The 60,948-nt window shown below is 44.9% G+C and overlaps 1 protein-coding gene, 2 non-coding genes and 1 pseudogene across 3 annotated transcripts; 3 read left to right on the top strand and 1 right to left on the bottom strand.

The window, feature by feature from the left end:
- Positions 1–9,079: 9,079 nt before the first annotated feature.
- On the top strand, positions 9,080–17,110 carry LOC136481169 (heat shock 70 kDa protein 1-like; annotated as a pseudogene).
- On the top strand, positions 14,150–14,236 carry LOC136484539 (small nucleolar RNA Z195/SNORD33/SNORD32 family). Its single transcript, XR_010766059.1, has one exon. It is a non-coding gene; the product is annotated as a small nucleolar RNA Z195/SNORD33/SNORD32 family (small nucleolar RNA).
- LOC136484554 (small nucleolar RNA Z196/R39/R59 family) lies at positions 14,338–14,421 on the top strand. The gene has a single exon (XR_010766069.1). It is a non-coding gene; the product is annotated as a small nucleolar RNA Z196/R39/R59 family (small nucleolar RNA).
- A 17,071-nt stretch (positions 17,111–34,181) lies between the features above and the next one.
- On the bottom strand, positions 34,182–47,819 carry LOC136481168 (putative disease resistance protein RGA3). Its single transcript, XM_066478523.1, has 3 exons — positions 46,926–47,819; positions 34,629–34,766; positions 34,182–34,328 (listed from the first exon to the last, which is right to left on the bottom strand). Exons 1-3 carry the CDS (start codon positions 47,817–47,819, stop codon positions 34,182–34,184), a joined length of 1,179 nt encoding a protein of 392 aa, XP_066334620.1.
- Between the last annotated feature and the right edge of the window lie 13,129 nt (positions 47,820–60,948).

Genomic DNA, 60,948 nt, shown 5'->3' with positions numbered 1-60,948 from the left:
AAAAATTAAAATATTAATGTTAAAATGATGTGAAAACAAATTTCCTGTCCAGAACCAATAGTTTTAATAATTTTAATTAAACACTACATTTTTGCATTAACAAAATAATAAATATTAGTTACATTATGTTTTATAATTATAACAAAAAATAAAAAAAGTTAGGTTATAGATTTTTCCTATGTGCAATAAAGAAAAAGAAAATCCATATTTTTAACAAAATAATTTTATGCCTTTTATTTAATTTACTATGTATTTAACAAGACTATTGCATTTCTATTAAAAAAATTTGCTCAAAACAGGCGGGTAACGAAACTGCAGCCCACCATTACTCCCGGGTGGGAAGCCCACCCGGGAGTAAAGGTGGGCTGTGGTTTCGTGGCCCGCCAAAAAAACCTTTACTCCCGGTGCGTATTACCAACCGGGAGTAAAGGTAAACCTTTGCTCCCGGTGCGTGTTACCAACCGGGAGAAAAGGTATACCTTTACTCCCGGTTGGTAACACGCACCCGGAGTAAAGGACCTTTACTCCCGGTGGGGGGCTGGCACCGGGAGTAAAGGGGTGTGGCATATATATGCCAGTGCCCAAACCCCTCGTCGCCCCATCTTCTTCCTTGCGTTGTCGATCTTCGCCACCGCGCGGGCCATCGCCGATTCCTCTCCCCCGCTGCGCCCACGCTACCCGGCCCGCCACACTGAGGACGCCACCGCCACCCTGCCCGACGCCGGTCGTCGCCACCACCTCACGCGCATCCGCGGTCCTCGCACGCGCGTTCGCCATGCCGCTGCCGCCGCGACCCCGTCGACCCGGCCCCAACATCACCGCCGACCACGGTCCCCACGACACCCTCCACCTCTACGCCGTCCGCACCGACCACCGCCCTCGTCGTCGGCCCTCCACCGCGCGCGCCCACGCGCCACCCACCACCACTCGCCGACGACCTCGCGGTGCCAGCTGCTGCCCGCCCTAGCCCAACGCGCGGGACACACCCTCCAGCGCGTTGACCGCAGCCCCGGCCCAGGCCGCTCCACGCCGACGATGAACTCCCCCGCACCGACACCGCCCCGGCCCGGCCCGCCTCACGTCGTCATCGTCAGCACGCCGGCCGCCTCCACCGTGTCGCCACCCCTAGTTCGCGCCGAGCACCGCCCCTGGCCTGGCCCGCCTCACGTCGTCGTCGTCAGTAGAGACCGTAGTGTGCGCACCCCCGACGCCGGTCGCCACCGCGCCGACACGGCCCGGCCCGCTCTGCTGCGCCGACCACCGCCCTGGCCCACTCTGCGCCGACGTCGAGACCACGCTGCTCGTCTTGCCATACATCCTTGTCCTCGACCGCGATCCATATGTCTTCGTCATTTGTATTGATATGCATGTATATATACGTCGCGGAGCACCGCCGCCCTTGTTCGCCCATGCGTTTCTATGTATACGGTGGAGCACCGCTGCCCTCGTTCGCCCTAGGGTTTAGGGTTTATACGGTGGAGCACCGCCGCCCTCGTTCGCCCTAGGGTTTAGGGTTTATACGGCGGAGCACCGCCGCCCTCGTTCGCCCTATGGTTTAGGGTTTATACTGTGGAGCACCGCCGCCCTCATTCACCCATGTGTACAAACATATATACGGTGGAGCGGAGCACTGCCACTCTCGTCACACCGCCCTCTCTCACGGCCTAGTCGATCAACATTCGTATTATCGTTATCATTAACGCTAAACAATCACACTAGGGTGAATTGCATCGGTGACTATGGCGAACCGCGTTGTTGATGTCACCGACGTGGTTAGCCCAAGTCACCGACGCAATTCGCCCTCAGCCATTTATGTATAGCCCTAATTTGCCCTAGTACCGACACAGTTCGCCCTAGTGTGGCGAATTGCGTCCGTGACCGAGGGGCAAGATTTAATAATGCATATTGTTCGTAGATTTTATGCATGTAAGCAAAGATTTGACGTACTATATATTGGTTTTGTTTTTTGAAACTAGATGGCCGACCCGAGAAACATGGATGAGGAGGAGTTGATGATGAATTTGATCAACACTGGCACTCAAGTTGCCGGCGATGATGGTGCTAAAAATAACGTGCAATAGGATGCAGATGACGGGAGTCAGTACTTAGCTCTTGAACAAAATGAGCAACAAGATATTGGCCAAGTATATATTTTTTATTATTAGCTATATATATTATCATATGTCTTATGTGTGCTCATGACATTAAAATAATGTTTATGTTTTGTAGCCCTCTGGATCGACATCAACAACTACAACGAAGAGTAAAAATGTTTGAGGTCCCAAAAAGCCATTGGAGGGCCGCTTCATCATCTTGGAGTTCAATGTGGATACAGGCGAACTGGGGGGGCCAAATAAAACAAAATTCGTGCACCACTGTGGTTACCTTGTAAGGGACTGGCTCCCGATCAGTACTCGCGAATGGAAGAAGAAGACCAATGCTCCTCATATCAGTTTTATCTCCGATCATGACAAGACGTTAATTTGGAATGATGTCTTGGAACATTTCATGCTCCAAACAGATGGTTATGATGATATAATAGATGGTGATGAATTGAAGGAGCGAGTTAGGGATTGGGCAATGAAGAAGATGGCCACCCAGTTTCAGACTTGGAAGAAACACCTATACACGACGTATGTCAAGAAGAACATAGCACCAGATTTCACTGTCCCAGACCCGATCTCAAAGCAGAGGCCCTATTAGGATGAGTTTGTACAATACAAGACGTCGGAAGAGGGTGTGAGTCGGGTGATAAAGAACCAACGTAATTTCCAACAGAAGACATACCACCATAACTTGGGATCAGGTGGCTACTCGACTGCCATTAAGAAGTGGAACAAAATGGAAGCAGACCTTCTTGCCAAGGGTATCAAACCAGAATCACTCGAGTGGGGAGAGCGTGCAAAGAATTGGTTTTTCGCTCATGGGGGAACACTGGACCAGGAGATAGGGAAGTGCATTTATGGCGCAAGATTGCAAGAAGCAGCAGAAAGATTGTTTTATGCTCAGAGAGCTACTGCTAGTGGTGCATTCAGGCCCAACAGAGAGAAGAATGAACTGACGTACGCCATCGGGACTATTGAACACGGTGGCCAAACTAGAGGCAAAGGAAGTGTCTCGTGGGAGCATGGATTCCCTCAGGACAGACCTTCCTATAGAAGCCGCCAGAGAAAGAAGGAAGAAGAGGCACAGCAGCTCCAGAGGTTGGAGGAAGCGGTGTGTGAAGCACAGGAGCAGGAAAAAAAACTTGAAGCGAGAATGCAGGAGGAAATCAGAAGGCAAGTGCAAATAGCAGTGAGTGCAAGCAAGCAGGCATCAGAGCCAGGAGTCAACATTAGCCCCCCCTGCTCAGTTGAAAAGCAGCTGTGCTTCCACGGAGATACCAAATCAAGGGGACACAGGACTGCGCTTCCCTGTGGATGACGTCACTGAACCTTGTACATCATGTGAGCTACACATTCCAAAGGGGAATTCCACAATCAAGGTGGCTATCGGTCTTGTTAATCCTATCGACCGAACCAAGACATAAATGATTCATGGGAATATAATCCAAGAAGGATATGCTACCATCTCGGTAGATAAAGCTGAAAAAGGTTTTAGTGATTTGCCTCTTGACATTCCTGGAGGTGATGGCGAGAAGACTCTAGGAGAAGCAGAGAAGACATTCATTCTATGGCACAAGCGCTACATCATCATTCACGTGATGTCGCCTCCACCTCCTCCTGAACTACCTCACCATAGGTGCGGATGAAAACACTACATCATTAATTTATATTGGCTTAAATAATTAACAATCTGCTCATAATAATATGTCATTCCTTTTTTTTGTAGCAGATCCTCCCCCAACCTAAGTCCAATTGTTCAATCGCCAGATCATCATAGTGCTCTGTACGATGACAATGTGTTGGAAGGCGAGGCTGCATCCACACCATCTCCAAGGAGGTCTCCAACACCGTAGCCGCCACCTCTAAGGAGGTCTCCAACGCTGCTGCCACCACCTCCAAGGAGGTCTCCAACGCCTCCCCCGCCCCCGCCTACCAAGAAGCCAAGTACTAGCAAGAGGCCAGCCCTGCAAACGAAGAACCAGCCCCCACCGGCAAAGAAAGCCACCGTGAAACCAAGGGCTATTCCCAAAATAATATCTGAAGAGAAGGAAGAAGTAACTGATGCATATAAAAAAGATATGTCCAGATTCTATGACAAACTTAAAAAGGATCAAGAAGTAAGGAGAAACCCAGAGAAACTGTACTTCTTCATAGCTCCAGATATTCTAAGAAAAAAGGTGGCTTCTTACCAGCAACAACAGCGGAATCTCATAAGCCGTCCAAAGCAATGTTAACGGACTATGACCGCACTCTCACCAAGTCAATTGAGGCGGCACAGAAAAAGAAGCGGGCAGGGAAAGGAGTTGCACAACTCGGACAACAATCGCACCAATCAGTCCCCCCGCTAGTTGTTGGTAATGAATATGGTTCGAATTTTGGATTAATGCATCAGGCAAACATACCTCTGGATGTCGATTTGGATCACCTTGGTGAATTTATTGAAGAGACTGGTCTCGACCTTTACCAGATGTTTGGTGATAGAAACATTGAGAGTGCGGCGGAGGTTGATATTTGGAAGAAAAAATTTGTACTAGGCCAGAGTCTATACAACCCTCAAGCCTTAGGTGATCTAGGGACGCAAATGTACCTGCTAAACAAGTGGTACATGCAGGCGTCTACCGGTGGATACTTCTGCGTTGGTGTCAGAATTAGAGACGAACATTGGTTCCGTGGCGATGATGTTATGTATGCTGACTTTGCAGAATTTCATCAACTATGCCACCTGACCTCTCTGGACAAAGTTATCATTAGCTGCTATTGCCTGTAAGTAATAATTCTTTAGATCTATTATTAAACTCATCATATGTGTGTATATGCATATAAATTATCCTAACAAGTACTATATATATGCAGATTTACAATGACAGAGCGTAGAAAGAAAGGCTGCAATGAAATTGATTTTGTTGATCCCCATATAGTATTCAAAGACCCAGTTACTCCAAAGCCTAATTGGAAGTCTGAGTCAGAGAGTAACCTCATGAACTTCTTAGTGAACCAACGCCACAAGAAGGATATACTCTTCCCCTACAACTTCAAGTGAGTGTTAATAATGTCGATCATCCTTAATGGCTCATATGTTGATTCTAGTTAATTAATGAGTGTTATGCGTTATATCCTATAAACACATGCAGCAATCACTCTATATTGATGGACATCGATCTGGTGAAAAGTCACTTGATAATCTATAACTCGATGAGAAAACCACAACAAGACTACCAAGATATGATAGATATTATCCAGAGGTAATTTCGGTATCTCTAGCAACTATATATACACACAAACATGATGATTAACTATATCTGATGACGTGGCAAATTTTTTATTGGACAGTGTTTGGAAAACCTTTATTGAGAAGCAACACATGGGAAAATGCAAAGCGCCACTGATTGTAATCCCTTTGAAAGTAAGTCCCCTAAATTGCATCATCTTTATTAATTAAACATATAGCTTTCACCGGATCACCAGATTGGATGACAAATCTTTTTCTCGTAAAGCGATGTCTGAGACAGGAACAGGGGAACAACTACTGTGGTTACTATGTTTGCGAGTTTATCAAGCAGGTCTCCCAAAGAACTCCTACAGAGAGACTCAAAGTACGTTAAAAATACACTATATATTCATTTAATTATTATTATTGATTGTGTTACTATGTCTTTATATATATATATATGTATGTACATATATTAATTTATTTTCCTTTAATTCAAACCTGTAGGCTCGATGGTTGGAGGAAAAGGTCATACGCCAAGACCAGTTCAAAGTAATTCAAGAGTCTATAGCCGGATTTTTTAATGACCAGGTCATCGATTCCAAGGACGAGTTCTACTTCGACCCAACACTGCCATGGAAGCCAAGCTAGAGGATGAGAGGAAACTTGTTATATCACAACAACTGTAATGCAATCTTTTGTAATATATGCACATGAAATAATATAATGTAAAATACACATATGCATGCATGCATGTAAATATATATATGATGCATGCATGCATATATATATATAGTCCTATGCTTGAATTGTGTCATTTAATACGTTCATTGTGCTTGAACCGAAACATACTATACGCGCATATAAATGTATTATTAGCTGTGTACAATACGACTTCAAAAACCTATTTTAAAAAGAAAACAAAAAAATGAAAAGAAAAAAATAACCTTTAGTCCCGGTTGGTATTACCAACCGGGACTAAAGGGTGCCGGCCCCGTGCCATGTCAGGAGGCACCTTTAGTCCCGGTTGGTGTTACCCACCGGGACTAAAGGTCCCCCTTTAGTCCCGGTTCCTGACCCGGGACTAAAGGACCACCCTTTAGTCCCGGATGCTTGCTCCCGGGTGGGGAACCGGGGCTAGAGGGGGTTCCCCACCGGGAGTAAAGCCCGTCTCTGTACTAGTGGATATTCTGGCTGGCCCGGGCGAATTGTGGGACATCGTTCCCTTCACTCACGATGTCGTGTTGAACCTGACGAGCGCAACCCCGGGTGCCACCCGCCAGGCCAGGCGCATGGGGCGCAACGTGCTGTACCGACGGTGCCGGTGCAGACGACGGCTGATTCTGCCGTTGTTGTCTTAATTCCTCAGTGTGTGCTTGCGCAGACGCGAGGGCTCCCACACGTGGGTCTGGAGGGTGTGAGTCCGCACAGACTCTGCAACCACGGGCGATTGTCGCGGAGCGTCCGCCATAGCGTACTCCCAGGACAGACAGTGGCGGGGTGCCACGTCACCGATGCTTGAACCGTCGCTCTCGCCATCATCATCCGGAAGTTTGTGAGGAATGGCAGGAACGAAGCCCACTACTCCCACGAACTCGGACGTGAGGGGGGACGGTGTCGGCATCCTTCGGAGTCCCCGAGCGTAGGCGTCCGCGGAGGACGCAAGGCCGCAGGGGAACCGATCGTATGGCGTTTGTGGCGTGGGTGATACATTTCCTCCGGGTGACTGGTGAGAGATAGTAAATAAAGAGTGAGTAGCACGCATATTACTCACAGTGGGGTTTGAGCAGAGAGTTTGCTCGGAATGAAGCGCAGATGTCGCGCTGACGAAGTCGCGCGTCCCGGAGTCGATGGAGGACGTTCCTTCGATGGGTGCCGGGTCGCGAGCCTCCTCGCGGAGGTGGAGTACGCCGAGCCGGTCGGCGACGAAGTCCAGGCTCTCAAAGCGGAAGGCCTGGAATGGCTCGAAGACGGGTGGAACCCGCATCCCGGCGGGCGAGACTGCGGGGAACTCCAGCGAGCCAAAACGAATCGTATCGTCGGAGCCCGCCACGGTGGGAGTGGCGGAAAGATGGGTCATCCGATGACCAAAAGGTGTTGAACGTACAGCGTCTTCCCCACGGACGGCGCCAACTGTCGGTGCAGAAAGTGACCAACTAGTAAATATTTATAGTTTTGCTGTACGTTATGATCGGAGGTTGCCTAGCACACAATGACACAGGATTTATACTGGTTCAGGCAACGTGCCCTACGTCCAATCGGGGTCGGTCGGCGACTTTATTCCTGAGCCCAGGTGCTTAAAGTCTATAGTGGGGGTACAAACGAGAAGGAGGAAGAAGGTGGGATACAAGAGGTTCGGTTGGCTCCGACCGGATGGGTCGCGGTCGGAACTGGGTGGTACTGCGGTTGTTGGTGTCGATCTAGTGAGTCTGGGCTTGAAGAAGTCGATCTCCCCTTCGGGGGAGGGAGCGCATCCCCTTTTATAGATGAAGGGGATGGCTCTTTACAGGTGAGAGGGAGAGAGCACATATATTTCTAAGTCTTGCTGCCTACGGTGATGAAAACTGGATAATGGTTGAAGCCTCCCAATACTGTCGATGTCGCTGTAGGATGTCGGATGTGCACGGGGGGTCGAGATATCTTATTCAGGAAGGATGGACGCGGATACCTGCAAATACTTCTAGATGCCTGGTGGCATGTGACGAGCCGCGCTATGTTCACCCGGTATGGCAAATCCTGGAGCCCATACCGCAATTGGTGTCCAGAGACACACGGAGGGGGCTTACCATATGGGAGTTTCTAGCGGCCCCTACAATACTTTATGTCAGGGTGGCTGCAGAGCACTGCTTCATGCAGGGTATGGTCCCTGGTACAGTGGTGTTGACTTGTGAGCCATGCCTTGCCTTTCTCCGCACGCCTTCTGGTTCTTTCCGAGCGGGCGTCCCCGGTCGGATGGTCCCCAGTCGGTTCTGGCGCGCCAGTCGGAGAAGAGCGGTGAGCAGGCTTTCCGCGAGCCCCGGTCGCGGGGTCGGAGTCGGAGGCGGTCCTCGGGTCAGGCTTTCCGGGTGGAGGCCGTGCGGAGGCAGCCAAGGCCTGACGCTAGCGCTCCGATCGGAGAGGCCGTTCGGAGCTGGCCTGAGCCTGAGCTAGTGCTCCGGTCTGAGAGATGGGCCGAAGGCGGCCTAGGCCTGAAGCGAGTGCTCCGGTCTGTTGGTTTTATACTTTCGGGCCGGTCCAGAAGAAAGAAATGCCGTTTTCCTGGGCCGAGCCCTGGCGTGGAAGCCGGTCCCCGAGGGACCCCGGGTATATGAACCCGACACCCGCGGTCGAGTTTTTTTTTGGTTTTGCAGATACACTACACGTCACATGTGGTGCGAAAAGTCAAATCTTTTATCTGATCTCCTGCCATGTGTGCAAGATGTAGGTGGTACTGATGCAGACATGCCTAGCTATGTACTAACTCAACTCACCAGTTATTAATAATATCTGAATTCACAATTCAGTAGTCCAGGACTCCGACAGCTCGCTCTTTGTTCTTCGCCAAGGCAATGAGTCCATCTACTTGCTCCTCTACGTTGACGACATCGTCCTCACGGGCTCCTCCACCGACATCCTCCGCCGAGTCATCCGCACCATCAACGCCGAGTTCAAACTCAAGGACATGGGGCCGGTGCACTTCTTCCTCGGCATTCAGGTGTAGCGGCGCCCAGACGGCTTCCTGCTTCAACAACAGCAGTACGCCATCGACCTGCTCGATCGCGCCAGGATGGCCGACTGCCGGCCCAGCGACACGCCGGTTGACACGTTCGGGAAGCTCTCCACCACCACCGGGACTCCCTTGTCCACCGCGGACGCTTCAGACTACCGGAGTCTCGTCGGCGCGCTCCAGTACTTGACCATGACGAGGCCGGACCTTCAATACGCCGTCCAGCAAGCGTGTCTACACATGCATGCTCCCACAACGGCGCATCAAGGTCTTGTCAAGCGGATTCTCTGATACATCCGCGGCACTACGGAGCTCGTACTTCATCTCCGACGATCTTCCCAGTCCGACTTCGTCGCATACTCGGACGCGGATTGGGCAGGGTGCCCCGACACATGGCGTTCCACCTCCGGCTACTGTGTGTTCATGGGGGACTCGTTAATTTCGTGGTCCTCTAAACGGCAAACAACAGTTTCCCGCTCAAGTGCCGAAGCCGAATACCGAGGGGTTGCCAATGCTGTGGCCGAATGCATCTGGATCAGACAACTGCTCAGCGAGCTCGACTGTCCCCTGAACAAGGCAACAGTCGTGTTCTGCGACAATGTCTCCGCTTGCTACATGAGCTCTAATCTAGTGCATCACAAACGAACGAAGCACATAGAGCTTGATGTCCACTTCGTGCGGGAGAAAGTCGTTGTTGGCCAATGCAAGGTTCTACATGTACCCACGACGCAACAGTTCGCCGATGTGATGACTAAGGGTCTACTGACGGCGAGCTTCAAGGAGTTCCGAAACAGTCTGTGCGTCGCCGGCAACGACGCTCACACTGAAGGGGGGTGTTAGCGACCATGATCACCACGTTCCATGGCTCTCCTTGATTGTAGCTAGCTAGGCAGTTACACTACCGTGATGTACATGTATATAGGCGTAAGCCTCTGAGCAATACAACTTGAGTTGTCCAATTTCTCTCTGCCTATCGCTTACCGTGTTCTTGCTCTGCATTGATTCCCAAGACAAAGGTCTAGTTAAATTTGCATACAACAGGGGTATATATGTTCTTGAGGGCAAATTTTCTGAATCCCCAGGACAAAATGCAGCTGCTATGTCCTGCACTTTTTGACATTGCAAGGAACATGCTCATACCAGCTCTGATCTTCACAGATCTACAATTTGGTCAACATACAGTGCTTGCTTTCTTGCTTCCATGGCTTCAGAGTTCAGAGTTGAGCTTTCTTGCTTCCATGGCATCAGAGTTCAGAGTTGAGCCACAGACCAGATCCGTTCCAGTTTCCAATGCAGGCATAGAAAGGACTCAACACGTCTGCAACATTTTCGTACCAACCTTTAAATAGTAACCTCTGCAGTGAACAGTAATAGACCTGGAGTCCTGGACTACTGAATTGTGAATTCAGATATTATCAATAACTGGTGAGGTGAGTTAGTACATAGCTAGGCATGTCTGCATCAGTACCACCTACATCTTACACACATGGCAGGAGATCAGATAAAAGATTTGACTTTTCGCACCACATGTGACGTGTAGTGTATCTGCAAGACAAAAAAAAAAAAACTCGACCGGGGGTTAAGACTGCCCTCGCAGCATTACAAATAAGAAGAAGGGCATTCTCACCCGGCCGAGAAAACCCCTAAACCCCCGCCCCCACCCTTACACGGTGGCTTTCCGTCGCCTAAGTGAGAATTGGGCCGGTGCCCCCCAAGTGCTTTGGTTATGGGGACGGACGAGATGATTTTTTTAACCTCAGTCTGAAATTCGCTCCCACGGGGAGTCGAACCCAGGACTTGAGGAGTGCCGCTGGGTCACCTAACCGTTTGAGCTAGGCGCCCTTTGGCGTATCTGCAAGACATGAATCAGCTGTCTTCAGAGATATGGTTCAGCTGTCATACACACACATTTTTCGCTTGCCGAAATCAGATGCATGGTCCCTTGAAACGAAATGAAGTGACCCTTCCTTCATTCATCAGTCTTCACTCTTCACTGATGAGATGAGGGCGCCCTTAATCTAGAGGCAGGGAACAGTAACATATATATCACCATCCAGCTTAGATTTATGAAGGACTACTGTTAGTAGGATAGCAGAGTAGGACGCACATGCTTAATTAATTTGACAGGACCATTTCAAATCACACACGTCATTAAGTGATGACTGATGAGATGTGGCTTGGAGTTGGAGATATATATAATTCAGAGATTAGTAGTATCTCACAAGCCATGTCTCTCAGGTCAGGTCATTCAGTGATGACATACAGTGTGAGGCTTGTGAATGATCGCTCTAGTGCTTTCTGCACAAAACTGGTTTAAGCAGAATGCCGAATGCGTGGATTCTTGGATGGATGGTGCAGTTGTAGGTATCTGTTAACGTACATCACCTACAAATCCCTGAGGACTCCTTTCCCTGAAAGTTAAGACACATCAAGTTCCCATGGTGGATAAGAAAGACAGTGGCAGCAGACACATGAGCACAACTCATTCCACTTGCTCCAAGAACAACTCTGCTTCTCTGCACACTACTACTATAAGAAAAAAGGCTCAGCTTTGTGGATAGTACAAAGGACCTTTAATTTAGTTTAATTTAATCTGCTGCGAATTTTTGCTACTGAACTACTGATACAGATCCACAGACAGGCCCAATATGATTCAGGCAAATTGAAGGAGTCGAGAATCTCAAGCCATTATAGTACGTTATAACATAGTAATCCAGTACTACTGTTAGTTGTAGAGTGTAGAGGTTACTTTTTGAAGGCCGTGATGAGAATGTTGCCATGTTGGAACGAAGACTCTCCTTGCTCTGCTTTGGAATCTGTGGCTCAACTCTGATTCTCTATGAAGCCAAGGAAGCAGGCACTGTGGATCTCTGTCAAGAGCGGGTAAGACTAGAGCATGTTACTTGCGATATAAAAAAGTTCAGTAGATAGCTGCGTCATTTTGTCTTGGGAATCAACATTAAAATCTGGCCCGTTGGAGTCGAGCTTGTCAGATTCCGCCTCGAGCTGCTGCTGCTTTAGCCGTTGCACGTAATCTATCCGCCTCCATTTCACTTTCGTCTGTTTTTTTTTCCTTCTTTTTTGTGCGTGTACGTGAAAGACCCGAACAAGAAAAGCAAACTGGATTGTTTTGTCGCCATTTTCACTGAGCAAAAGTGCAACTGATCCGCCTCCAACGGATCAGGTTTACAACTGTTGTTTAAGTGGTTTTGGCTCAGGCTGCCGCTACCCCTAGGGGACGAGCGGATCGATCGCCGGGAGCAAACAATCACCATGTCCGTATGCCGCAGTCGCCTCTCCATGACCAAGCTATCCATGAGCAGCCTGCACGTCCTAGACGCGCCGCCATTGTGTGGCCCACGCCGTCCACGCGCTGCTGCGAGATTGACGGGAATTTCGACCGGATAAAATTCTCATCAACTCTTTTAGATTGGGGATTAAGTGATTAACTGAACAAGCTCCTAAGGAGTCGTTTAACAAATCCATTGAAGGGTCTTCTTTCCCTTTGATTTGATAAAAAACGAATTAGAAGGTTTGTTTTAAGGAGTTTTTGAAGTGGCCAGACTTAGGACATTTTGAAGTGGCCAGATTTGATAAAAAACGATGATGAAGTGGGCGCCATGGCCACATCTGCCATACCCCAGCAGCACAGCATGTTTCGGCCCGTGGGCCTCTTTGCATCCTGACCTGTGCTCCTTCCTTTTTTTTTCCCTCCTCTTTGCATCCTTGGCCCAGGGCCGTCTGGAAAGGGATGCCAACAGGGCCGTGTCCATAGTTTTCAGGGCCTTGGCCGAATGGGTCACATGAGCCCTTTTTAAACTAATATATAGTTTGTCGTTTGTAGTAGCATATAATCAGTACTACTGAGCATCCCAATTGTTACAGAACCTACTCTCAATCCCCCCCCTTTTTTTTTAAGATTGAAAAAACTACTCCCTAAATACTTCTAATCTTTCCACACTTGGGAATTACCAATTCAATCGTGAAAACATAGGCGTGCGTAACTGTCGGCCAATGTGGAGGGGGAAGGCCGTAGGAAGAACAAGGACAAAGGTTCTCAATGCAAACATACGAGAGGAAATGGAAAGTGTCAAAGTGGTTCGGGTGATTTTGAAAATTGTCCGGGATTCCTGATACAAAATTGGTTTTTATATTTTAGGAGCAAGATCTTAAAAACTGTTAGAGAGACCCAACATATACAAAAAATATGCTAATATTTATGATACATGATGAATATCAGTACATTAATAATGCAACATATATGTTCTTAATATTAGTAGATATGAATATTAATAATGTTTTCTAATAAAGCTAATGAAACCTTAAAAAAGTTCGATTTCTCAAAAGTAGATGCGGAATTATTTTTAGGATGGAGCTTGTAGTACTTCACAATACAAATATGAAGTTTTTCTTTACAAAAGTTTTCATCGATTCAATCAATTAATAAAAATACAAAGTCTCCACTTTTGAGACATGGTTTGACCAACTTTTGCACTAACCATCCAACTCCACCGTCACTCGCAACGCGACACAGACCGTCATCTTCGTCCTTTCTCTCCCCTGTTCTTGCTCCTCCGATCCGCACCGAATCCGAGTGCCACATCGGGGATGCCTCCAAGAACCAGGTCGCCATGGCCATGAACCCCATCAACACCGTCTTTGGTGAGTTGACGACCCTGACCCCCTCCCCGGCCCCCTTGGTTGTACTGAACTACCGATGGTCCCCGCTTTGCTACTGCTTGCTGGATTAGATGTGACGATCTTGGCTCCCGTTCTAGCTCAGCTTGTACTGAATTTTTCTGTAGGCCAGTGCAAAGTTCTTGATTTCTCACGGAATCCCTGCTCGTGTAGTTTATCACTTTGATGAAGTACATTGGATGGATCTGTTGCTGGTTGCGAGTTATTTCACTCAGATTTATTGGATCTGTGCGCCTGCTTAGTTCAGTTCAGTTGACCGCTGTTGGGATGGTTGACTTCGTGTTAATCCATTTGACTCGTGTTTAGTCTTATGTGTCTACTTAACAGAAACGATATAATTGTTTTTATACTTAGAACATGTGACACCATTTGCCTCCACGTGCTCTGTAATTAGGCTGTTGTGTGTAACCCAGAAAAATACACCTTTTTTAAGGGGGAAATGAGGATACTATATCCATAACACGCATATGCATATCGGATGATGATCAGACTACATCATGCACTACCATATGATCTCCTTTTTGTATCTTTTCTTTTGAAGGAGCCGAAGCAATCCAACAGTTAGCTGAATTTGAACAGTTTTGACCCTTTTGAGAGTTTATTTCCTTGCAGCGTTATTCTACAACCTGTGATGTAAATGTACCCATTTGCTTAAAAGTCAGTGATTATTCAAAACACAATCACCTCTTTTGACTGAGGTTGCATGCTTTTACTTAAGGCATTGTTTTTTATGTGAAGAAGCATTGGGCATTCTTGCAATGCCATTTGGTATCTGAGACATGGCCTTTTTTATGCTATATGCGGCTGGAAATATGGCAAATAGCTAGGAGGAATAAATCTTGTGACACTGACTGCTCCTTAATTATTTTTTCGGGAACGTGCTTAGCACGTGTTTCATTAATAAGATGAAAGAAGTTTTGTTACATGCCCAGCATCACCAAGTAGCGAGGTGCCACACAGCGATGGGGTAAACACACAAACACAAGGCACCGTTTGGACGGTGGAACTCTCGCTGTTGTACTAACTAAAAACAAATTTAGCGACCTAAGCAGGAAGCACCCCAACGGGTTAAGAAGGGCGAAGCGCGAGCAGCGACGAGAGTCTAGAGAACCCAGCACCGACCCAAGTGTTCACTTCTTCCAAGATGAGGTGGAAGAGCTGGGTTGTTGTGTCCGAGACACGCCATTAAAGATCCGGCGATTGCGCTCTTTCCATAGGCTCCAGGTTATAAGCAACACGGCAGAATCGAATCCGCGTCTGGTCGCTTTGGGGACCGACTTGCGCGCCTGCTGCCACCAATCGCAGAGAATTGAGTTGTGCTGTCTCCTCCTTAATTAGCCTCCTAGTATATATAAGTTTACATGCCAACATTCTCCTTTTAGTGTTGTGCAAACCTACTACGCTGGTGCTTTATTTTGTTGGTTCTAGACTAGAATAAACATACATTAGCAATCTGCAATTGATCTAACTATTGGCCTGCTGTATGCTCATTGAAGTGTGTATCGTTCTAGCTGTTGCCTTCAGTTGTGAACTTAACATTCTCATTAGTTCTTTAATGAGAAGTTTGTAGTCCACATGATTTAAATTAATGTTACCTCCTACCATCTGTAGAACAGTTACCCACTTCTGAATGTATTATACTTGCAATAGACAGTTACTAGTCCTTGTATTAGCATTACATGATGTTTTACTTCCCTAGTACCCTGTAGGAAGTCTATGCTGATATGTATTGGTGATTTTCTTTATTTATTAGATTAGAAACATATCATTTATGTGTACAAAAAATTATACTGCAATTACTGACACATAATATCCTTTCTGCAGATGCTAAGCAGCTCATTGTTAGGAGATTTTCGGATGCTTCTGTACAGAGTGACATTAAGCTCTGGCCTTCAAGGTTATTTCGGAGCCTGGTGACAAGCCCATGATCAGTACAAGGGTGAGGAGAAGCAGTTTTCTTCTGAGATATCTCCTCTATGGTTCTCATCAAGATGAGGGAGCAGTTGTCACCGTTCCTACCTACTTCAATGACTCCCAGAGGCAGGTCACCAAGGATGCTGGGGTAATTTGCTGGTCTAAATGTCATGCATATCATCAAGGAGCCAACTGCTGCTGCTATTGCTTATGGTCTTGACAAGAAGGCTACGACAGCTGGTGAGAAGAATGTTCTTATCCTTGAACTTGGAGGAGGTACTTTTGATGTCTCTCTTCTCACCATTGAGGAGGGTAATTTTGAGTTCAAAGCAACAGCTGGTGACACTCACCTTGGTGGTCAGGACTTTGACAACCGAGGTGAACCACTTTGTCCAAGAGTTCAAGAGGAAGAACAAGAAGGAAATCACTGGCAACCCCAGGGCTCTCAGGAGGCTGAGGACACCATGTGAGAGGGCGAAGAGGACCCTCTCCTCCATGGGGCAGACACCATTGAGATTGACACACTGTATGAGGGCATTGAATTCTACTCCACTATCACCCATGCCAGGTCTGAGAAGCTCAACATGGGTCTGTTCAGGAAGTGTATGGAACCTGTTGAGACCCTCAGGGATGTAAAGATGGACAAGAGTTTTGTGCACGATGTTGTCGTTGTTGGTGACTCCACTAGAATTCCAAAGGTGCAGCAGCTTCTCCAGGACTTCTGCAATGGTAAAGAGCTGTGCAAGAGCATCCACTCAGATGAGGCTGTTGCCTATTGTGCTGCTGTCCAGGCTGCCATCTTGAGTGGTGAGGGCAGTGAGAAGTTTCAGGACCTCCTGCTGTTGGATGTTACTACACTTTCTCTTGGTCTGTAGATGGCATGACTGTTCTGATCCCGAGGAACACGACCATCCCCATCAACAAGGAACAGGTCTTCTCTACCTATTCAGACAACCAGCCTGGTGTCCTTATTCAGGTGTATGAGGGTGAGAGTTCCAGGACCCGGGACAATAACCTGCTAGGCAAGTTTGAGCTCTCTGACATTCCTCCCGCACCCAGAGGTGTTCCTCAGATCACAGTTTGTTTTGACATTGATGCCAATGGTATCTTGAATGTCTCTGCAGACGACAAGACGACTGGCCAGAAGAACAAGATCACTATCACAAACGACAAGGGCAGGTTGAGCAAGGAGGAGATTGAGAAGATGGTCCAGGATGCTGAGAAGTACAAGTCTGAATATGAGGAACACAAGATTGAGGATGCAGTTGATGGCGTTATCCAGTGGCTTGATGGCAACTAGCTTGCTGAGGCTGATGAGTTTGAGGACAAGGTGAAGGAGCTGGAGGGCATCTGGAACCCTATCATCGGCAAGATGTACCAGGGTGCCGGACTGCCGGTGCTGACATGGCCAGTGGCATGGTCGAGGATGCACCGTCCGGAGGCAGTGGCGCTGGCCCGAAGATTGAGGAGGTCGACTAAGTTTGAAGAGCAATGGTTGGTTCTAGCCAGCATTATGTCTTCTGTTATGCTAGTGGTTCATTCATGGATCCACGGATTCAATGGATTCAAGCTGAATTAGTGGCTAATGTCCATGACATATCCTGGCTCAATAATTATGATTGGCTAGCTAACTGTTACTTCTGTGGATGCTTATTTCATCTTCATACATTCTTATTCATTCCTGTGCGATTTCCTGGGTATTGAACAGCTTGGTTGGTTTGTGTTGCCAGCTATTTTACTGAGTATAATCTAACCAGGTTAAACGCCTGCTTCTGTCTGCTTATCAGTGCAAATATCCAGCAAGGGAAAGCATTCTCTGGTAAGACGGTGCAATTCCAGTGTTTTCTTCTTAAGCCAAAAATTTACCTATAGTTCGTCGAATATTCATGATTGTGTGGTGCACCATACTTGATATACTTCAGTTCTATTTTGGAAAGATGGTGCAATTCCTGTGTTTTTTTTTTCTAAAGCTGAAAATATACCTCTAGTCAGTCGAATATTCATGATTGTGTCTATTTTGTTTAGGACCCCTTGGTTCTCTTTATTGATGGTTTCTACCTATTGTTGCGACTCCTCTGATATAACTTGCATGAGCATTTACTATTTTCTGGTGGTGGCAACAACATTGGTAATTAGTTTTTGCAGTTTGTATTTTGGTGAAATTTTGTTCAGCATTAGAGTTATTATCAAGTTTCAGAACGATTCTCTTCAGGAGGCAAGCTGAGATTTTCCTATCTAGCATTTGGCCACAGCTGCCTTGCCTGAGAATTTTGCAAATTGCAGCATTATGTGTACAATTTTAGTATTAATAGGACATCCCATGACATGCAAAAGCAGCCTAACTTTTTTTTCCTGAGCATTTCTAGAAATCAGCAGATCTTGATTGACCTTTATTGATGAACTATTTATATTTTTGTGCACATCTATTTCTTCTACAGTTACTCTGTTGCTCCATTGCGTTCTGATATCTTAAATATTGTCTGAATTATCATGATGGGCTTCTGGTGAGATCTTTATTTGCATATTTTAGCTTCTTTCATGTACACTATTACGCTACATTTTTGTTGCCAATATGCTTGGTTTCATCAGCGTTCTCTTGTTGGGTTCCTTGTCCAGGTTTTAGTCAAGTTTGACTGTTTGACCCTGTCATTCGTAAGATTTTATTAGCATTGTTATCTGGTGTGAAGTACATGAGCTTTGATGTAATCTTTTATGCATTCCTTGTAACAGCAAGAATTTTGGAAAATCTTTTTATACGGTGGGGTAATGGTAATGGTTCAGAGCGAGTCCATCTAGGTGGAAACATTTTTTCTAGCTGAATTTTAGCCATAATATACTGCATTGTTGGAAGAATTGACAACTCCAAAACAATTCTCCTGGATCATGCCACCTCAAAATATATATTGCCTTGCAACAAAAAATTTAACATATCGAGTCTTAGATTAAGAAATAAGAACCCAATTATCTTGAAGAAAATGGAACTATACAACTCAGACGAATTAGTTTACAAATATATAGGAGATGATAAATATACATGTGCGCGAGGCTTGAAGAGGGAAAGTTAAGGTGAACACCAGCACTGTATTCATTATTCTAAAACAATTGATTGTTAACAATTGTGGATGTCTTCTCTTCTGGCTGCATCACCAATCTGTTTAATTGCCCTGCTGTGTGTGTGGAGTCGGATGGAAACTTTCCCTGCCTGCTAATCACATAAATAATAGACGTATCAATGATTGATGCATGAAGATTACTGTGGTTATGTAAGGAATTGGAGTACAAGCAACAATTATAGTACTAATCTTGTTTAAAAAAAATTATAGTACTAATCTGAAAAACCACTTTGGGCTTATATAGTAGTAAAAGAGTGCAAATTAATTACCTGAATGCATGAGCTACCCTCGATCTTCGTTCACCTACATTCATCCAAACCAACTAGTACTAATCTTTGAGCCAGCCAATGTTGCATTTTCCAATATGGCTGATCTTGTCCCATTCGGAGCTACCTGGAGATGAGGAGGATTCGTATAGCTTCTTGTTGCAACCCATCTCGAGATACCTTGGGTTTACAGCTCGCAGGTATTCTGGAAGCGTGTCCATGGTGGTGTCCTGCAGTCCAAGGCTGTCGAGTGCTGCGACACCTTCTAGAACCTCCAGCTATGTGCAGCGAAGAATCCTTATCTTCTGCAACCTAGGGAGGCCGCTGATCCTCTTCAGCTAAGGGCAGTGAAACACGTCAAGTTTCATGACTGAAGGGAAGTTCTCCACATCCACATGTGTCAGGTTGGTGAGCTGATACAGGTACTCCGTATTTCTCTAAGAGCATGCCTCTTGCTGCTGGCAAGGCCCGGTGGAAGACAGCTCAGCTTGCAGTTTTCGATTTTGAGCGCGTGTTTAGTTTCAGGAAGTTGAAATTTGGGGTTATTGTAGTACTTTCGTTTTTATTTGGCAATTAGTGTTCAATCATAGATTAATTAGGCTCAAAACGTTCGTCTCGCAATTTCCCATCAAACTGTGCAATTAGTTTTTTTTTTCGTCTACATTTAATGCTCCATGCACGGGCCGCAAACATTCGATGTGATAGGTACTGTAGCACTTTTTGAGAATTTGGGGATAAAAAGGCATGGCTATGGCAGTTTCCACATCACTATGCTCCTCACAGTCGTTCCATTCCCACTCCTCCCACTCACGTAGCCCATTCAGATTCAGCTCTCTCAGTTTGCGAAATGGTGCAGATATACTGGCAGCGGAAATGGTGCAGATGAGCGGAAATGGTGCAGATGTACTGGCAGCCAAGGTGGATGACGCCTGGAATTGGGGTCCAACACGCTTGATGCCTTGCGCATCTATGATGGTCAGCAATTCCAAACATGGGAGCCAGCCTAGACCATCAGGGAGGTGGATGCAGCAAGGCAGGTTCTGCAGCCATAAATATCTCAGGCTCTTAAAGTCTTCTGATGCTGGAGCACACATCCAGTTCGGTAGCTGGCGTCCAACATATCCCCCCCTCAAAGTAAAATTCTCGATGCAGGTTGGAGGACGGAGCTTTTCAAGGACCTCCTCAATAACACTCTGTTGCTTGTGCTGCTGCCCAGCCATCCGGCGTTCGCTGCTATGTCCTATAGTTCAATTGTAGATATCCAAGGTGGCGCTCGCTGTTAATCATGGCCTTTTCAGCCATTCAGGGTGTGTTTAGTTCGCAAAATTTGGGAATTTGATTACTGTAGCACTTTCGTTTTTATTTGGTAATTAGTGTTCAATCATGGGCTAATTAGGCTCAAAACGTTCGTCTCACGATTTCCAACCAAACTGTGCAATTAGTTTTTTTTTCGTTTACATTTAATGCTCCATGCACGTATCGCAAGATTCGATGTGATGGCTACTGTAGCACTTTTTGACAAAGTTTTTAGGAACTAAACACAGCCCCAGCTGTCCAACACCTTCTCCAGGCCATTTAATGTAAGATTTTTAAGCTGAGAGAGAGGCTCCAGCTCTTGCAAACTGCAGCAGCGACTGCTTGCATCCATGTCCACGTGTACTGGGAAGCCATAAAGTGACCTCAGATTTGTTAACTCACCGAACCCCTTAGGAACTACACTAACATTTGTTCCGTCGATGTTAAGGGATCATAGATGCACAAGTTTTGTGACGCCGCCAGGAAGATAACACAGGCTCTTACAGTTAACAAGTGAAATGTCTAGTAGAAATTTCATCTTGTAGATGTCATCTGGTAGCCTAGATATATCAGTATCTTCTAGGTGAAGGTATCTTATGCTTCAACTTAGTTAGAGAGGGAACTAGTGTATCAAAATCGGCAGACCATATGCTCAGTACACGTAGACCGGAGAAACTGCCCACTGAGTCACCAGGATGGAAGTTTACACTAGAGTTTATAATTAATGTTCTAAGTGACACGTGCCTTTGCAAAACAGCCCAATCCACCACCGATACAGTTGGTCCTACAGCCAAACGACGTACAAGCACCCCACCACCACCACCAGTAGTAGCCTGCTCCTGGCCAACCATCACCACTGATTCTTCTCTTACCATATATTCGGCAAAGGATCGGACCACATCGTGTATGGTGCACATAAATCCAGTGAGAGAATATCCTTCTGTGGGTTCTATAAGATTCCTCTTTATTAACTCTCGGTAATACTCAATTGCTATCTCTTCCAACCCATACTCATGTGAACTGGTACTTCTTTTATCTGGTGGTTGAATAAGCCCTTCACTGATCCACATTTGAGTAACTATAGCTTGTACAATTGGTACACCTTTAGGGAACATCGAGCAATATACAAAGCACTGCTTTAACTGGGGAGACAAATCCTCGTAGCTCAAGTACAACCGGTTGTCTAGATCTAGAGGCAGTCTAGTGAGTGACCATGCAGGCATGTTCAAAAAAGCTTTCCACTCACGCTCACTTGGGTGTGTGCTCAAGAGCCCTCCAATCACTTTAATTGCAAGTGGTAAGCCGTCACAATTTTCAAGAATTTCCATCCCGATAGTTTTCCGTTGGTCAATTCCGACTACCTGCCAATAAATTAATTAAGGATCCTTATTATTTCTGACAAGGATCAGGTTGCTTCTTCTATAAAACGATCACACTTAGGTTAGCCAACATACTAAAAGTGTGCCATATTTTATACGAACTTACACACAAACATCTGCTCGCAATGGGCTCATATATTTCAAAAGAAATCTGCATGAATGGGTGCAAATCCAGTACAATATGGAGTTCATGCATTGTACTCAGGCTTTAAATGTTCTCTTTTGGGAATTGTGACTACTATGCAATGTTTTCTAGCGGTTACTTTTATCATGGTTCACATTGAGGTGTCTTTGTATTTCAAAGGCAAGAGGTTTCAACAAGTTAGATTTGTTGAAACTTAAAAGGCATGGCCAGCTACTGGGCATTAGCTTTAGGACAACTACGATTATAGAAACATGGGGTAGATACTACATCCATTCCAAATTAAGTCATTTTGGCTTTTCTAGGTGCATAACAAAGCCATGTCGGATAACAAAGTCATCACTACTACAGATTTGATTTCTAGCAACATCTCTATTTTTGAATAGAGGGGGCTTAATCTACAGCCGCCACTGCAAATTGGTTTGAACGGAGCCGCCTCTAGAAATCCATTTGTAGAGGTAGTACTATTTTCAGCCACCTCTACAAATACCCCTATTTTTAGAGGCCGCTCCAGATGCAGCTGCCTCTGAAAATGGATTTCTAGAGGTTGTTAGACGTAGAGTTGCCTTTAAAAATCTATTTGTAGAGACAACTAGATCTAGAGCTGTCTTTAAAAATGGGTGTGACGCCGAAAAATTTGAATTTTTTAAAGGACCTCGGCATGATAAATGACCAAAACCAAAGTTATAGATCTCGAGAAGTTATACAACTTTATGGTTGATAATGTTTTCATTTGAATTCATTTATCAAAGGAAAATTAAGTTTCCATTTCTCACATTTAAAATTCAAAATTTCCAAACGACCTCGATGGTGAAATGACCAAAACAAAAAAGATCTTTAAAATTTATACAACCCTATAGTTGACAAATTTTTCATTTGAATTTATTTAAGATCTCAAATACTCAATTCAAAATTCCAAAAAGATAATACGTGGGAAAAGAATATGCCTTTTGGATAACACTGCCATTGGGGTGGAGTGGTTAGAGGTACTATGTGCGAGGCCTCATCGTGCGTTTTTCTCATGGGGTATCCCTGAATTAAAAGAAAGTTGCTATTTTTTGGTCGAAATTTAAGATATTTGGACAACAATTTATAGAGGCAATTGTATTTCAAGTCGTCTCTACAAATCGATTTCTAGAAGAAGCTCTTGTTCCTAGCTGCCCCTAGAAACCTGATTTTTAGAGATAGGAAAGTAGGGGAGGCTAGGCCAGCTGTCTCTATAGAGATTTACGAGCCGCCTGAAAGGTCCTAATATGGCTAGAGGGGGGGGTGAATAGCCTATTTAAATTCTACAAATCAACTAGAGCAATTTGATTAGTATGACAAATGGCGAAATGCAAACTTGCTCTAGCTCTACAAGGGTTACAAGCCACCTATCCACAATTCTAGTAGCAATGATCACTTGACACACAACTTGCAATCCTACTAGCTAGATGAACTAGAATAACAATGCAAGCTCTCAATTCTAATTACACTAAAGAGTTTGCTACAACTAGTTTGCAAGAATGTGAGTGAGTAGGATGATTATACCGCCGTGTAGAGGAATGAACCAATCACAAGATGAAGATTATGCCAATCACCGGGAGAATACAAATGACAAGAGACAACCGATTTTCTCCCGAGGTTCACGTGCTTGCCAACACGCTAGTCCCCGTTGTGTCGACCAACACTTGGTGGTTCGGCGGCTAAGAGGTGTTTCACAAACCTCATCCACATGATTGGACACCGCAAGAACCTACCCACAAGTGAGGTAACTCAATGACACGAGCAATTCACTAGAGTTACCTTTCAGCACTCCCCCGGGGAAGATACAACTCCCCTCACAATCACTGAATGCGGCCACGAACAATCACCAACTCATGCCGATCCTCCATCGCTGCACCAAGCCGTCTAGGTGGTGGCAACCACCAAGAGTAACAAGCGAAATCTGCAGCGCAACACGAATACCAAGTGCCTCTAGATGCAATCACTCAAGCAATGCACTTAGATTCTCTCCCAATCTCATAAAGATGATGGATCAATGATGGAGATGAGTGGGAGTGCTTTGGCTAAGCTCACAAGGTTGTTATGTCAATGAAAATGTGCAAGAGATGGAGCTTGAGCCGGCCATGGGGCTTAAATAGAAGCCCCCACAAAATAGAGCCGTTGTACCCCTTCACTGGGCACTGATCGGGGTGACCAGACGCTCCGGTCCTACTGACCGGACGCAGGGCTCCACGTCCAGTCGCCCGATGGTGGCCACGTGTCATCCTGCATTCAACAGGAGTCATCTGATCTCAACGGTCATGACATGACCGGACGCTCTGCCATAAGTGACCGGACGCTGAACTCCCAGCGTCCGGTCGTTTACAGTAAGGTTCCAAAACCGGTTTTCTTCGATCGGACACATCCAGCGTCCGGTCAGTTACCCTGACTTCTGTGCAGCTACGTCAGCTCTGATCGGACGTAGCCTTCCAGCGTCCGGTCAGTCAGAGGCCCAGCATCCGGTCACATGACCGACGCCAGGTAATCACTGCCACGCCTGACCGGACGTGCCGGTCCCCCTGAGACCAGCGTCCGGTCAGTTGTAAAACAGCAAGACTGACCCTCTATCATCTCTATCTCCTTCACCCTTGCTCAAATGTGCCAACCACCAAGTGTATCACCTTGTGCACATGTGTTAGCATATTTTCACAAATATTTCCAAGAGTGTTAGCACTCCACTAGATCCTAAATGCATGTGCAATGAATTAGAGCATCTAGTGGCACTTTGATAACCGTATTTCGATACGAGTTTTACTCCTCTTAATAGTACGGCTATCTATCCTAAATGTGATCACACTCACTAAGTGTCTTGATAACTAAAACAAAATGGCTCCTACATTTTATACCTTTGCCTTGCGTGTTTTGTTTTTCTCTTTCTTATTTTCCAAGTTCAAACCTTTGATCATAACCATGCCATCACTATTGTCATGATCTTCGTCATTGCTTCATCACTTGGAGTAGTGCTACCTATCTCATGATCACTTTGATAAACTAGGTTAGCACTTAGGGTTTCATCAATTAACCAAAACCAAACTAGAGCTTTCAATCTCCCCTTTTTGGTAATTGATGACAACCCTTATACAAAGATATGAAATAAGATTCATTTGAATTCATGTTGCTTGCCCAAGCATATTTACCATGTGTAAAGGATATTGACAAGTTTCATGAACTCCATATGGTACCATTGCTCCCCCTACATATGTGCTAAGAGTTTGGATTATAGCTTTGCACATATGCTTAGATAGGAAATATAGGAGACAATTTCTACCAAATGATGCTAAGGTATAAGAGATGGACCTTTGAAGCGTGATACCAATCGGAGTGCACCATTATACCATCCTTAGCACCATTAGTAACTAGACATACATAAAAAACTAGAATACCCCATAAGATCAATATTACAAGTAAGGGTCTAGTTTCCATATGATGAACATAAGTCTAGTTACTTTAGCTAGATACCACTTGATAGCTAGATACCACTTGTAAATACTTGGAAATGAAATCATTAGATATCCTATGCATGCTAGTTTTTCATTTTATCATTCAAACCTACAACTAGCATACACCACTGTCGCACCCAATTTTGCAAAGCAAAACCAAGTACTCATATATATGCGCCCAGGATGTCCAAACACACACATATATCACAAATTGCAATAGTATCAAAGTAAAGTACTTATTACATCGCATATCTCATCATAAAGTTAATACAAAGTTTGCCCGAAGGCGATATTATTACAATCACAGCGGAATAACTAGCCCAACTGCCACAGGGACTCCAACTGGTGAACGTCTCCCTAGTAGTCCTAGACATCCTCCGAAAACTCTTCATATCCATTATCTGTTACCCATCTGGGATTTTCATTGGATGTAAAGCAAGTGTAAGCTCACCATGCTTAGCAAGTATATCAAAGGGATCTATGAGGCTCAAAAAGGCTTGACACTGTTTGACTACGGTTCGCAATTTTAGTTGATCAAATTTTAGCATCCTGAATTACTACTTTAATGAACAGTCCCAATTCCCAAGTGGTATTAAAGTATCATCAAGCTTTATCTCATATCCCATCCATCCATCATCCACAGTAACCACTAATCTCGAAGGATCCAGACCGCTCGTATCCGTGAGCACGGCTGTTATAACAGGTTAATTATTTCTGTAGAAATTGTACATCTTTACCCACCAAGCCGTGATTCCCAATGCCGGGGTTCGCGAGACCCACTACACCTCTTCCTAGGAAGTGTGGCAGAGTTTCACTATGAAACCCTTAGCTAGTTGCACTAACAGGTCGTAGCTACAAAGGAATGGCACGCGCGGGCATCGCAGCACGGTGCACACCCTAACAGAAAAAGGAAAGATACCCTCTTACCCCCTACTGGAGCTACAGACGAGCTAGTACAATCTAGTTAATAGGTTAAAGTCAGAGCCATGTGACACTCGGGGTTGTACGGTCCCTCTTGGGTTGCCACTTTAGGATTAAGTCCTTATGGAGAGGCACTAGAGTACTCAACCCCGTACTCCAGCCCCCTATCTGTTGCTAAAAAGTTCCATTTTATCACATTGCATATAGCCTTTAATCATGTTTAACAATTACTTCATGTTAAGCACAGCAACATCTATCCAAAATACCTATCCAATAAACCCAGGTATCAAGGATATGTGGTACAAGGAATTATCTAGGTAAAGTCCTTAAAGGCAATTCAAATTAAACACATGCATGAATGTAAGTGGTAGTAGTTCATAGGTAACAAGGGGCCTTTGGTACACTTGCCTTCCTCAAAGTCATCCTGGCAGTACTGCTGATCCTGCTAGGGGTCCTCAGTCACCTCAAATGACTCACCCTCTAATCGTGATCCCATCATCAATCAAGCATCATACCAATCATTACATGCACACAAGATAGACTTCCATTAGAACAGTACACCAACCAATGAAAACATAAGTTGAAAAGCTTACAAATCTATTCTACGCATTGCTACGAACACGTGAGCAAAAGAATCACTTAAATCGGACTTAAAACGTGAAAGTTATGCACGAAATAAGATGTAATGGCAATTCTGTAAATAAACTAAACCTATTTTTTTGAATTAAAACAATTAAAATCTGAATTTAAATGAAATTTGGACTGGGCATACTATTTTTGGAAACTACAGGGACTTGAACGAATAAAAACAGGACTGAATAAAAAAGTTATTTGAACTGATGAGTACAGTGGGTTGAATCTAAGAAAACAGAGGGGCTAAAGCGCAAAAGTGCTTGGCTTTGACTATGGCTGTTGACTGGGCGACCACGTGGCGGCTGCTAATAGGCGCGGTGCACCACGCAAGCGTGGGCGCGCTGACATGGGCGCTGACGCGGCCACGGTGGACTGAGTCCACGGTTCGCTGTGGACCGAATCGGTACCAGGTAATCTAGACCGTCCACATAGATCCAGCAGCGTCGGGTGAGAGTAGGGCAGCGGCTCGCCAGGGAAGAAAGGGATGCCGGTGGCGCCATGGCCGGTGCGAACTGGTGTTGCCGGTACGGCTTTTCCAGGGCGCCAAAACATGAACGGAGGGTACGGGCACGGTCAGGAGCTCCCCGGGAGTCCGTTGGGGACGATCTCGGCGTTCGGGGCGGGTCCAGAGGTGTGGTTGACGACGGCGGGGCTCTAGAGAGAGAAAAGCACGCGGGTGAGTTCGAATCCGGGGTTTTTGTGACCAAAAGGACGCGACACTGGTACCTTTGGACGCGGGTGGTCACGGCGAAGCTCCAAGCGGCGTCGGCGTCGAGTTATGAGGCGCGGACGAGGGGTATTGCGGCGGCGGTGGCGACTAGAGCGGCGAACAGAGAATGGGGAAGGAAGAAGGGGTGCGGCTCGGGTTTTATAGGCAGGCGAGGCTGCGACGTACAAGGAAGGGGAGCAGGGCGGATTGGCGCTTTCCTTGCGTGGGCGCTGGTGGCCTTCCATACGGGCGTGGGCGGCTTGCCGTTCGGGGCTGCGCCATCGATGGGCAGAGAAAGGAAGGAGCAGCGCGAGGAAGAAGGAAAGGCCGCGCTAACGGGCGGGTCCCGCGGGGCAGTGAGAGAGAGAGAAAAGAGAGCGGCGAGCGCAGCATTGCGGGCCACGCTGCTGGGCTAGACCGCGTGCGGCGGGCGTGTGCGCGCGGGAGGAGGCGGTGCAGTAGGCCGCCGAGTGGGCTGTGCGGCATAGTTCGCAGGCCGGTGCGGGGAAAAGGAAGGGCCGTGCGTGGGAGAGGAAACAAGGCAGGCTGGCAGCAGGCTGGGCCACGCGCAGCAGCAGGAAAAAGGCCGCGGGCCAGTGCACTGGTGCGGGGCAGGCCACCGAGACAGGCCGCCGTGATATGCCAACGCAGGAAAGAAGAAAAAGAAAGAAGAGCTGGGCTGAAAAGGGAATAAGATGGATCTTTCAAAATAAATTCCTTTTTCCAAATCTATTTCCTCCATTTCCATTTTTAAGCCAAATTCAAATAAGATTTGAATTCAATTTCAAATCATCTAGCCCTACACTCAATCAAAAACCATATTATTCGGCATGAATGCAACAAACAAGTTTCTAAACTTATAGTTTATTTTATTTATCCAATATTTAATATTTAGCCTAAGTTAGAAATACCTAGAAAATGTATTAAAAGGGTAAGAATTTAATTGCTAATTTGTAGTAGAATTTTGGGTGTTACAAACCTACCCCCCTTAAGATGAATCTCGTCCTCGAGATTTGGATGGTTCAAAGAGATTGGGATAGTCAGTTCTCAGATCTTCCTCTCTCTCCCAAGTTGCCTCATCCACTGAGTGTCTATTCCACTGAACCTTGCACATTCTTATTATTTTGCTCCTTGTGATTCTCTCCGCTGTTTCCAGGATTCTTACTAGATATTCTTTATATGATAGATCCCCTCGGATATCTAGTTCTTCTAAAGGTAGTTGTTCCTCAGGTACTCTCAAACATTTCTTAAGTTGTGACACATGGAAAACATCATGAACACCTGAGAGCTGCTCCGGTAACTCTAGCTGGTAAGCAACTTCTCCTCTCCTGTTGATGATCTTGAATGGTCCCACATACCTAGGTGACAACTTTCCCTTGGTATAAAATCTCTTTACTCCTTTCATAGGTGAAACTTTGAGATAGACAAAGTCACCGATTTCAAACAACAAATCTCTTCTTCTCATGTCCGCATAGCTTTTCTATCGGGACTGTGCAACCTTCAAGTTTTGCCTTATTGTTTGCACTTGTTTTTCTGCCAGTTGCAAGACATCTGGTCCAAAGACTTGACTTTCCCCTGTTTGATTCCAAAACAATGGTGTTCTGCACTTCCTGCCATACAATGCCTCAAACGGTGCCATCTTAAGACTCTTTTGGTAGCTATTATTATAGGAGAATTTGGCATAAGGTAAACTCTTATCCCAACTTGTCCCATATTGTAGAGCACAAGCTCTTAGCATATCCTCTAAGATCTGATTTGTTCTCTCGGTCTGTCCATCTGTTTGAGGATGGTAAGCTGAGCTAAAGTTCAACTTCGTATCCATTGACTCATGCAATTTCTGCCAAAAATGTGATGTGAAATGTGTACCCCTATCCGATACAATCTTCTTTGGTACACCATGTAAACATACAATCCTTTCCATATATAACTCTGCTAACTTTGCACTTGAATAAGTTACCTTGACCGGAATGAAATGGGCCACTTTTGTCAGACGATCAACAATCACCCAGATAGAGTCAAATCCTCTCTGTGTATGGGGTAATCCAACTATAAAGTCCATTCCAACTTCTTCCCATTTCCACTCGGGTATCTTCATAGGCTGTAGCAAACCTGGTGGCCTCTAATGTTCTGCTTTCACTCTTTGGCACGTATCACATATAGCCACATGTTCAGCTACATCCCTCTTTAGTCCATACCACCAGTATCTCTCTTTAAGATCAAGATACATTTTAGTACTCCCTGGGTGTATGGAATAGGCTGAGTCATGAGCTTCCCTCAAGATAGACTCCCTAATAGATTTTACTTCTGGCACACAAATCCTTTTACCAAACCATACCGTCCCTTGATCATTCATATGGAAACCTAGGGCTTTACCAATTACTATACGCTCAGCAATGTCCTTGATCCTTTCATCATTCAATTGTCCCTTATGAATCTCTTGTTCCAGAGTGGATTCTACCTCTAACTCCATGGTGTTGGCCACGATACCCAAGTTCAGGTATTTGAACTCCTCACACAACTCTTCAGGTAGTTGAGTTGTATAGGCCATGGTCACATAACTCCTTCTACTCAAGGCATCTGCTACAACATTAGCCTTTCTCGGGTGATAGTGGATATCCAAATCATAATCCTTGATTAACTCAAGCCATCTACGCTGCCTCAGGTCTAGATCTGACTGCGTGAATATGTACTTCAAACTCTTGTGGTCCGTATAAATCTCACACTTATGACCAATCAAGTAGTGCCTCCAAATCTTAAGAGCATGCACCACAGCTGCCAATTCTAGATCATGAGTCAGATAATTTAACTCATGTTTTCTCAGCTGTCTAGATGCATAGGCAACAACTCTGCCTTCTTGCATAAGAACACCACCTAGACCTTGACGTGAGGCATCATAGTAGATAGAGAAGCTTTTGGTGAGATTAGGTAAGATAAGCACTGGGGCAGAAGTCAATCTCTTCTTCAACTCCTCAAAACTATCCTGACATTTCTTAGTCCATATAAATTTGGCATTCTTCTCTAACAACGCAGTCATGGGCTTGGCTAACTTAGAGAATCCCTTGATGAATCTCCTATAATACCCAGCCAAACCCAGAAAACTCCGAATCTCACTAACATCTTTAGGTGGCTTCCAACTCAACACATCTCTAACCTTCTTGGGATCTACTGCTACTCCTCCATTAGAGATTATGTGACCAAGGAAAGATACTTCTTTTAGCCAGAACTCACATTTGCTGAACTTGGCATAAAGTTGATATTCTCTAAGCTTCTGCAACACCAATCTCAAATGTCCTTCAGGTTCTTCTTCATTCTTAGAATACACTAGTATGTCATCAATGAACACGACGACAAACTTGTCAAGGTACTCCATGAACACTTTGTTCATCAGATATATGAAATAAGCAGGTGCATTTGTCAAACCAAAAGACACGACTGTAAACTCATACAGTCCATATCGAGTCACAAAGCGGTCTTGGGGATGTCAGTACGCCTTATCCTCAATTGATGGTATCTAGATCGAAGGTCGATCTTGGAAAACACACAAACCCCTTTCAATTGGTCAAATAGGTCATCAATTCTAGGTAGTGGGTACTTGTTCTTAATTGTGACCTCATTAAGTGACCTGTAGTCTATGCACATCCTTTGTGTACCATCCTTCTTTTCTACAAACAGTACTAGTGCACCCCATGGTGATGAACTAGGTTGAATATAACCCTTATCTAACAATTCCCTTAGTTGTTTCTTAAGTTCTGCTAATTCATTCACTCCCATTCTATAGGGTCTCTTAGCTATGGGTGCAGTTCCAAGTAAAAGTTTAATTATAAACTTGATGTCTCGGTCAGGTGACATACCTGGCAATTCCTCAGGGAAGACATCCGGGTACTCATTTGCTATCCTTATATCTTCTAAGGTTGTGCCCTCCAACTGATTAACCCAGCAGATTTCTACAGCTGACTGAGTTGCCACATACACCACTTCTTCTCTAGTTGAAGTGATAAGATTCACAGAACTATTACCATAATTAATAACTGCTTTCTGCAACCTTAGCCAATCCATAACCAAGATGACATCAATACCGGTGGAATTTATGACTATAAGATTTGCTTGAAATTCTACCCCCCTTATGATGAGACTAACAGCTAAGCATATCCACTCTTCTTTCATTACCCCACCAGGTGAGCTTACTAACATGTGTTTCTTTATAACACTTACTGGAATACCATGCTTCTTTATGAATGTATATGTTATGAAGGAATGTGAAGCACCAGAATCAAAAAGTACTGTAGCTGAGTTTGAGTTGACCGGAAACGTACCGATCACCACATCCGGTGCCTCCTGAGCTGTTTCAGCAGTAACATGGTTTACCTTTCCCCGAACATACTTCTGCTGTGAGTTAGCTGTCTTCTTGGGACATCTATTGGAGTAATGTCCTGGCTCTCCACAATTGAAGCATTTGTTGTCATTAACTGCATTTGGCGCTTTTGGTGCGCCATTCCTCTGCGGAGCACTGGGGGCATTATTCCTCACCGGTACATTGTTGGACTGCTGTTGGCGCTGAGCTGGTGCCTTATACTACTGCTGCTGCTGCTGTGCACGCTGCTGCTGCTGGTTGCGGTTGGGACCTATCTGACCTTGATAGCGCTGTTGAGGTTGAGCTTGTTGAGGGTTGGTACAGAAGCGAGAGTTGCTCCCGGATTGCTGTCCTTGAAATTTCCTCTTTTTGTCCTCCATCTGGCGGCGCTTGTTCTCAATCACTAAAGCTTTGTCCACCAGCTGCTAGAAGTTAGCAAAGGTATGAGACAACAGCTGGTACTGGAGACCATCATTCAAGCCCTCCATAAACAACTCCTGCCTCTTTCCATCCTCGTCTACCTCAGTAGGTGCATACCATGACAATTATATAAACTTGTCATGATATTCAGCAACAGTCATGCTCCCCTGCTTGAGAGCCACGAACTCCTTCTTCTTCAGCTTCATCAGTCCTGCAGGTACGTGGTGAGTGCGAAAGGCACTGCGGAATTCAGCCCAAGTGATGGGATTAGCTTCGGTGCGGCCGAAGCGGAATGAGTCCCACCAATCCTGTGCATCTCCCTGAACTCTCCAGAAGCATACAAAACCTTCTCCCTATCATCACATTGGGCAATCTCCAGTTGCCTCTCAATGGCACGTAGCCAATCATGAGCTTGGAGTGGGTCGGCAGAGTGCTTGAATACAGGTGGGTGTCCTTTCAGGAACTCTCCCCTCTTGTCTCTGACATGAGGGGGTGCATTCCCATTCCCTTGCCCCATATTCTGCATGTTCTGGGCCATCTGTTGAAGCAACTGGGTCTACATCATCATCAGCTGCTCCATGGTGACTGGGGGTGGTGGTGGCGGTTCCTCGCCTCCCTAGTTGTTTCTCCTGGTGTTCACCATCTGTAGATGCATCATATAAGTCTCACATGTCCAAGCATATAACTTTTACAAGATACTAGTGTATCAAGAGTAGGTGTAGACAAGACATATATGTAGGGTATGCAAGAAGATATTTGATCTGAACTTTTTCAGCGAGTTGGACAATAGCTGTGCTATAAAACGAGCATATCCCACTCTATGTTTATCATATGATTGCGTATTTTACCTTTCTGGAAAGCTTATGAAATTCTCTACAACTTTTGTTTAGAACACTTTTTCAGATTCTGAAGTTTACTTAGTCAAATACAGACGATAAGCAGTACTATTCCATAATTCTGACAGCACAGAAACTTCAACTTACAACAGCTGTATCTCACAATTTATAATAGGTATTGAGGTGATTCCAGAGCCAAAAGAAAGATGTTGAAGTCTACTTATCTCCATAAAAATTTTATGATAATTGGGCATCTAGATTATGAGATATGAACTGATAAAGACAGACTGCTCCGAATGATACAGAATGGACAGCATAATAAAACGAAACCCAACTATTTATTCATAATATCCTTAAACCTTAACCTTAACTGAATGACCGTGGACATGCCCACAAGTCATCACAATCATATCAAAGATCCAAATCAAACATTATTCATAATGATAAACATCCAACCATGCAACTAACACTTATCCAACCATTAAAAGAAAGAAACTAAATACTCTCTTGCGTAGCTATGCGTGCTTATTACATATTTTTAAGACTCTCCTATGGGTACGGGTTGATGTTGGTGCTGGTGCTGGGGTCTCCAGACTCTCCTCTAGTCCTTAGGGGTGACTGAGCGGGTACTCCTGAATCTTCCACATCTGGACCTCCTAGCTGCTGCTTCAGTGTAGCGTGCTCACGAGCCAGCTGCATGTAGGCCCTCCCCATGACATCGAGCTCGTCTAGGGCCTGATCCAAGTCAGTGTGGGTCTCAGCCAAGCACAACAGGGTAGGCCTCAGCCTTAGGTTCGCCTCTCCAAGTGGTGCAGTGATGTTGCACGTAGACTGTCCGCTACGACGGCGGGGAAGATAGCGGTCATCCTCCCAGGCGATGTCGTCGAAGTGATGGTCGCGGTTGACCATCAATGCCTGTCGAGCTGCATCCCTGATGACGGCCGTATGTGTGAGCCGTGCAGTGGTGGTGCGGTGGATGTAGCGCACCTGAGTCCCCTCTCGGATATACACTTCTGTCTCCTAGAAGTCGATGTAGTCGGGGTGGGTCCAATGCTCCATCCTGTACTGAATAGTGCCTCCGAGGTGGTAGCGATGCACAAGTGCGAGAAGCCTAGGGTGGTAGTAGCCATCACCCTCCAAGTCGTAGTGGATCTCCGCAGTCCATCCCTGAGCCAACAGTGCATTGTGATCATCATCATTGTCATCACCCCCATTGTCTCCATCGTCTCCACCATCTCCACCGTCTCCACCATCTCCACCATCATCACCTCCATCAGCATCAGAATCATTAGAACCATCTCCATCATCGGGGTCACCAGCTCCCTCCTGGCCACCTTGTTCCTGCACTTCCTCGGGATCTTCCTCAGACTCCTCTATCTCAATGGGTCCCTCAAACATGGGTCCCTCTTCTGTTTCTTCATCCATTGGATCCTCCAACAAGTCCTCCAGAGGTTCCCCCATGGGCACCTCCACAGGTGGTTCCTCCTCTTGGTTCCTCAGAGCCTCCACCAGATGTGCCGGGACACACTTGCCCAAAGTGAACCTAGTCCTCCTAGTGGGCATCATGATGGTTCTCTTGCGCGGGGTCTGCTTGGTACGGGCCATCTACAAGAATGAAATGGTTGAGTATTAGAACAAAATAATTTTTGGCAACAGATAAAGAACAGAATATAAGCAAAAAATTTTATAGCAAAGTAAAAGTAGTAAAATAAAGGTAATGAAATCCTAGAAACGTCCATTTCTAACTAGGTTGTTCGTCCTACAGTCAGTTATAGCTCTGATACCAATTTGTCGCACCCAATTTTGCAAAGCAAAACCAAGTACTCATATATGTGCGCCCAGGATGTCCAAACACACACATATATCACAAATTGCAATAGTATCAAAGTAAAGTACTTATTACATCGCATATCTCATCATAAAGTTAATACAAAGTTTGCCCGAAGGCGATATTATTACAATCACAGTGGAATAATTAGCCCAACTGCCACAGGGACTCCAACTGGTGAACGTCTCCCTAGTAGTCCTGGACATCCTCCGAAAACTCTTCATATCCATTATCTGTTACCCATCCGGGATTTTCATTGGATGTAAAGCAAGTGTAAGCTCACCATGCTTAGCAAGTATATCAAAGGGATCTATGAGGCTAAAAAAGGCTTGACACTGTTTGACTGCGGTTCGCAATTTTAGTTGATCAAATTTTAGCATCCTGAATTACTACTTTAATGAACAGTCCCAATTCCTAAGTGGTATTAAAGTATCATCAAGCTTTATCTCATATCCCATCCATCCATCATCCACAGTAACCACTAATCTCGAAGGATCCAGACCGCTCGTATCCGTGAGCACGGCTGTTATAACAGGTTAATTATTTCTACAGAAATTATACATCTTTACCCACCGAGCCGTGATTCCCAATGCCGGGGTTCGCGAGACCCACTACACCTCTTCCTAGGAAGTGTGGTAGAGTTTCACTATGAAACCCTTAGCTAGTTGCACTAACAGGTCGTAGCTACAAAGGAATGGCATGCGTGGGCATCGCAGCACGGTGCACACCCTAACAGAGAAAGGAAAGATACCCTCTTACCCCTTACTGGAGCTACAGATGAGCTAGTACAATCTAGTTAATAGGTTAAAGTCAGAGCCATGTGACACTCGGGGTTGTACGGTCCCTCCTGGGTTGCCGCTTCAGGATTAAGTCCTTATGGAGAGGCACTAGAGTACTCAACCCCATACTCTAGCCCCCTATCTGTTGCTAAAAAGTTCCATTTTATCACATTGCATATAGCCTTTAATCATGTTTAACAATTACTTCATGTTAAGCGCTGTAGCATCTATCCAAAATGCCTACCCAATAAACCCAGGTATCAAGGATATGTGGTACAAGGAATTATCTAGGTAAAGTCCTTAAAGGCAATTCAAATTAAACACATGCATGAATGTAAGTGGTAGTAGTTCATAGGTAACAAGGGGCCTTTGGTACACTTGCCTTCCTCAAAGTCGTCCTGGGAGTACTGCTGATCCTACTGGGGGTCCTCAGTCACCTGAAATGGCTCACCCTCTAATCGTGATCCCATCATCAATCAAGCATCATACCAATCATTACATACACACAAGATAGACTTCTGTTAGAACAGTACACCAACCAGTGAAAACATAAGTTGAAAAGCTTACAAATCTATTCTACGCATTGCTACGAACACGTGAGCGAAAGAATCACTTAAATCGGACTTAAAACGTGAAAGTTATGCACGAAATAAGATGTAATGGCAATTCTTTAAATAAACTAAACCTATTTTTTTGAATTAAAACAATTAAAATCTGAATTTAAATGAAATTTGGACTGGGCATACTATTTCTGGAAACTACAGGGACTTGAACGAATAAAAATAGGACTGAATAAAAAGTTATTTGAACTGATGAGTACCGCGGGTTGAATCTGAGAAAACAGAGGGGTTAAAGCGCAAAAGTGCTCGGCTTTGACTGCGGCTGTTGACTGGGCGGCCACGTGGCGGCTGCTAATAGGCGCGGTGCACCACGCAGGCGTGGGCGCGCTGACGTGGGCGCTGACGCGGCCACGGTGGACTGAGTCCACGGTTCGCTGTGGACCGAACTGGTACCAGCTAATCTGGACCGTCCACGCAGATCCAGCGGCGTCGGGTGAGAGTAGGGCAGTGGCTCGCCGGGGAAGAAAGGGATGCCAGCGGCGCCATGGCCGGTGTGAATTGGTGTTGCCGGTACGGCTTTTCCAGGGCGCCAAAACATGAACGGAGGGCACGGGCACGGTTAGGAGCTCACCGGGAGTCCGTTGGGGAAGATCTCGGCGTTCGGGGCGGGTCTAGAGGTACGGTTGACTGCGGCGGGGCTCTAGAGAGAGAAAAGCACGCGTGTGAGTTTGAATCCAGGGTTTTCATGACCAAAAGGATGCGACACTGGTACCTTTGGACGCGGGTGGTCACGGCGAAGCTCCAAGCGGCGTCGGCGTCGAGTTATGAGGCGCGGTCGAGGGGTATTGCGGCGGCGGTGGCGACTGGAGCGGCGAATAGAGAATGGGGAAGGAAGAAGGGGTGCGGCTCGGGTTTTATAGGTAGGCAAGGCTGCGGCATACAAGGAAGGGGAGCGGGGTGGATTTGCACTTTCCTTGCGTGGGCGCCGGTGGCCTTCCATACGGGCGCGGGCGGCTTGCCGTTCGGGGCTGCGCCATCGACGGGCAGAGAAAGGAAGGAGCAGCACGAGGAAGAAGGAAAGGCCGCGCTGACAGGCGGGTCCTGCAGGGCAGTGAGGGAGAGAGAAAAGAGAGCGGCGAGCGTAGCATTGCGGGCCGCGGTGCTGGGCTGGACCACGTGCGGCGGGCGTGTGCGCGCGGGAGGAGGTGGTGCAGTAGGCCGCCGAGTGGGTTGTGCGGCATAGTTCGCGGGCTGGTGCGGGGAAAAGGAAGGGCCGCACGCGGGAGAGGAAACAAGGCAGGCTAGCAGCAAGCTGGGCCACGCGCAGCAGCAGGAAAAAGGCCACGGGCCAGTGCGCTGGTGCGGGGCAGGCCGCCGAGACAGGCCGCCGTGACAGGCCAGCGCGGGAAAGAAGAAAAAGAAAGAAGAGCTGGGCTGAAAAGGGAATAAGATGGATCTTTCAAAATAAATTCCTTTTTCCAATTCTATTTCCTCCATTTCCATTTTTAAGCCAAATTCAAATAAGATTTGAATTCAATTTCAAATCATCTAGCCCTACACTCAATCAAAAACCATATGATTCGGCATGAATGCAACAAACAAGTTTCTAAACTTATAGTTTATTTTATTTATCCAATATTTAATATTTAGCCTAAGTTAGAAATACCTAGAAAATGTATTAAAAGGGCAAGAATTTAATTGCTAATTTGTAGTAGAATTTTGGGTGTTACAACCACACAAGCATGGATATTGAAATTTAAAACTTGTGCCATGCAAGCAAACATATGAAATGCACATTCAAATGAACCATACAAGTTCATGAGCTTGCTCCCTCTACTTGTGTGCTTAAGATTTTAATTGATCCCCTTCCTTTATCATATCTTATCTCTCTACACTATTTCTCCCCCTATCACTTATCTTTATTTCTCTCCCCCTTTGTCATCAATGACCATAAAGGCTTAAAGTATAGATAGGTTCAAATTATAGATAGGTTGGGGTGAAACCATGTGAAATGAGGATCATTTTTCAATTTGGTTCAATCTAGATTACTTGCAAAAGATAGTTAACTCAGTTTGATCCAAGGACAAGCTTCCACCTCCAAATAAGGGTTATCTTGTACCATGTTGAGTTAAACACTTATAGCTCATTTTATAGATCAAACACTAGGTTTACAAGCCCACAAACATGTCATATGCTACCACTAGATCATTTCAAATATACAAGCAATAGTGGTAACATACAAGCATCAAATTCATTTAATTTTCATGAATGAGCCTATTCAAATGTGGAATATGTCTAGATGCATTAATCATGTCCTTAGCAAGGATGTATGTCATGCCAATCAATTTATACCTTGTATTGCTCGAAGGAGAGGCATGCCATATAATGGGGTTGCATCAACACATATTGGTGAAGTCAAGTATGTTCAATTTATTCCTTAGCTTGCAAAACCTCTTCTCATCAAGTGGCTTGGTGAATATGTCGGCAAGTTGATCTTTTATGCCCACACTCTCTATGCAAATGTCCCCTTTTTGTTGGTGATCTCTTATGAAGTGATGACGGACATCTATATGCTTTGTTCTTGAGTGTTGAACCGGGTTGTTTGTGAGTTTGATGGCACTCTCATTGTCACATAGCAATGGCACTTGCTTGATCCTAATTCCAAAATCACTTAAAGTAGCCTTCATCCAAAGTAATTGAGCACAACAACTATCGGCCGAAATGTACTCCGCTTCGACGGTTGAAAGTGCTACACTATTTTCCTTCTTTGATGACCAAGATACAAGTGATCTTCCCAATAGTTGACATGTGCCCGATGTGCTCTTTCTCTCAACTTTGCATCCCGCATAATTGGAGTCCGAATATCCAATCAACTCAAATCTTACTCCTTTGGGATACCATAATCCAACATGTTGTGTATGCTTCAAGTACCTCAATATCCTTTTAGTTGCCTTCAAATGACTTTCTCTTGGTAAGGCTTGAAATCTAGCACACATGCATACACTAAACATCACATCCGGTCTTGATGTGATCACATAGAGTAGGCTTCCAATCATAGACCGATACATCTTTTGATCCACCATGTTGCCACTAGCATCACTATCCAAGCTTCCACTTGTCTCTATTGGTGTACTAATAGCTTTACTATCATCCATTCCAAACTTCTTGAGCATGTCCTTGATATACTTGCCTTGACTCACAAATGTGCCATTCTTCATTTGCTTGATTTGAAGACCAAGGAAGTAACTAAGCTCTCCAATCATAGACATCTCAAACTCACTTGCCATCATCTTGGCAAACTCCTCATAAAAATCTTGATTTGTTGACCCGAATATGATATCATCAACATAGATTTGCATTACAAACAAGTCATTTCCAAGTTTCTTGGTGAAGAGAGTGGTGTCAACCTTTCCCATCTTGAATCCCTTAGAGAGTAGAAAATCCCTCAATCTCTCATACCATGCTCTTGGTGCTTGTTTCAATCCATACAAAGCCTTTCTCAACTTGTAAACATGGTTGGGTTTCTTTCCATCTTCAAAATTGAGAGGTTGCTCAACATACACAAGCTCATTGATGTACCCATTGAGAAATGCACTCTTCACATCCATTTGGTACAACTTGATGTTGTGGGCACAAGCATAGGCTAGCAAGATCCTAATTGCTTCCAATCTTGCAACCGGAGCATATGTTTCTCTAAAGTCAAGACCTTCAACTTGAGTGTAACCTTGAGCCACTAATCTTGCTTTATTTCTTATTACTATCCCATCTTGATCTTGCTTGTTCTGAAAGACCCACTTAGTTCCAATCATATTATGATTTTTAGGCCTCTCTACTAAATTCCATACTTGGTTTCTTGTGAAGTTGTTTAGCTCTTCATGCATATCATTGACCCAATCAACATCCCTCAAAGCTTCATCTATCTTCTTAGGTTCAATGGATGACACAAATAAGAAATGCTCACAAAATGAAGCCAATCTTGATCTTGTTTGCACACCTCTTGAAATATCACCAATGATAGTGTCCAATGGATGATCTCTTGCAACATTGGTTGGTTGAAGCACTTGCACTTAATTGCTATAATTTGATTGATCACTTGGTTGAGATGATGAACTAGCCACTTGTTGATCTTGCACATTGCCATCACTAGTGCTTGCTTGGATTTGATCATGAGAACTACTAGCTTGCACATTTGAGTTAGAGAGCACTTGATTCATGTCATCTTCAACATCAATCACCACTCTAGGCCTTAACTCACCAATGTTCATGTTTCTCATTGCCTTGACCAATTGAGTGCCTCTTACATCATCTAGATTCTCATCTTCCTCTTGGGAAGCATTTGTTTCATCAAACTCCACATCATGAACCTCCTCAAGAGTACCACTAGCCAAATTTCAAACTCTATAAGCCTTGCTAGTAGTGGAGTAACCAAGCAAGAAACCTTCATCACATTTCTTTTAAAACTTGCTCAATCTAGTGTCTTTCTTCAATATATAGCATTTACAACAAAAAACCTGAAAGTATGCTATGTTGGGCTTTCTTCCATTCAATAGCTCATAAGGTGTCTTCTCCATCATGGGGTGACAATAGAGTCGGTTGCTATAGTAGCAAGCCATGTTGATTGCTTCGACCCAAAATGAATGACTCACATTGTACTCACTCAACATTGATCTTGCTATATCAATTAAGGTTTTATTCTTTCTTTCAACTAACCCATTTGATTGAGGAGTATACTTGGCCGAGAATTGATGTCTAATTCTAAATTCATCACACAACTCATCAATTCTAGTATTCTTGAATTCACTTCCATTGTCACTTCTAACTTTCTTGATTGTTGTTTCAAACTCATTGTGAATACCCTTGACAAAAGATTTGAATGTTACAAATACATCACTTTTGTTAATAAGAAAGAAGACCCATGTATATCTAGTGAAATCATCCACAATCACAAATCCATATTTGTTTCCATCAATGCTAGTGTATGTGGTTGGTCCAAACAAGTCCATATGCATCAACTCAAATGCCTTAGATGTGCTCATCATACTCTTCTTAGGATGTGTGTTACCAACTTGCTTTCTGGCTTGACATGCACTACATAGCTTATCTTTCTCAAAAGTGACATCTTTCAAGCCTCTAACTAAGTCATGCTTGATTAACTTGTTTAATTGTTTTATTTCAACATGACCAAGCCTTCTATGCCATAACCAACCCATGCTAAATTTAGTGATCAAACATGTTGATAATTGAGCTTCTCTAGCATTGAAATCAACCAAGTATAGATTCTCATATCTAAATCCTTTGAATATCAAGTTAGAACCATCTACACTTATGATCTCTACATCATCCACACCAAATATGCACTTGAAACCAAGATCACACAATTGAGCTACCGATAATAGGTTGAAGTTCAATCTCTCTACTGGTAGCACATTGGAAATGCTCAAGTCATTGGATATTGCAATCTTACCAAGACCTTTGACCTTGCCTTTTCCATTGTCACCAAATGTGATACTATCAAACCCATTGCTCTTGTTTTCATTGATTGAATTGAACATTCTTGAATCACCGGTCATGTGTTGTGTGCACCCACTATCAAGCACCCAATGCCTTCCTCTGGCTTTATAATTCACCTACAAAAGAAAATCAATTATTTTTAGGTACCCAAACTTGCTTGGGTTCTTGTAGATTAGTTACCAAGGTCTTTGGTACTCAAATGGCCTTCTTCTTTGGGCCCACAATTGGTGTACCAATGAACTTAGCATTCACACCATTGGCACCCTTATAAAGCAAGTAACAAGAATCAAATTTGATTGAGGATACATTAGGTAGCTTGTTCTTGTTAGTCTTGCAATTTTGCTCTATATGCCCAACTTGCTTGCATCTATTGTAAAATCGACCATTGCCCTTCACAAAACTAACTTTGGGGGTGACAAAGGTCGCCTTGCCTTTCTTGGGGGTATAGCCTAATCCCTCTTTGTTGAGTGAAAACCTTTGGCTACCCAAGCACTTTAACAAGCGGGCTTCTCCACCATAGGCATTTCCTAAGGCACGAGTGAGCTCATTCACCTCCTTCTTGAGGGTCTTATTTTCCACCATTAGTGAGGTTTCACAAGTGAGACCATCACTCAAAGGTGAAGTAGAAGTGGTAGTGCTACAAGAACTGTTAGTGGGAGCAAAAAAAATAGATTTATCAATAAGATCACATGTTAGTCCCACATCACATGATATTATCACTTGCTCCTTCTTGGCTTTCTCCACTTTGACTTGCTCAATGAGAGAGGAGTGAGCCTTTTCAATCTTAGAGTGAGCTATGCCAAGCTTCTCATGGGCTTCCATTAGCCTCTAATGAGTGGCATTGAGCTCATCAAAGGATTGCTCAAGAAATTTTACTTTCTTGCGCAATTCTTTACACTCTTTTCTCTTCATCTCATTGCAAGCGTGCAATTGCTCACACATGTCCAAGAGCTCCTCCTTGGTGTACTCCTCATCCTCATCCTCATCATCATTATCATTCCTACAAGAGTCACTTTCACATTCATCATCATCACTCTCATCATATTTTACCTTGGTAGGCTTTGCCATGAGGCATGTTGATAGTGTCGAAGATGGAGAGCTTCTTGTTGATGGCGATGCTTGCTAGTGCTCTCTTGATAGATTTCTTGTCATCATCACTAGAGCTATCACCATCCGAAGAACCATCACTATCCCAAGTGACTACATAGCCTCCACCCTTCTTCTTCTTTTGGAAGGTCATTCTCTTCTCCTTCTTCTCCTTCTTTTCATTTTTATCTTTCTTGTGCTTCTTCTTCTCATCTTCATCATTATCACTATTATAGGGACAATTTGCTACAACATGATTAGGGCTCTTGTAATTATAGCATCTTCTCACATACTCTTTGCTCTTGGTGTGATCTCTTCTCTGTCTTGCACCATAGCCCTTCTTTTTCATGAATTTTCCCATCTTACGAACAAAGAGGGCCATAGCTTCATCATCAATATCACTAAGATCATCATCATCACTTGATTTTTTCTTAGACTTGCCCTTGTTCTTGGATGATGATGAGCTAGCCTTGAATGCTATACTCTTCTTCTTCTTATCTTCTTCTTCCTTCTTGTCATCCTTGTCATCCCCCTCCCTTTCCACACGGTATATCTCTTGGGTCATAACATCACCTAGTACTTGGTTAGGGGTAATCTCCTTCAATCCTCCTCTTATGATGAGCAATCTCAACATCTCAAATCTTGGAGGTAGGCACATCAAGAACCGATGTGAGACATCATCATCCTTGATCTTCTCTCCCAATGCCTTCAAATCATTGACAATGACTTGCAATCGATGGAACATCTCCGAAATGCTCTCATCATCCTTCATCTTGAAACTTGTCAACTTGTCCTTGAGGATATACAACTTGGCACTCTTCATCGCTAGTGTGCCCTCATATGTTTCTTCCAATCTTTTCCATACCTCATTGCTCTTTCACAATCCTTGATTTGCTCAAACACCTTGGAATCAATGGCATTGTATATGGTGTTGAGAGCCATTGTATTGCATTGCTTGTTGATCTTATCTTGGTTGGTGGGATCATCGGGATCGATGATAGCATAGTCATTCTCGGTCACTTCCCATACTTGATCATTAATCGAACTAAGATACATCCTCGTCTTTCTCTTCCAATAATTATAGCATGTGCCATAAAAAAATGGTGGTTTGCCCCCCACATGGTTGAACACAACTTGAGCCATAATTTGACACCGAGGTTGTTAAGCCTTCAATCAAACGGTGACCACGGCTCTGATACCACTTGAAAGTTCCTAATATGGCTAGAGGGGGGGGGGGTGAATAGCCTATTTAAATTCTACAAATCAACTAGAGCAGTTTGATTAGTATGACAAATGGCGAAATGCAAACTTGCTCTAGCTCTACAAGAGTTGCAAGCCACCTATCCCACAATTCTAGTAGCAATGATCACTTGACACACAACTTGCAATCCTACTAGCTAGATGAACTAGAATAACAATGCAAGCTCTCAATTCTAATTACACTAAAGAGTTTGCTACAACTAGTTTGCAAGAATGTAAGTGAGTGAGTAGGATGATTATACCGCCGTGTAGAGGAATGAACCAATCACAAGATAAAGATTATGCCAATCACCGGGAGAATACAAATGACAAGAGACAACCGATTTTCTCCCGAGGTTCACGTGCTTACCAACACGCTAGTCCCCATTGTGTCGACCAACACTTGGTGGTTCAGCGGCTAAGAGGTGTTTCACAAACCTCGTCCACATGATTGGACACTGCAAGAACCTACCCATAAGTGAGGTAATTCAATGACACGAGTAATTCACTAGAGTTACCTTTTGGCACTCCGCTGGGGAAGGTACAACTTCCCTCATAATCACCGAAGGTGGCCACGAACAATCACCAACTCGTGCCGATCCTCCACCGCTGCACCAAGCCGTCTAGGTGGTGGCAACCACCAAGAGTAACAAGTGAAATCCGCAACGCAACACGAATACCAAGTGCCTCTAGATGCAATCACTCAAGTAATGCACTTGGATTCACTCCCAATCTCACAAAGATGATGGATCAATGATGCAGATGAGTGGGAGTGCTTTGGCTAAGCTCACAAGGTTGTTATGTCAATGAAAATGTGCAAGAGATGGAGCTTGAGCCGGCCATGGGGCTTAAATAGAAGCCCCCACAAAATAGAGCCGTTGTACCCCTTCACTGGGCACTGATCGGGGTGACCGAACGCTCTGGTCCTACTGACCGGACGTAGGGCTCAGCGTCCGGTCGCCCGATGGCGGCCACGTGTCATCTTGCATTCAACAGGAGTCGTCTGATCTCAACGGTGATGTCATGACCGGACGCTCTGCCATAAGTGACCGGACGCTGAACCCCCAGCGTCCGATCATTTACAGTAAGGTTCCAAAACCGGTTTTCTTCGACTAGACACGTCCGGTGGTACTTGACCGGACACATCCAACGTCCGGTCAGTTACCCTGACTTCTGTGCAGCTACGTCAGCTCTGACCGGACGCAGCCTTCTAGCGTCCGGTCAGTTAGAGGCCCAGCGTCCGGTCACATGACCGACGCCAGGTAATCACTGCCACGCCTGACCGGACGCGCCGGTCCCCCTGAGACCAGCGTCCGGTCAGTTGTAAAACAACAAGACTAACCCTCTATCATCTCTATCTCCTTCACCCTTGCTCAAATGTGCCAACCACCAAGTGTATCACCTTGTGCACATATGTTAGCATATTTTCACAAATATTTCCAAGGGTGTTAGCACTCCACTAGATCCTAAATGCATGTGCAATGAATTAGAGCATCTAGTGGCACTTTGATAACCGTATTTCGATACGAGTTTTACTCCTCTTAATAGTATGGCTATCTATCCTAAATGTGATCACACTCACTAAGTGTCTTAATAACTAAAACAAAATGGCTCCTACATTTTGTACCTTTGCCTTGAGCCTTTTGTTTTTCTCTTTCTTCTTTTCCAAGTTCAAACCTTTGATCATAACCATGCCATCACCATTGTCATGATCTTTGTCATTGCTTCATCACTTGGAGTAGTGCTACCTATCTTATGATCACTTTGATAAACTAGGTTAGCTCTTAGGGTTTCATCAATTAAATAAAACCAAACTAGAGCTTTCACCGCCTCTATAAATACTGGGCATGTTCGCTGGTCTGAAAAAATCAGACCAGCCGGCTGGTTGCCCACTCATTTCACTGTTCATCAAAACCAGCCAAACAATGTTTTCTCTCACAAAACCAGCCAGTTTCAGCCAAGTTTCAGATCAGCGAACGGGGCCACTATCAACAATAGTACATGTAGGTGCACAACAAAGCCATGTAGCTTTTATTATATATCTATCCTATAGCATACTAGATGCACTAAAATAATCCTTTTTAGTTAAATATCTCAATAAACCGAGTGAAAGGTCATAAATGTGTCTATGGCCCACCAGTCAGGTAGTTTGTTCAACCTCCTCCTTTCTCCCTTCACAGAAGTTGGCATTAATATACATATCTTTTTCTAGAGGTTGGCAAATATGATTTGCAAAGGCGGTTGATCAGGCTGAGCGCTAGTGGAACTATTGATTTACCAATTTCTTCAACGCATCTTATGGACATTATTGTGGATTGTGGAGACATTAAACGAAGTATCTAATTAAGTACTCCATACATTCCAAAAAGTGGGCAACTTTATTTAAGTCCAACTATCTTAGGTTTTACTAAATTATAGAGATAATTGTCAATATTTATGAATTTACATATGTAAACTGTAAATTCATTTCTCCATAAGTTAAGTCTACTAATACTAAAATTGATAACATAAATATTGATAATTTTGTTGATACAAAATAAGATCAAATTTGAGATTGGTAGTCGTACTTCAAATAGAACAAGACGTGCATTTTGTTATTAAATTTGATTATGTCTGGTAGATCATAGTTTTGCTGGTCTCTTTTTGCTACTCTCATAAGCTGGTGTTCCCAGCAAGAATGCTTAGATTGTACTACGAGACATGATAGGCTATCTATGAGCAAAGCAGGTGTCCTAGTTGTATAGAGTATGGACAGACTAACCTGATCAGGCTGCAGCTGTCTCTTGAGCAAGGACCAAGCATCATCATTGCCTAGAGGCCTGCCACGGTGTTGGTGCAGCGTGGCTTGCATCTGTCGTGGCAGGTGTACAGATCTTGTGGTGACAAGTATCCGACTTCCTGATTGTTTCTTGCTGGCAGTTCTAACTGGGACACTTAGCACGTCATTCCATGCTTTGTGGCTCCACACATCATCCATAACCAGGAGAAATCTGCCCTTAGTGGATAGGGTGTTGATGAGGGTGTCTGTGAGAGTGGTCTTGTCTTGCTCCCCACCATGGTTTCCCCCAGCATGCTTGATTGCTGTTCTTAGTAGCTCAGCCTCATCAAACTGCTTGTTGATGCTTAACCATATCTTCATTTTGAAGTGCTCTTGGATAGTTGCCTCATTGAAAATATTTTGGGCGAGGGTGGTCTTTCCCATACCACCTGTGCCAATAATAGACACGACTTTGATGTCATGATTCTTGTCATCTGTGGTTAAAACCTGGACAAGCTCCGTTGTGTCCCTCTCTATTTGTTCCCCAACTATGGAAGACTCGTCGAAGTGTGAACTCGTCTTGTAGTTGGATAACTCGGCAGCAGTTAGCCTCCGTGGCTCCGGATTCAAACCGATGCTGATATTGAACTTGTACTTGTCCGCTTCCTTGTGGATGCCTTCTAGCCGCTGGTTGAGCTCCTTGATGCGACTTTCTATCTTGTGTGCAAACAAGGGATTTCGCAGGCAGAAGAGCAGTGGCTGCAAGCAACCCGAAGCCTTCTCCTCCATGCTACCACATTTAGATTCCTTGTGCTTGTCAGCTTGAAGGTGACATAGGTCAAGAATGTCAGTGGCATCATACATGGCGTCCTTGAGCTTCCTCACCCATCGCTGCATGATCTGTTCAGTGATGCGCCTCCTCTCAGCATCGGCAAGGAAACAGTTTGATGCTCTCCATGTTATCTTTGAGCTTTTCAATCTCGCCAGATACACCCAGCAACATGGCCACCTCTTCTGTGGCCATGTCCGCTATCAGCTTCATCACGTAGGGTGCCATAGCATCCAGGATGGCGGCCATGGCTCCAGAGGACGTCCTACATAAACAAGTAATCCATCCACATTGGTCTCATCGTAATAGCTGCAGGCTCATTTAATCAGTCTTTTGTCACATTACTTGTACTGCACAGCCAAAGTAATTAACAATTAGGGGACAGCGCACCAAATTAAATCAGCTTAAGCTAGCTAACTCACTCTAAACTGGACGCAAGGCTTATTTACGGCCGAGAATATATAATTAATGATTAACATGTGTCCGGAATGCTGTTTCCGTTTTCTTAAACAAACATGTGACTCAGCTCTAAAATGTTAACCAATATGTGATCTGCAAGGTCTCATCCATAGCATGGAGTGTATATAAAACAAACATATATAGACTTACAAGCCCTTCAAACATTAAAGAGGAAACGATGCTAGCAAGAGACATTGGAAAATAAATAAATGAAATTAAAAGAAGTAGATTTCTGTAGCAACGGGAGAGGATGGAGTCACCTCAATTTGCAGGCGCGCCGGGGCTTGGGCTGCTACCTGCTCGGCTGCTCTGCCTCTTGAGGATGTGATTATCGGAGACACAGGCAAGGTGACAAGTACGTGTATGGTCTGGCCCCTTATGTATAGCTAGCAATGGCGAAAAATAAGGGAGACACTCTGAGGATCGAGTGACCAAGTAAACTTGGCATGGAAGCAGATATTCCTTGCTTCTGGAATGAGCAGTCCATTTCCTATTACGTACTCCATGGCTTTTGGAATTCGTTGTCTTGTTGTATTCAATGCCCGGTAGGAGGATGAAGTTCCGGATTGAATACTAATTAAGGAAGGGATTAGGCTTTGCAAGTTATGCTTTGCAAGGCATACATATCCATACATATGCATACATACATAGATACACTACCGGACACGGCTGATTTGCCGAGTGCAAAAAGCTTTGCCGAGTGCTTTCTGTCGGGCACTCGGCAAAGGCAATCTTTGCCGAGAGCCGGACCCAGCGGCACTCGGTAAAGATAGGCCGTCGGCAAATCTGCCTTTGCCGAGAGCTGGACTGTAACACCCTAGGTATTTGGCTTCCACTAAAGTGCATGTCATTTCATAAACATATGCATCATCTATGTCATCATGCCATTATCACTGAAACATACATATGCAACATTCGCAAATTCTGCTTGCTTCATACTTGTTTGCTGAGGAATGGTAGTAGTGCAACCTGTGAATGTAACATGAATTTCTCATACTTTGAAACATGGCAATATGGTAGTAATGTGACAAGTATAAAATGACAACAAGGTCATGAAACATGTGAAACATTGCATTGCAACATTGGGTGAATTGCTTGTTTGTTGTTTCATCACATGTGATCATTTGAAATGGTATAACAATTGTGTAAGGTGGTTGATCATGGTCTAATACACCTTAACTACACTTAGGGTAATTGTTTGGACATTGTTTATGTGGACCAAAATGACCAAATTGCCCTTTAGGAGAGGTTTGACTTGAATTGACCCCTAGAGTGGCACTGTTTGACTAATTCAAAAGACCAACTTAGAGACTTTGCATGGCTGTGCACTCTTTATCAAAGTTGTAGCTAATTTATCAAGGAACAAAAGTTGTTTTATGATCAACTCATGAAAATGTGTGGAACAGCCTCAAACATGGCCCACAAGTCAAAATTGAAGGCTGATTTAAACACTTGAAAAATTTCTAAGTGTTATAACTGGATTCAGTTTCGTGTACCCAACTTATTCACCTTGTAGATCCCTAACAAAGCCAAACCAGCTCGAGCTCCAATGGTAAGAGTTGTAGTTCACATATAGATGTTCAACTTTGTTAACTATGGCATAATCTAGATCATCACAGATTAGGAGCTAATCACCGTCAAACTTGCTCTATCAGTCGGGTCAATTGATGACTGAATCGTGTTTCAGACCAGCTACAGTGCTGGCCGTTTCAGAAAACCTCCGACGCGTGTACGCCGCGCGTCGCCGGTCGCCTGCTCATGCTGCCACGCGCCGCGGACGCCCTGGCACAGCCAGCCACGACTTGAGCTCGCCCAACGCGCCTGTCAACCAGCTCACCAGTCCCATTTCCATTTCCTCCGCTCGCCCGTAGCTCCGTAGCAACAGAGTAGCAGCTCCGCCATTGCTGATCGGGCGTCGCCATCGCATAGCTCACGCCTCTTCACAAAAACGCGTTGCCCAGCTCGTCAGTAGCTTCGCAGTGATCTCCTCTACCTCCTCCACCCCACCGTCGTGCCAATTTGGCCTTGGTAAGGGCGAAATCGCCGTTTTCTTCCACCGCCGCCATGGCTGACCTCGCCGGAGATGGCGCTCCACGCGGCCAGCTATCCTCGCGCCCTTGCCATCCCTCCTCTGCCTTGAGCTAGGTCTAGTGCATGCCACTGATGCTCGTAGGGTCACCCATTCGAGCCGTGGTGCCGTAGTCTCACCAGAGCCGGCCATGCCGTGGCCGTGCGCCGCCATGCTCGTCGCCAACCCCGGTTGCCACAACAATAGCAGCGATTGAGGACACCGCTAGATGCGCACGGGCAAGGCGAACGTCATAGCACCGCTGACCTTGCCGGAGGAGCCACCGGCGATGAGCTACGCCGCCGTCTCCTTCTTTTCCCCTGTCTGTCTCTCTGTCGGGCGGGACCCGCGCGTCAGTCGCCGCGGCTGAGGCGGGAGCCTAGCTGGGCCGCGCTGTTTCTGGGCCGCGCCTACGCCTGCTTCACGGGCCGCCGTTTCTTCGGGCCGGCCCACCAGTAGTTGAATTGGTTTTCTTAATTTGTTTTGTTTTATTATTTTCATAGATTTGTGTACATTTTCAAAAACATGTATCTCTTAGATGGTAGATCCAAATGATGTGGTTCCAATTTTGTTGAGTTCATGATAATGTCTTGTTTCTATTAAAAATATAATCCATGTCATGTTCTGTTATGAAAATGGAAGTTTCTATTTATCTCTTCTAATCATGCAAGAAATTGGGGTAATTATATCTTTTTCTAGGTAGCTCCAAATGGCATGAAATTTTTATGGTGTACTGCTCATATCATGAATAGCTTGTAGTTAAATTTTCATAAACTTTGGACACTGTTTGTAGGAGATAGAAAATTATCTTGTTCGCATGGATGGATCTTGTGTGAATTTTCATTATTTTTCTATAGATCCAGTAAAGGTAAAAATTGGTGAGTGCTGTTCTTATGCTAGAATGAGGCTAGGAAAAATGAGAAATCTGTTGCTTGACACTTTTCAATAGGGTTTCCTAATTATGCTAAAAATAGACATGCCACCTGTTATTTTGGATACAGCAAGTTCTGCTTGCTCAGTGGCTTTAAAATTTTTATGGTAGTCTATGTGAATCATGAGATAGCTACTGTAATTTTTGTAGATTTTTATGAACAATTTTACTATATATTGCTTTAATCACCTAATTAACTAAATAAATTTGAAAAGGATATTAAATAATTTATTTAGAAGTTAGCACTATACTTTCTAGTGTTCCTCTGGTATGTGCAACAAGTTGGTTAACTTGGTTTGGTCAAATTATGCTTTTGCATCATCATTAAATAATTAAGTTAGTAACCCTGTCATTTCTGGACAGATTCTAGGTTTACTGGAATTCGATTTGGTTAACGTAAGAATCATGCTTTGATGTTTACAATTGATTTGTAGAGAATTTCATAAGCTTTCCAGAATGTCCTCGTGCAAGTCATTTGGAATTGTAGAACTCTGGTTGTGATTGAATTAAGGGACTACTTGTGTGCATATGAAACTTTAAATGTTGATTTATGTATGCCTTTACTATTTCTAAGTTTGTGGTAATGTTCCTAGGTGTTAGGCCTTTAACTGAAGATGAGCATCTGTATCTTAGGTTATGCAAGTTAGGTAAGTTTATCTTGTTCTTTAAGTTAAGTTAGATACATGCTTAAAGTGATTTGAATAGAACTATTTTACTCGGTAAACGGGTGTCCAGTGATGTTTTCGTTAAACATTTACTGTGATTCATTCATCATGAGCATCATGTCATTCCTTATGCATCCATGATATTTATCTCGTGCATCGGCATGCAATAGGTGTACCGGAGGGAGTAACACTACTGGAATTCGAGGAACCGAGCGAGCAGCAGCAGCCGACACCGGAGGTTTAGGAGGTGCAGCCTTCAGGAGAAGTGCCAGACGAGGTCGCCGTTGAGTGCCCGGATCACCGTCCTTGCAACTTTGTGAAAGGCAAGCCCCGGAGCATATTAAGCCTCCTAATTTCTGAAATGCAGTCGTGGAAAAGAACCAGTCTTAATTTGAAATGGAGACCGGACGGAGGCTTGCCGGTTTGCAGTGACTCCGTCTATGTCGATTAAGGACTGAATCTTGGAGCCTTTCCTGTTCATGTTGAACGCATGCCTCTCTCTTAGTTGGTCGTGTCCGAAGACCGACCATGAAGCCGAGTAGCTCACCTCAGGCCGGGAGTCGATAAGTATAAAGTGCGCCTCAGAAGGGAGCCATAGGCGTGAGTCCAAGGGCAGGTGATTTAAAAGTCCTGATCCTCCTGGTAGAAGGGTAATCCCTGAGAGTGCTAGCGCTAATCGAACCCGCGAAGTTGGTTCCTGAGTTGTCCCAAAGGTAACCCACGGCTACCCTTGCAAAGTATACTAGGGTGAGAGTTAGGAATACCCCCTCAGCTGAGTTGTAATTCGATTCGAGTCGCCGTCTCTCCCGGTTAGTGAGAACTTGACGGGATTATCTCCAAAGTAGATACACTAAATAACATAATAGTTCAGAAATGATGATATGATGATGATAGCCTGATTATACCTGCTATGGTTAATATTGTTTGCTCCTAATAAGTGAGTGCTCTAGTACAGGTGCTAATCTAGTGGATAGGTAAATGATGATAAGCTTGATGCTAAGTTTAAATTGGTTACTATAATCATAAGCTCTTTTATGCAACTGTGTCAAGCTAGCCCACCTCATAAGCCTTGCATGATCCTTGGTGTCTTTTATTTCTGGTTTGACGGGTAAGTCTAGCGGAGTACCTTCTCGTACTCAGGGTTTATCTCCCACCTGTTGCAGATGACCAGTTCTACTTTGGTTGCTGCAAGTACTACCTTCTCCCAGCTGGGGATGAAGACTAGACCGTTGGGCGTGGTCTCTACTAGTTCTCGTACCTGATAATGCTTTTGTGGGACATGACTCAGACTTGGCAATGTATTTGAAAACTATGATATTTTGTACTAAACTATGTTGCTTCCGCACACTCAAACTTGGTTTGTAATATGTTATTTGAACTCTGATGGATGTAATTCGAATGCTACTTGTGAAATGTTGTAACGAATGATGTGTTGTGTTGAATCACTACAATCTTGGTTTGTATGTCGAGAGTTGGTTGAAATCCTTCGTGATTTCCGGACTACCGGGATTATGGGAGCTTAAGTACAGGAATTTGATCGCTTCGGTGATTGTTTTTGTACTTAAGTTCTTATGATTTGGTCGGTTCTGTTACATGGACACTCGGCAAACTTTAGCCATCGGCAAAAATTTTCCTTTGCTGAGTGCTGGGCGCTCGACAAAGATTGGCCGTCGGCAAAAACTCTTTGCCGAGTGCTGGGCACTCGGCAAAATTTGGCCATCGGCAAAGGTGGCTGACGCGACGGCGGCCACCTGCCATCAGCCTTTGCCGAGTGCCCCGCCGTTAGGCACTCGGCAAAGGTTTTTTTTTAAAAAAATATTTGCCGAGTGCCCTGTGACCTGGCACTCGTCAAAGGCTTCTTTGGCACTCGGCAAATTAATTTTTTGTTTTGTTTTTTTCACCCATTTTTTTGGGGCCTTGCTACAGTAATTAAAACTCCATTTCAAACTTTGGGACAATTTTGAGTTTTTTTACTACATTTCCTTAATTATTTTTGTTTCGTTGAATTTTGCCGACTATTTCAAATTTGAACTGCATGTACATGAAATAATGGAATTTGGTCATTCAAAAAATGTTATTCATGATGTTTGGCGTATGTTGAGGCCGTATCCAGGAACTCGCATGAAATTACGAGCATCTTGTTGTCGTAACATGACGATGTACTTGCGGGAAAAGTGTATTTAAATTATATAAAATCCAAACGAAGTTCGAAAATCACGAAACTTGTCGAGGTGTCTTGTTATCGCATGTGGATGCCGTGGTAAAAATTTGAGAAAGTTTGGAGCAAGTTGTGATGTCGGATGCCGAAAAGCCAAACATCTCCACATGTGAACCTCCCCGTGCAGTTGTGCCATGTTTTTTGCAGGTTGTGCAGGTTTGGAGCAAGTTGTGCCATGTTTTTTTGCAGGTTTTGGGAACCTCCCCGTGCAGGGGAAGTGCTGCCGAAATTCTGAGTCGACACTAACCATTTTTGCCCTTTTTTGCAGGAGGACCTGTGGGAGGGACTCGGCGACCCCGATCGTCTTCGTCGGCGCTGCGGGTCTTCCTGCACCGCGTCGACTCGCCACTGCACCGACTCTCCACCGCCCCACTACCCTAACCTCACCGGCACCCTAGGTATAACCCCTCTATCCGTATGTGGTCTTTGGTCGCGTAACCTAGTTAGGTGTCTCCCGTCCGAAAGAGATACGGTTGGAGGTATGCAGATCTTTGTATATCTACGACTGTATCTGTTTTGGATTGTCCACGTTTTTTGGACAGCCCGCGGATGCGTAGATGGGTTAGTTTCCATGGTCCGCTCTGGTCCGAGATGGTGTTTCGGCATCACCCCCTGTTGTTCTCCGGATACACACTCTCCCTTGCAGGACGTGTATCGGGAGAACAGCGGGGAGGTGCTGCCGAAATTCTATCTCAGATAGGAGCGGAGCATGGAAACTAACCTCATCTACGCATCCGCGGGTGGGATTAGGACCTATCCTCACCTATTAGAGAGTAGGGACACCGCATAGATGCAATTGATGGTCACCTGTGGAGATGTTATATATGCTAGAGGATGGAGGACCGTCAATGGATGTACACAGGCCGGACAAGTCAGGGTGATGTCAGCATTGAATGGATGAACAAGACCGACCATTTCTTGAAGCGTGCATTTGGCAAGGCCGCTAGATACCCGAAAATGGCTTTGTGTCCCTGCAGCAAGTGTGGTAACAGGAGAATGCAAAACCAGGAAGTCATGGGTATACATCTGCACAAGAATGGGTTTACGCCGAACTACACCTGGTGGGTCCACCATGGTGAAGCCGATCGTATGAGAGAGGAGGTGGTGAGACCACGCGTCGAGGCTTTCGGTGCTGATGCCGGGGTAGCAGACATGGTAGATGACGTTCACCAAGCACAGTTTGCTGAAGGACGTGAGGAGGCAGAGATGCAGGCAGCCATAGATGTGTTCAAGTACATGATGGACTCGGCGGCAAAACCCCTTCACGCTCATTTTGAGGTCTCTCAGCTGGATGCCATTAGTCGCTTGATGGGGTTGAAGTCCGATTTGAACATGAGTCGAGAAGGCTTCGATAAGGTGTTGGCCGTGGTTGGCACCCTACTTCCAAAGGACCACATGTTGCCGAAGACCATGTACGAGGCACAGAAGCTCCTTAAAGCACTGAAGATGCCGTATGAGCAGATACATGCTTGTCCGAACAGGTGTGTCCTATTTCATGAAGAACACAAGGAGGCAAATAACTGTCCGAAGTGTAAAGCTTCCAGGTTCTTGGAGGTAGAGTCTGGTGATGGTGGTGGCCAGAAGAGGTAGCTTAAGATACCCGCCCGAGTCTTACGGCACCTTCCCTTCGTGCCGAGGCTTCAAAGGCTATTCATGACCGAGGAAACCGCGAAACAGATGACGTGGCACAAGAATGGCAAACGGTACAATCCTGACAAGATGGTACATCCATCTGATGGTGAAGCATGGACCAGCTTTAATGACAAACATCGTCTAAAATCTGATGAGGCTCGTAATGTATGTGTCGCGCTGGCAACAGATGGGTTCAATCCTTATGGCATGATGGCTGCCCCTTATACATGTTGGCCCATGTTTGTTATCCCCCTCAATCTCCCCCCTGGCATCGTCTTTCAATGACATAATGTGATCTTGACGTTGATAATTCCTGGACACCCGGGGAAGAATATGTGTGTGTTCATGGAGCCTATGATTGATGAATTGATCAAAGCTTGGAATGAAGGGGTATGGACATACGACCGAGCTATAAAGCAAAGCTTCAAAATGTATGTCTGGTACCAATACTCCATGCATGACTTCCTGGCGTATGGGTTATTCAGCGCCTAGTGTGTTCAGGGGAAATTCCCGTGCCCAATATGCCAGGAAGCTGTGAGGTTCATTTGGTTGAAGAAGGGTGGCAAATATTTGTCGTTCGATCAACATCGTCAATTCCTAGATTCCAACCATCCATTCCGACAAGACACCAAGAACTTTAGGAAAGGTGTCGCAGTCATGGACCCTAGACCATACTTGAAGACTAGTGCCGAGGTTCATGCTCAGATAGATGCTCTCATGCCTAATGAAGAAGGTGGTTTTGTGGGATATGGTGAGCAACACATGTGGACTCATAAGTCCGGCTTGATGAGGCTCCCCTATTTCGATGACCGCCTACTGCCCCATAACATTGATGTAATGCACACTGAAAAGAATATCGCCGAGGCACTTTGGGCAACACTCATGGACACTGACAAGTCTAAGGACAACCCTAAGGCTAGAGTGGACCTAGCGACGTTGTGCGATAGACCACAGCAAGAGATGCGGCCTCCTGCAAACGGCAAGAACTGGAAAAGGCCTAAGGCCGATTTCATCTTAAAACCCGAACAAAGGAGGGAAGTACTACGATGGATCAAGGCGTTAATGTTCCCTGATGGGTATGCAGCGAACCTAAGCAGGGGAGTGAACTTAGGCACTATGCGAGTCAACGGGATGAAAAGTCATGACTACCACGTATGGATTAAGCGGCTTCTTCCAGTGATGGTACGAGGCTATGTTCCTGAGCATGTCTGGCTAGTGCTTGCAGAGTTGAGCTATTTCTTCTGCTAGCTTTGTGCCAAGGAGCTATCTCGGACCGTGGTTGCAAACTTGGAGAAAGTGGCACCTGAGTTTCTTTGTAAGTTGGAGAAGATCTTTCCACCCTACTTCTTATTGTCGATGCAGCATTTGATTGTGCACCTCCCATATGAGGCATGTATGGGGGGGGCCCGTGCAGGCCCATTGGTGCTATCCAATCGAGAGATGTCTGAAGGTCATTTGCAAAAAATGTAGAAATAAAGCCAAAATTGAGGCTTCCATTGCAGAGGCTTCCATTCTGGAGGAGGTGACAAAGTTCACACAGCTATACTACACAACGAACCTTCCTAGCATGCATAATCCACTCCCTCGCTACAATGCTAACGAGAATGAATCCAACCTCAGCCTTTTCCAAGGGCAACTCGAAAGCGCAAGTGGATCAACCAATAAGAGGTTGGATAATGAAGAGTGGCGCAGTATCATGCTATATGTGTTGCAGAACCTAACCGAGGTGAAGCCGTTCATTGAGTAAGTTCTCAACGAACTTGTTTCAATACGCCATCACTATTCTGCATCCAACTGATTCTTTCTTGTTTGCATAGGGAATTTATTCATGTATCCTAGCATAAACCAAGGGGTCCTACCCCACGGCAAACCGATACCCTTCTTTCACAGGGTCCGGGAGCAGGGAGGCCTGATTTCATTTCTTGGTTCAAAACAAAAGGTATTGTCCAATTTACCTCGTACCTAGTTTGAGATTTCGAGTTTCGTGTACTTAGTCTGGCAATCTTTCATTCTTGTGCTTGTAGGCCCAAACCGATGCAACTATGAGTAAGGAGTTGAGACAGGTTGCAAATGGCTTCGACAATAAGGTGAAAGCTTATTTAGGTTATGATGTGAATGGATATCGCTTTCACACAGCAAGCTACGAGCGAGCTCGGCCCCATCGAAAAACCACAAATAGCGGAGTTTGTACTCCCAGCACTGATGGCCTCGAGTATCATGGCATAATCGAAGAAATCTATGAACTTTCATTTTATGGTTCGAAACCTCTTCGTCTCGTCATGTTCAAATGCCACTGGTTCAATCCTCGACTAATGAAATGGAGCCCTAATATTGGTCAAGTCGAGATTCGACAAGATTCCGTCTATCAAGGAAAAGATGTCTTTATTGTGGCTCACCAGGCCGTGCAGGTTTATTATTTGCCATACTGAAAGCTCTAGTTCGGTTTTGGTTAATTGATGAAACACTAAGTGCTAACCTAGTTTATCAAGATGATTATGAGATAGGTAGCACTACTCTAAGTGATGAAGCAATGGTGAAGATCATGACAATGGTGATGGCATGGTGATGGTCAAATGCTTAAACTTGGAAAAGAAGAAAGAGAAAAACAAAAGGCTCAAGGCAAAGGTATAAAAAGTAGGAGCCATTTTGTTTTAGTGATCAAGACACTTAGTGAGTGTGATCACATTTAGGATAGATAGCCGTACTATTAAGAGGAGTGATACTCGTATCGAAATTCGGTTATCAAAGTGCCACTAGGGGCTCTAATTCATTGCATATGCATTTAGGATCTAGTGGAGTGCTAACACCCTTGAAAATGTTTGTGAAAATATGCTAACACATGTGCACATGGTGATACACTTGGTGGTTGGCACATTTGAGCAAGGGTGAAGAAGATAGAGTCGAAGAGGAGGTAGTCGCGCTGGTTACAGAGTGATCGGACGCATCCGGTATGATGACCGGACATGTCCGGTATTCGGCGGCAGACTCAGCGACTGGACGCGTCCGGTCGCCACACCAGACACGTTCGGTATGACTCAGAAAAACAATGTTCCGCAGTGAAGTCAATCGGACTCTGGCTGTGTCCGGTCCGGTGTGACTGGACGCGTCCGATCGTCCATGGGTGCTTACTGTACTCGACCGGACGATGAGGGTCAGGGTCCGGTCAGTCTCTACTAGACACGTCCGGTCGGCCCTGGTGGCTTACTGGACTCGATCGGACTTGACGGTGGAGCGTCCGGTCAATTGAGTGTCTGCGTCCGGTGTGAGCGTCCGATCATCGGTAGTTTGCGCGGCAACGGCTATGATGATTTGAAACGGACACGTGGTAGTCTGGGGCTACTGGACACGTCCGGTATGCCGACCAGACGCGTCTGGTATTCACGACCGGCGCGTTCGGTGCTGCATCTGGTCAGTTGGACTGCAGCGTCCGGTCGGCCCGCGATTTGCCCAGTAAAGGGGTATAACGACTCTATTTGATGGGGGCTCTATTTATAGCCCCATGGCCGGCTCAAGGGATAACTTTTTGCACATTTTCATTGACATAGCAACCTTGTGAGCTTATCCCAAGCCCTCCCACTCATCTCCATCATTGATCCATCATCATTGTGAGATTGGGAGAGAATCCAAGTGCATTGCTTGAGTGATTGCATCTAGTGGAACTTGGTATTCGTGTTGCGCTGCGGATTTTGCTTGTTTCTCTTGGTGGTTGCCACCACCTAGACGGTTAGAACAGCGGTGGAGGATCGGCACGAGTTGGTGATTGTTCGTGGCTGCCTTCGGTGATTGTGAGGGGAGTTGTACCTTCCATGGCGGAGTGTCAAAAGATAACTCTAGTAAATTGCTCGTGTCATTGAGTTACCTCACTTGTGGGTCGGTTCTTGCGGTGTCCTATCATGTGGATGAGGTTTGTGAAACACCTCTTAGCCACTGAACCACCAAGTGTTGGTCAACACAACGGGGACGTAGCGTGTTGGCAAGCACGTGAACCTCGGGAGAAAATCGATTGTCTCTTGTCATTTGCATTCTCTCGGTGATTGGTTTGATCTTCATCTTGTGATTGGTTTATCCCCTACATGGCAGTATAATCACCCTACTTACTTGATTACATTCTTGCAAACTAGTGGATACAAGCTCTTTAGTGTAACTAGAATTGAGAGCTTGCTTGATTATTTACATTCATCTAGTTGAGCTCTTTAGAGTAGCAAGTTTGTGTGCCTAAGTAATCATTGCAACTAGAATTGTTGGATAGGTGGCTTGCAGCCCTTATAGAGCTAGAGCAAGTTTGCATTACGCTATTTGTCATACTAATCAAATTGCTCTAGTTGATTTATAGATTTTTAAATAGGCTATTCACCCCCCTCTAGCCATACTAGGACCTTTCAAGTGGTATCAAAGCCGTGGTCACCATTTGATTAAAGGCTTAACAACCTCGGTGTTAAATTATGGCTCAAGTTGTGTTCAACCATGTGGAGGGCAAACCACCGTTCTTTGATGGCACATGCTATGGTTATTGGAAGAGAAAGATGAGAATGTATCTTGGTTCAATCAATGATCAAGTATGGGAAGTGACTGAGAATGACTATGCTATCATTGATCCCAATGATCCAACCAATCAAGATAAGATCAACAAGCAATGCAATACAATGGCTCTCAACACCATATATAATGCCATTGATTCCAAGGTGTTTGAGCAAATCAAGGATTGTGATAGAGCAAATGAGGTGTGGAAGAGATTGGAGGAAACATATGAGGGCACACCGGCGGTAAAGAGTGCTAAGTTGTATATCCTCAAGGATAAATTGACAAGCTTCAAGATGAAGGAAGATGAGAGCATTCCGGAGATGTTCCATCGATTGCAAGTCATTGTCAATGACTTGAAGGTATTGGGAGAGAAGATCAAGGATGATGATGTCTCCCATCTATTCTTGATGTGCTTACCTCCAAGTTTTGAGATGTTAAGATTGCTCATCATAAGAGGAGGATTGAAGGACATTACCCCCAACCAAGTACTAGGTGATGTCATGACACAAGAGACATACCGCGTGGAAAGGGAGGGGGATGACAAGGAGGACAAGAAGGAAGAAGAGGATAAGAAGAAGAAAAGCATAGCATTCAAGGCTAGTTCATCATCATACAAAAACAAGGGCAAGTCCAAGAAAGAATCAAGTGATGATGAAGATCTAAGTGATATTGATGATGAGGCTATGGCCCTCTTTGTGCGCAA

The sequence above is a fragment of the Miscanthus floridulus genome, chromosome 9, assembly GCF_019320115.1.
Source record: "Miscanthus floridulus cultivar M001 chromosome 9, ASM1932011v1, whole genome shotgun sequence".
Classification (NCBI taxonomy): Eukaryota; Viridiplantae; Streptophyta; class Magnoliopsida; order Poales; family Poaceae; genus Miscanthus; species Miscanthus floridulus.
This window is presented reverse-complemented; position numbering and strand designations above follow the sequence as displayed.

Bases quoted from the DNA above. Each gene is read 5' to 3' on its own strand.
- LOC136481168 (XM_066478523.1), bottom strand. From the start codon at position 47,819: ATGCAGCGATGGGTGAGGAAGCTCAAGGACGCCATGTATGATGCCACT. The intron at 34,767-46,925 runs GTTAGTCTGTCC...TCATTCTTGTAG, and splicing joins GACAGCTGCAGCCTGATCAG to ATGGCCCGTACCAAGCAGAC. The intron at 34,329-34,628 runs GTGCCCATGGGG...CTGTTGGCTCAG, and splicing joins AGGAGGAACCACCTGTGGAG to GGATGGACTGCGGAGATCCA.